The 61,455-nt window shown below is 33.6% G+C and overlaps 3 protein-coding genes and 2 pseudogenes across 7 annotated transcripts; 3 read left to right on the top strand and 2 right to left on the bottom strand.

The window, feature by feature from the left end:
* The first annotated feature begins 6,648 nt into the window (after nt 1–6,648).
* Nucleotides 6,649–11,325, top strand: LOC120120372 (MADS-box protein JOINTLESS-like). 5 transcript variants are annotated; one of them, XM_039140037.1, is made up of 9 exons: nt 6,649–6,829; nt 6,922–6,961; nt 7,229–7,434; nt 8,528–8,609; nt 9,880–9,941; nt 10,024–10,111; nt 10,194–10,283; nt 10,845–10,984; nt 11,089–11,325. In XM_039140037.1, exons 3-9 carry the CDS (start codon nt 7,253–7,255, stop codon nt 11,105–11,107), a joined length of 663 nt encoding a protein of 220 aa, XP_038995968.1. In that variant the 5' UTR covers nt 6,649–6,829; nt 6,922–6,961; nt 7,229–7,252; the 3' UTR covers nt 11,108–11,325. The 5 variants fall into 5 exon arrangements, with proteins under 5 accessions (XP_038995968.1, XP_038995967.1, XP_038995965.1 ...); XM_039140036.1 differs by having other exon boundaries at nt 6,922–7,000; nt 10,245–10,283; XM_039140034.1 differs by having other exon boundaries at nt 6,922–7,000.
* Nucleotides 11,326–13,503: 2,178 nt separating this feature from the next.
* Nucleotides 13,504–15,605, top strand: LOC120120322 (magnesium-dependent phosphatase 1-like). Its single transcript, XM_039139974.1, has 4 exons — nt 13,504–13,616; nt 14,431–14,602; nt 14,872–14,988; nt 15,371–15,605. The coding sequence occupies exons 1-4, from the start codon at nt 13,507–13,509 to the stop codon at nt 15,491–15,493; spliced, it is 522 nt and encodes a 173-aa protein (XP_038995905.1). The 5' UTR covers nt 13,504–13,506; the 3' UTR covers nt 15,494–15,605.
* A 16-nt stretch (nt 15,606–15,621) lies between these two features.
* Nucleotides 15,622–17,366, bottom strand: LOC120120321 (nicotinamidase 1-like). Its single transcript, XM_039139973.1, has 5 exons — nt 17,197–17,366; nt 16,922–17,105; nt 16,286–16,404; nt 16,015–16,184; nt 15,622–15,875 (listed from the first exon to the last, which is right to left on the bottom strand). Exons 1-5 carry the CDS (start codon nt 17,359–17,361, stop codon nt 15,857–15,859), a joined length of 657 nt encoding a protein of 218 aa, XP_038995904.1. The 5' UTR covers nt 17,362–17,366; the 3' UTR covers nt 15,622–15,856.
* An 8,734-nt stretch (nt 17,367–26,100) lies between these two features.
* Nucleotides 26,101–28,114, top strand: LOC120120387 (annotated as a pseudogene).
* Nucleotides 28,115–29,847: 1,733 nt separating this feature from the next.
* On the bottom strand, nt 29,848–32,676 carry LOC120120320 (annotated as a pseudogene).
* Nucleotides 32,677–61,455: the final 28,779 nt, after the last annotated feature.

The raw sequence follows: 61,455 nt of genomic DNA, 5'->3' as shown, positions 1-61,455 counted from the left end.
ATTTCTCTTGACATGGTATAAGTGCATATATGTCATGGTGATATGAGATGCTATGCATTTATGTATTATATGATTATAGAAATTAGTAACGTATTGTGGCATATTAAAATATATATAATATGTTTATATTCATTATATGCCCATATGACGAAATTGAAGTAATGACAAGGGAATTAGTAAGGATAAACAAGTTGGTGATATGAGAACAATGTATGTGATATATGTATATGATGTGTGATATGAATTGCATGATATGATATATGTGTGATAGGGGTTATGGTATCTGTTACATAATATACATGAATATATGTTGATGTATATGTAAATGAGTTGTATAATTTGATAGCATAAAACAGTCATGTATGATTAGTGGGTATGAATTCCATTAGATGTGTTTTCTTTATGCCTCACTAAGTCATCGACTTAGCGTTTGAGTGTTTCACACGTAGGTTCCGGAAAGCTAGAAGAAAAGTGAAGAGGAGCAAGACCGGTCAGTTACTTCTTACCGAAGATCAGATCAGAAAAGATGTCTTGAATTAGATGTATTTTGTATATTGAAAATAGTTGGCATGTAATTAATGTTTTGAATTGTATATACTCTGATTGGCTTTGCAAAAACATTTAAGCTCTGAATGGTTCTGGAAATCTTTTGAATAAGTTACATGTATAAAAGTTTTAAATTACTCACTATTTTATACAAGTAAACGTTTTTAAAAGTCAATGTGACACCTCATACTCGTATCCGGGTCGGGTACGGGTTGGGGGTGTTACAACACTCAACCTAAAATATTATGATATTTATCACATTTTTTATTACACTCTAAAATCATCATTTTTTAATCTTAAATTAAACTAGCATACATTACCCCGATTAGTACAAGGGTACAAATTGTTCAAAGTCAAAGCATGTTTTTGTTGAAAAACATCAAAGCATCCGGTGGCTTTCAAGAATTATTAAAAATTATTTTTTGTTAAATTATGCAAGGGATAATTACAACATTTAGTCACTTTACTTTTAGGGTATTTACAAGATTAGTCCTTAAGCTTCAACTATAAATACCCTAGCTCATTTAACTTCAAAACCATCCCAAAACATTCTATCTTTCTTCCAATACTAGAGAGAATTTAGAGAGTTTCTTGAGAGTTGTTTTCTCCTTTTTATCAAGAGAGAATTATCATTGTTTTCTCCTTAGTAGATTGAGAGAAGTTATAATTCATATTTTCTCATAGTGAAATTCTTCTACGGTTGCCTGTGGTTTTTACCCTATATTATTTAGGGGTTTTCCACGTAAATTTTGTGTCTTCTTTATCTTCATTTTTATTTTCTCAAATTATCAGTTACGATTTTGCTCTATCCGATAACCGTCTTCCGCAACAATTGGTATCAGAGCTAGATTAGAGTGTGTAATATCTGCTTATTGTCTTTGTGGTTGTCACCAAAAGGTGGATCCTCCAATATAAGAAAGTAAGAAGTTATTACTCATTCTTTGAAGGTTCCAAAGAACTATTCACGATAGTGAAATAGTGGGAGTTATCCGTAAAAGAAGCTATGTCAACGAAATTTGATATTGAAAAATTCAATGGGAGAAATTTCTCATTGTGGAAATTGAAGATGAAGGTCATCCTGAGGAAAGACGGTTGTCTAGTAGCTATCAGTGAAAGGCCGGTAGATTTCACAGATGAAAACAAATGGATCGAAATGGACGGAAATGCTATGGCAAGCTTTCATCTAGCATTAGCAGCTGAAGTATTGTCAAGCATCGAGGAGAAGAAGACAACTAAGGAGATATGGGATCATCTTACCAAATTGTACGAGGCCACATCGCTGCACAATAAAAATTTCCTTAAGAGAAAATTGTACACTCTTCGTATGCCAGAATCTACTTCAGTGACGGAGAACTTAAACACACTAAACACTTTATTTTCTCAGTTTACATCCTTAAGCTGTAAAATAGTAGAACAAGAACGTCCTGAACTTCTACTTCAAAGTCTACCGGATTCATATGATCAACTCATCATCAATTTGACAAACAGTAATGTCACCAGTCTAGTCTTCGATGACGTTGTAGCTGCTGTTCTACAAGAAGAAAATCGATGCAAGAACAAGGAAGACAGACAAGTAAATCTGCAACAAGCAGAAGTGTTGACAACGATGAGAGGGAGATCAACATAACGTGGCCAAAGCAACAGTTACAAACATGGTAGATTGAAGTCGAGAAGCAAGAAGAATTTAAAGTGCTACAACTGTGGAAAGAAGGGTCACTTGAAGAAGGATTGTTAGAGTCTAAATAAAAACTCCAATCCACAAGGAAATACTGCAAACACTTCAGATGATGGAGATGCTCTATGATGTGAAGTGTTAACCACCGTAGAAGGTAAAAAGAGATATGCAGACATATGACTCATTTATTCGGGAGCAACATATCACATGATCTCAAGAAGAGAATGGTTCCATCATTATGAACCTGTCTCAGGAGGATCTGTGTATAGTTGAAATGATCATGCCTTAGAGATCATTGGCGTGGGAACCATCAAATTGAAGATGTATGATGGAACAATTAAAGTTGTTCGAGATGTGCGGCACGTGAAAGGCCTGAAGAAAAATTTATTATCCTACGGATTGTTGGATAATAATGCAAGTAAGATTGAAACACGGAAAGGAATCATGAAGGTGTTCCGTGGAGCGTTTGTGGTGCTGAAAGGCGAAAAGATAGCATCAAACTTATACATGCTGAAGGAGGAGACTTTGCTAGAAGCAGAAGCCTCTGTTACCTCATGAAGTTCAGATTATGCAATACAATGGCATCAGAAACTTGGACACATGTCAGAACAAGGAATGAAAGTCCTTGTGGAGCAAAATTTACTTCTGGGCTTAACAAAGGTATCACTTACTTTGTGTGAGCATTGCATAACAAGTAAGCAGCACCAGTTGAAATTCAACACATCAAATTCTAGAGGCAAAAGTGTTCTAGAATTGGTTCACTCTGACGTATGGCAAGCACCAGTTATATCCCTAGGCATAGCAAAATACTTTGTCTCATTTATTGATGACAACTCCAGGAGATGTTGGGTGTACCCTATTAAGAAGAAGTCAGATGTGTTTTCAACTTTCAGAAACTTCAAAGCGCGGGTGGAACTTGATTCTGGAAACAAGATCAAGTGTTTCAGAACAGATAATTGAGGAGAATACACAAGCGAAGAATTCGATGACTTTTGTAGGAAAGAAGGCATCAAAAGACAGTTCACAATGACAAACACTCCTCAACAAAATGGAGTGGCAGAACGGATGAACAGAACCTTGTTAGAAAGAACAAGAGCAATGTTGAGAGATACATGCCTAGAAAAATCATTCTGGGCAGAAGCAGTCAATACTGCCTGTTATTTGGTGAATCGAGCTCCATTAACTGCAATAGAGCTGAAGACACCAATGGATATGTGGACTGGTAAACCAGCTGATTATTCAAACCTTCATGTATTTGGAAGTATTGTGTACGTTATGTACAACTCCCAAGAAATTTCAAAGCTGGATCCAAAATCCAATAAATGCAAATTCTTGGGGTATGCTGATGGAGTAAAGGGGTATCACTTGTGGGATCCCACTGTCCGCAAAGTGATCATCAGCAGGGATGTTATCTTTGTAGAAGATAAACTACAAAGAAAAGAAGACGATGATAATGCTGAAAAGTCAGAGACTAAACAAATACATGTGGAAAAGGAGGTTGAACAAAGAGATTCTTCTGAAGCAGAACCAGCACATGATGAACAAGAACCAGAGAGTTCTAAAACTCCAACAACTTGTCAATCAGATTGTGTGAGAAGACGTCCCAATTGGCACTCAGATTATGTTATAGAAGGAAATGTTGCATACTGCCTTTTAACAGAGGACGGTGAGCCATCAACATACCAGGAGGCAATAAACAGCTCAGATGCTTCATTGTGGATGATGGCGATGCAAGAAGAAATTGAAGCCCTTCATAAAAATAATACATGGGACCTTGTGCCACTACCACAAGGAAGGAAGCCAATTGGTAACAAATGGGTCTTCAAAATCAAGCGAAATGGTGACGATTAAGTGGAGAGGTATCGTGCAAGACTGGTGGTCAAAGGATATGCTCAAAAAGAAGGTATTGATTTCAATGAAATTTTTTCTCCTGTGGTTCGACTAACAACAGTTCGAGTAGTCTTGGCAATGTGTGCTACATTGAATTTACATCTAGAGCAGCTAGATGTTAAAATAGCTTTTCTTCATGAAAAATCTTGAAGAATAGATTTACATGCTCCAGCCTGAAGGTTTTAAAGAAAAAGAAAATAAAAACTTGGTTTGCAGGTTGAACAAATCTATGTTCGATCTAAAACAGGCGCCGAGGTGTTGGTATAAGAGATTTGATTCCTTCATTATGTGCCTTGGATACAACAGACTTAATGCAAATCCTTGTATTTATTTCAAGAGGTCTAGTGATAACGATTTTGTTATATTGCTGTTGTATGTGGATGACATATTGGTTGCAGGACCCAACAAAAATCATATTGAAGAATTGAAGGCACAACTGGCTAGGGAATTTGAAATGAAGGACTTGGGATCAACAAACAAGATTCTAGGGATGCAAATTCACCGAGACAGAAGTAATGGGAAGATTTGGCTTTCACAAAAGAATTACTTGAAGAAGATCTTTTCACGATTCAGCATGCAAGATTGCAAGCCAATTTCTACCCCTCTTCCTATTAACTTTAAATTATCCTCCAGTATAAGTCATAGCAGTGAAGAAGAGAGGATGGAGATGTCTCGAGTACCGTATGCATCAGCAGTGTGAAGTTTAATGTTCGCTATGATATGCACAAGACCAGACATTACACAAGCAGTGGGAGTGGTTAGTCGATACATGGCGAATCTAGGCAAAGAGCATTGGAATACAGTAAAGAGGATCCTGAGATACATCAAAGGGACCTCAAATATTGCATTATGTTATGGAGGATCAAATTTACTTATCAATGGGTATGTCGATTCTGACTATGCAGGGGATTTGGATAAAAGCAAATCTACTACATGATATGTGTTCAAAGTTGCTAGTGGAGCTGTAAGCTGGGTTTCAAAATTATAGTCAGTTGTGGCTACATCCACAATAGAGGCAGAATATGTAGCAGCTACACAAGCCAGTAAAGAAGCAATATGGTTGAAGATGTTATTGGAGGAGCTTGGGCACAATCAAGAGTATGTCTCTCTATTTTGTGACAGTCAAAGCGCCTTGCATCTAGCAAGGAATCCAGCATTTCATTCAAGGACAAAGCACATACGAGTTCAGTACCATTTCATTCGTGAAAAGGTGGAAGAAGGGACAGTAGATATGCAGAAGATCCATACCAAAGATAACATAGCAGACTTCATGACGAAGACAATCAACGCTGATAAATTTACCTGGTGTCGATCCTCTTGTGGCCTGTCAGAAACGTAAGCAATATGAAGGTACAAGGTAGAAAGAATGGTGTGAAGATATGATTGTTCTAATCAAATCTTCAAGTGGGAGATTGTTCAAAGTCAAAGCATGTTTTTGTTGAAAAACATCAAAGCAGCCGGTGGCTTTCAAGAATTATTAAAAATTATTTTTTGTTAAATTATGCAAGGGATAATTACAACATTTAGTCACTTTACTTTTAGGGTATTTACAAGATTAGTCCTTAAGCTTCAACTATAAATACCCTAGCTCATTTAACTTCAAAACCATCCCAAAGCATTCTAGTTTTCTTCCAATACAAGAGAGAATTTAGAGAGTTTCTTGAGAGTTGTTTTCTCCTTTTTATCAAGAGAGAATTATCATTGTTTTCTCCTTGGTAGATTGAGAGAAGTTGTAATTCCTATTTTTCTCATAGTGAAATTCTTCTACGGTTGCCTGTGGTTTTTACCCTATATTATTTAGGGGTTTTCCACGTAAATTTTGTGTCTTCTTTATCTTCATTTTTATTTTCTCAAATTATCAGTTACGATTTTGCTCTATCCGATAGCCGTCTTCCGCAACACAAATGAGTCTCAAAATTTTTTGGGAATTACCCAGCTCTCCCCCCGAATGATCTTTCAGTACGGAAAACCAAAACTCCAACGTGTATATATATATATATATATATATATTGATCGAGGGCACCTTGCATGTAGTTTATAGGGTTTAGTTTTCATTTTGGGATTTGATCTTGGTTGTTTAAAGGTTAGATATGGGCCTAGGGAGGTGAATAGAACCGTTTTAGCATTTTTCGGAAGTGGTCGAAGTCAAACCGACCACTGTGAGCAGTGACCGACGACGTTGGCCTTCCAAGGCTTTCGGTCGAAGGGTTTAGAAGAGGAAACTAGGGGTCTCGATTCTGTTGGGGTGTGTTTGGGTCTCCATCGGTCGGGATAGAAGAGAGTTTGGAAGGTATATGGCCACCGTTCGACGACGTTGAGAGAGAGCCTTTAGGGCTCTAGACCGAAGAAGATATATATATATAAAACAATAAAAATATAGTCCCATCTACTATTTTATCTATTCCCATAAAATTTATTTATTTTCGTTCTAATAATCAAACAGAAAACAATATGACAAATATTTATTTATTTGTTTTGGCAAGCCCTTCCTTGTCTGGGACATAAAAGGAATCTTTCTATATTTCCCTTATCTCCTTCATTCTCTTTTCTTTCTATAATTTGGTTGCTTTTTAGGTTTTCTTTTTGTTTTTTTTCAAGTATCACCACCATCACTCACAGCACCCCAGAAAAGCAAATTAATACGAGAAAATACATAAATTCCGACCAATCAAAACCCACCACTTTCTTCCATTTTCCATCCTAAATGAGCTAGGATTGGTAAGTCTTTTTCTTGTCTTTTGCAACTAGGGTTTGTTTCAATGGTTCCTTCCTGATATCATTTTCCTTTTCCGGCGTCATTTTTTTTGTAGTATTTGATTCTTCTGGCTTACTTCGGAAAGCGAAAAAACAGTTATGCAGCTAATCTCTTTATCACAGTTCATATGTTCGGTACTTGGAAGAACTACTTTTCTCTTGTATTTCCTTTGGTTTGAGCTGAGAATCTGAGATCTGTATGTATATTGGGTTTGATTTCTTGTGACTAAACCCCAATTTTGTTTATCTGCATCTTAGCTTAGTAAAGGAACTTTTTTTTTCATGTTCAGATTTTGATATCCATGGAAATTATTGTTGCTGTCCTTGTTTACTTGAACACTTGGGTTTTTCATTTGTTTTCAGGGTTTAGATAAACTATTTTACGATATGACGAGACAAAAGATTGAGATCAAGAAGATCGACAACACAGCGGCGAGGCAGGTGACTTTCTCGAAGAGGATAAGAGGGCTTTTCAAGAAAGCTCATAAACTTTCCACTCTGTGCGATGCTGAGACAGCTCTGCTGGTGTTTTCAGCCACCGGAAAGCTCTTTGAATACTCCAGCACCAGGTTAGCTCTTCCCTCTTGTACCATATTTATGTCTTCTATCCCTTCTGGTTTTAAGATGAACTGTGGAAGTAAGAAAGGTTAATCGGTTTGAAAGAAGACCTGCAGAATCAAGAGAACTGTATAAACGTCTAATTTCATAATGACAAAAACTTGTTTAAATAATTCATGTCAGAAACTGAGTGGGGTTTTAGGGTTGAGAGCCGGGCAACTAAGAAAAACAAAAACTTGTTTAAATAATTCATGTCAGAAACCGAGTGGGGTCTTAGGGTTGAGAGCCTGGCAACTAAGAAGGCGATTGTTTCATCAAACTCGTTGATTTCTAGTTCCTAGTTTCAAGCTTTCCATGTATTTTCAGTTTCCCAATGCCTTTACAAGAACTTTTGATCGAGTAGGAGATACATCCATAATTTTATCCTTTACCATATAAAAATCTTCTTAGCAATGATTATGGGGTTACAAACAAGATTTCATTAAATAGAAATGAAAACCCGAATGCAAGGGTGTCTCTGATTACTAGAAACAAAAGTTAAAGAATTTAAAAAAGAGAATAGGGCAATAAACATGGGAAGACAAGGGCGGTTTTCTTCTTCTTTTTATACAAAGGCTAGTTCTACTTTTGCAAAGATGTGCCTTTGCTCAAGTTCATGATTGTAGGATTCCTTGTACTTTAATAATTATAATTACACTTTACAAGTTATTAATTTCTCTTATATACTGTGGTCTTAACATTTTTTCTCTGCGATTCACGTTTTACTATTGATATCCGAGATTAACTTACTGACAATGCACACATATCTTGTAGATGCAACTGTTCGAACTTAAAACCTCTAGGAGAATAATCTTTCATTTTACCAATGAGGTCACTTAATGGGTTTTATTGAGATAAACTTATTAGAATTATTTTAAAGTTTAAAATGTAATATAATCATTACATTGCAAGAATCTCAAACTTTTGCAAGCAAAATACCAAGAAATTTCTCCTTAAATCAGCCTGCTTATGTTTCCTAGTTATCAAAGATTAAGATGTTCTGAAGTGATGCCTATAAGAGCTGATTAAACATTACTTTATTATAATTGCATTTTTTTTGTCTAGTACGAGGCAGGTGATTGAAAGGCGTGGTTTGCTACCGGAAAGGATTGACAAATTGGTTACAACTCCATATCTTGAGCTGCAGGTTACGGGTGCTTTTAATTCTTTGTTTTCTTATTGATTGTATAACAAATCTTGAAGGATTTCTTGGAGAAGGAGACAAGCCTTTGCAAATAAATGAAAAGGAATGTACATAGAAAGTAGAGATAAAATTATAATACATCTTTTAATAGTAAGCAAGGTTTAGTAGAGTGGAGAATAAGGCTCGAGAGAACTAAAATAAATGGTTGTAGGAGTGGCGGACGCAAGTGGACTTCAAGGTGGATATGTGTTCACTTTAAAATCTGAATTTTTTATATTATTTGTTTATTTTATTGATAATTTCAACTTGAAATTTTATTTGTATTAATATCACATAATTTTTTTATTTATATATATATATATATGTCTACTCTTAAAAGTATTTTGAATACGTCACTGTGTGTAAAAGAGTTTGAGAGAGTTTATCCCATGCTAAAAGTTTCAAAAGTCTCCGAATGGGGTGTAGAGAATGAGAATCATATAGGTTTTGAATGGTAATAATGAAATACACTTTCCGTTACAATGATATTAATGATTTATTAAAAAAAAGAGTACAAGTTATGATAATATTAGATAATGAACATGGATTTACTATATTTTTAAAAGAAATAGAGAAGGATTTGATGCTATTTGAGGAAAGTTAAAAGAAAATCATCTAATTCAAGTGAATTTAACGATATAAGGGAATATTGTTCTCGTTAGAGATTTTGGGTTAGGACAATTGTCTGTAGGGTATATATATATATATATATATATATATATATATATATATATATTATCAATAATTAAGAAGAATTTTGAATAAATATTATTTTATAATACGTATACATCTGATCGTCAAGTAAAACTCATCATTACATTTATTGGGATACAAATTAAAGAAATATGTCATGTTCTTGAGTTATTTTCAGTTTTTTTCTACTTCGATGTAGTATCAGATGAAACATCTGATATGGAATACTTATTGGAGAAGACATCTTTCATTATAACCTTGTTTTATTCAAACAAATGCCTGGGACAGATCAAGTCAGTCTAACAGCTTTGCACTCGTTAGGATGATCCAAAGGAAGATTTGGCACGATAAACTGCAATCTTTGAATCTAGATAAGTATGTGAAAGTAGCACGTACGTTCATATTTAAACGTTAAACCTCCTGTGAAATATTATTATTGCTTGTATGAAATAGTGACATCTAGTACCACATTCCTTTATCGTATTTGCTCGGTAACCGGAACCCATTTTAACGAACAAGTTGCCCTTCTGGTTTGTTTTAGCTTGAAAGCACCACACACAACATGTTGAGCAAGGAAGTTGCAGAAAAGACCCGAGAACTGAGGTAAATCCAAATATTTACTGCTTTTGTTGTTGCTGATATATGAACTTATCATGATGATGTTGTGCCATTAATTCATTGACAGACAGCTGAGGGGAGAAGAACTCCAAGGATTAAACCTAGAAGAGTTGAAACAGCTAGAGAAATTACTCAAAACCGGCCTTAAGAGGAAGGTGATATAAATAGATAACTTATAACAATCTTCTGCATTCAAAGAATTTAATGACAAAAGGATCCACTTTATTGTTTTCTCAGAATTTTTTGTCTGCGATAATAACCTACTACTCATCGTTGTTGAATTTGAAGGGAGCAGAACTCAAGGAAGAAAACCAGAGATTGAAACAAGTGAGTGTTGAATATTTTTGAAATTTTGATTTTTTTCCCTGGCTTTCAGTGTAGTTCTGTTGTGCGGTGTAGTCTAATCTAAAGTTAATTTCTCTGGGTTTTGCATTTGTAGTAAGGGTGTTATTAGTATATGTCTTTTTAGGCGTTTCTTTTGTAACCTTCATCATCTTTATGTGCTCGTTTTCCCTTCTAATTCGAGGAGTTTTTTTAATGAGGCATAAGATGATCTTGTTCGATCATTTTCCTTTAATAAAAATCATGCATTGATGAGGAAAAAAAAACTTAAAATGTTATCATATGCAACATAAAAAAGTTATATAATTGATAATAATTTCGGTTATAACCGAGAATATCTTGACCGTAACTTTTTAGGTTGCAACCGAAATAGTTATGCAATTTACATGATTTGTTACGAAGAACGTAATATTTTCAGTTTCAACCTAAAATGTTACTCTATGCAACTTAAAAGGTCATACTCGTTTTTCAGTTATTAACAGATTATATTTCAGACTCATCTCTAGCTTTCAATATTGTATTTTACAACCAAGTTCAATATGCTAGGTGGAGAGTTTACCTCATGCAGTCCAAGAATTTGTAGGTCATCAAGGCCAGCCATCAGAGCCAGTTGCCCATGTTCACACATCTAGAGACCCTCGGCCTCATGGTTACAATAATAGCTCTGACATTTCTCTCGCACTGGGGTATGTAGTCTTAAAAAAGTAGGTTATTTATACTATATTGCTAATATATGTTTCTGTATATGGTATAATCCGACCTGAGTGTATCATCTATTGCCTTTTCGCAGGTTGCCTTACCCTAACTGATAGAAACATTAGAGGGGATGTTGTGAAGAAATGATCATCTTCATGCATATTATCTCATCTTTAAAGGCCATTTTATCCAAGTAAATATAGAACCTGAATTGTTTATTTTAATGTACTTGTGTATCAATAGGCTCGAGATAACCAATTGTTATTGATGCTTAGGGAAGATAGTGAAAATGGGATATCCAATACTATTCGGTGATAAAAATAATTGTTGTTATTCCTTGAGGTTTCGAGTTTGACTACCAAGAATATCAAGGGTACAAGCGTTCAATGTCAAAAGATTGAAAGTTATCTTTAAACAAATATTACTTTATAATTATCCAAATGAATAAAAAAATCATTCAGTTTACGTGATAACCAATGATATTTTTCTTAAATTTTATTATTATAGCAATTTTTTTAGAATAAGGGTGGGTCATCTAAAATGATTTATCGAATTGTACATTTTTTTGTTTATTTAAAACAACACTTAATTAAGCATTAGTGGAACATGAGATTAACTATTTACGGTTTGTACATTTTTTTAGTCCTAGTAGGTAAGGAATAATAAGGATAGATTGAAGAAACGGATGAGGGCTGTCGTTTCTTAATTTTTTTAATTTTTTTATATTTTATATTTTTTTATTGATATATAATATATTATTAATTCCTAAAATTTTATAAATTCTTTTCTCTAGAATTTTATACACATAATATAAAATCTGGAGTACGTCGCTATACATAAAGTAGGATTATGTACTTTTAGAAGAAAAAAAGTTATTTAATATTAAAAAAATTGCATTTTAAGTATGGTTTCGTCTATAGGTATTCTTGATTAACAACACATGGGATGGCAACTCATGGTGATTTAGACGATGGAAAATAGAAAGATTTCATCGATAATTTATGATTTATCATTTTAATATAAATGGTAGTAGAGGTGTAAATGAATTGAGTTTGAACGAATAAGATTGTATTTGTATTTATTTGTTTATTTTTTAAGGTGTTCATGTTCGATTCGTATTTGTTTAATTTTTAATATCGTGTTGATGTTTGTTTATTTATTTTTTAGGGTGTTTGTGTTTGTTTATTTATTGTAGGTAAACATATTCGTTTAACGTTCGTGAACATTATCGTTCATATGCTCAAAATTGGTGAAATTACAATGTTATTCCTTTAGCTCCTTAGGCTTCGTAGTTTGAACTCCAAAGTTCATATTGTGTTCAATTTAGTCCATATCTTCACCGATATTTAAAATGTAAAAAAGAAAAAAAAAAGGAGAAATGGGTAAACGAGCTTATAAAGAAGTCAGTAAACGAGCTTTCAGACGAGTTTGTTCGTAAACATAAACGAACCGAACACACCTTCGTTTTTGTTAGTTCATTTACTAAATAAACATAAAAGTTTTATTTATACTCGTTTATTTAACTTATTAAACGAACGTTTTACGAACGAATTATCACGAATAGTTCATAGAAAGTGATGTTCATTTACACCCCCTAGATTGAGAGTCATTAGTCGACGTGGATCTTTTTTCTAAGATAAACTGAATCGCTCAACTATTAATAGCATCAAAAATTACATCAATACAACCAAGAACATAAAAAATAAACCATCAGGATCTGAAATTTCCTGGCTATCAACATAACTTGTTTACAGCGTCACTTTTGCAGAATACCCCGCCTCCCTGCATGCATGCAAACTTTATTCTCTACACCTATTCTCCAAAAATAACTTTCCTTAAAAAACGACCTCTCTCCTTGTTTCGCATCCATGACATCACACCTTGGAAAATATTTGGCCTATAACACTTTGTAACACAGATTTTTTTTTCATGAAGAAACCTTCATGCTTGCTTACCCAACAAAGCAGCATTAAACAATTTTAGGTCTCTAAATCCAAGTCCTCCATCTCTTTTTTACTTACAAACCTTGTTCCATGCAACATAGGACCAGCCCCGTTCATCCGCTTTCCTCGACCACCAATACAATCTCATCGTAAACACACTATTATCTATAATTCCATCCGGCAGAGTGTAGCAATTGCATAAGTCAGCATTGATCTAAATTTCTTATAACTTCACTCAAAGTGCATAACCTTTCATGCTTATGTAAAGAGTTGCATGACATTAAAGTTAGTATTTTTTTTAAAAAAAAATTGAAATGTTATATCAACAAATTTAACATAAAAATAGCGTTATTAATAATTAAACTTTTAAATCTAAAAAGTGGAAGATTAAACTTCACAAAATAAAAGTATGAGGATTAAATTTTAAATGTACAAAAATACAAGGACTCAAAGTGTGTTTTAACCTAGGATAAAATAATAAGCAAAAAGAAAGATTAGTTTTATGCTGAACCGTCTACCACCACTCGACCCTCAATATCCAGAGATTGGGACAGTGGGATAGATAGAGAATGGGAGAAGAGAAGGTGAAAGAAGAAGCCATGCGGCTTATTGGGATCTTCCAACTTCTTCCCCGTTTGGTCGTTTTCGATCTTGATTACACTCTCTGGCCTTTCTACTGGTTTCTTTTCTTTTCTTTTTTTCTTTATATAGTTTGTGTTTCCAAATGAGAATACCCTCAAAATATTTGTCTTTATTCTTTTCATTTCAGTGATTTGATCTTAGCTTTGTATATATATCTGGGGTTAACAATGGACAATGGTTATACTTGTTGAGCTGATTATTAAATTCTATCTGCTTTTTTTAGTGAAACAGGATTAATTTTCACGATTCTGCTTTCAATGATTCATTTCACCAGTCTCTATGATTTATCACGAATTACTGATGCTTAGACCATCGAAATTAACTTAGGTATTCATCCAGTGATGAACCGAGGTGGACGGTAGCTAGGGATGGGTTGAGGGGAGCGAACGGACTTGAAAATTTCAAATCATATATTTTAAATATTTTTTATTGATAATCTATTTTCAACATTAGATTTTAGAAGTTCGACCCCAGCGTCTGTCCTGACGGTTGACCCCTGAAATTTTCAAAATTTCATATATTTCAAATATTTCCTATTAATAATCTGTTTCAAAATTTCATATATTTCAAATATTTCCTATTAATAATCTGTTTTCAACCCCATAAATTTTATAAGTTTACCCTTAACATAAAATCATGCATCCTTATATTCGTTTGTTTCATCTTAGTTGTATAAATAACATGTGACTGCCTTTGGCTGTGACCTTAGCTTATGTGCACGCGCACTTGCTCTGTGTTTCCCATCCCATACATGAAATGAAATGACAATTTTATGTTGTCTTTGTTGTTGTACTAGTTTGGCTTGCCATATTTTTCTGCTAATAGTGTATGTTCATGTGGTTAATTTTCAGTGAGTGTCGCTCCAAACGTGAAATGCCATCTTTGTACCCCCATGCTAAAGGCATATTATCTGCACTCAAGGACAAGGGGATTAAGTTAGCCATTGCTTCTAGATCTCCAACCCCCGATATAGCAAATTCGTTTCTTACCAAATTGAGCATCAATTCTATGTTTGTTACGAAGGTGAGCCTGTTAGAACCATTCATGGTTGCCTTTCTTGGTCTATATTAGCAGTTGTAATCATTCGATCTCAGCTGCTGAATCATTCATGGATGGCTTTCTTGGTCAATATTAGAGCTTGTTTAGAACAAGTTGTTCATATGCAAAGTTGGTCTTTTGCTGTTTATTGGTCACTTGGTTTGATGTTTGTTTGTCAACACATTTCTAATAGAAAAGACAGATCTTTCATAGTAATTGAAGGTTAATCATTCCACATATATTCAATCATTCAGGAAATTTTTTCCAGCTGGAAGAACAAGACAGATCATTTCCAGAAAATTCACTCAAAGACTGGGATCCCCTTCAACTCAATGCTCTTTTTCGATGATGAGGATAGGAACATACAAGCTGTAAGAATGGTTTTTCCTACAATCTCTTGTTGCCTCCTATTTTTAATTTGGCTTGGTCTATTGTTTGGTATTTCATGGTATTGGGTATTTGGATCTTTACCATTATGCATTGTGGTTGTAAGAACCTTCTCTACCATTTCTTTATCATGTTTTATGTTACTCGAACTCTTCATTTTTTCTATCACGCATTTGTGTTTGAAGCATAATAGGAAAGGAGTATGTGGGAAGATCCTCCAGTTATATGTAAAGCATATCGGTGTTAAGGCACATACTTATCCCATGCTCACTTTTGAGTCCGAGTTACATAGATTATGGATATTGAGGGAATGCTGCTTGAACTATATTATTATTCATTTACTAGAATCTGTAATGATAATGCCAGGTTTCAAAGATGGGAGTGACGAGCATATGTGTTGATAATGGGGTTAGTCTGGGAGCATTGAGACGAGGGCTGACAAAATTTGCTGAAAATCAAAATGCATCAGAGAAGAAAAAGCGAAAATAAGGTACAAAAAACTACTCTCAAAACCAGAACTTCGTCTGAGAAGAACTGAAAATGAGTTTTCTTCCATGCTATTCCTTGGTTTTAGAAATTCAACAAGGTTATATGGCATTTGTGAATTCTAGTTTAGATAAGTTGGAACAAAGGTTATATTGCTGCCATTAGTCCCCTTGCTCTTGCTGTCGAAACAGGGCATATACAAATACATGCTATTAGTAAATGTTGAACTTCATAGTTATACATTACTTGATCTTATACTTAGGCGCATATATCCCCAACCTCTAACCATCTTATGGGACTATTTTGGAGCTCCAAATGAGACTTCATTTGCTATCTTGGCTCCCCTCTCTTTTGCCATGTAAAGCCCTACATGATGCATGAATTCCTGCAACAACGAAAACAGCATCACTTGAGTGATTTTCAGTTTACATCGATTCATTTCTAGTCAGGATAAATGTGGCCCCCTCTCCAGTTTCTATCTAAAGCTTTCACCAAACTAAAAATCTCAAGAATATGAATGTTCCCTGAGGGTGAGGCAAAACTCCTTTGGTGTTTCTGGCAACCTGAAGGGGAACGTCAAAGGTTGCGCAAGCACGTGAATACAGGATAACATCCTTGAGAGGAGCCAGAAATCCTCGATTCCTTGCCGATAATGTTGAACACACGAAATCCAGCACACCCGAACTACCAGTATCTGTGTGTGACCATCAAAATCATGGTTTAAATAACTAATCACAGCTGAAAACATGGGTGCAATTCAAAACCCTGGTATTTTTTTCTGTAACGAGTTCTTACAGCTTCGATCTGATTGTTCTTCACCCAATCCACGAAAACATTTGAACCATCTACTTCCATGGCACCCAAATATCCATCGTAGCAATATTTCCGCCTGATTGTATCGTTTGTTTCGTTTTCTATCTATCGCAAAGCTGCCATTTTTTTTCATAAGTTTTTGATTTAGAAATTCATCACATAAATTTAAAAGGGAGAAGTAAACATATGTATGTATGCAGGAAGTTTGTCTCAATTTAAAAAGTTTAAAACTTGAGCTTGATTTAACTCGAACTCGAAATAAAAAAGTTGAAGCCTAACTGGACTCGAATTTTTTTTAAACTTGACTCAAATAAAAAATTGAAATTCAACTCGAACTTGAAATATTTTCAAACTTAAGATCGAATTTAAACCTTAAGTACATGAAAATTTTATATTATATTTAACTATTAATATTATTAATAATTTAATATAAAGATTTAAAAATTTTATATATTATTTTTTTCAAGTTGCTCATGAATTTTTTGAGTTGAGTATCAAATAGTTTATTTCGATTTGTTAAGAACTTGAGTCGAGTTCATTCAATTCGAATGTTAAACGAATATTGATCGAATGGATCTTAATCTTGTCTCATCCATTTACAGTCTTACATGTATGTACCTGGAACCAAATTTGATTCATCGGTGCCCGCAATACAGCGAGGAGGATAAGGATCCTCGGGCTTGTCAGGATGATGAGAATCGACAAACGCCATAACAGGCAATTTCTTGTCGCAGAAAAGTCTTGCCAGTCTTGCTGATTCGTTGATAATCCTCGAAATTTGTATGTTGTGTTCTCTTGGGGCCTAAAATACTAAATATTAGTGCCATAAAGTTGCCGAAATTTGGGATCGAGTATTTTAACCTAAAAAAGTATAGTTTAAGGGACAGGTTTACCAGGTTTCCAGCACCGACAGTGCAGAATCCATTGATAATGTCGACAAGCACAAGACCAGTGACAACATCTTCAGGCAAAACCACAAATTCCTGCTCCAGAGGCAACTCGTTCTTCAAAAGCTCAATTGTTTGCGACACCATTTTCAGAAGCAGCGCCTTCTTCATACACCAACTTCAGATATAGTACTGAATTTTCCGAGAAGAGAATGTTGATATTTAAAGGGCTTGAAATATCTCAATTATTGATGCATTTGGGATCGTAATCAAAGGATGAGACGTGCTGATCCATCCAAAATGACTTTCAAGCTTCACTTTGAAAATGGCATTTTTTAGTGACGTACTTGCGTTGAATATTCAGGTCATCGTTAACCTGTTGGCTTTATTTTGTCCACGACAACGTCCATTTGGATTATATTTTAATCGCAATTTATGATAACTCTTCTAAAAATCAACAGCCGGTGAAACTTTTCAAAATGGGAATTTAATCCCAATTTCACTTAAATAAATGATGAATTTTGTAAAAGTTATTGCTACTAGAGATGCAAAATTGAGTAATCGTTCAGGTTTCAGTCGGAAGGTAGGGTAAAATTGGATACAGGTCAAGTCATGTCAATTTGATGCTTCGACTCGGATCAGGTGGAGGTCAAATCAGGTCGGGTTACTTTCAGTTCGGATCGATATCAGTTCAGGTTAAAACAATTCAGGTCCAGATTAGTTAAAGACCAGTTTAATTCAGGTTGGATTGACTTCATGCATATCTCGTTCAGATCGGATCACATCATTAGCAGATAAAATTCAGGTCGAATCTTTATCATATATGGATTGAGTTCAAATCAGATCAATTTTTATTTTTGTATTAATTATTTTCGTCTTTCGTGAACGTTGAATTGTAATTGGTAATTGTATATGATTTAGAGTAAATTACTAAGAATATAAATAATCATGGATCAATTTTATGAAAAATATAAAAGTAAGGACTAAATTGAAATTACAAATAAAAATTTAAATAAATTAAACAACACACATTGATGAGGGGCCAAATCGAAATAATTTTAAAATGTGGGTTGAAATTAATATAGAAAAGGACTAAATTATACCCATTTAAAAGGTCATGGACTAATTACAAAAATATAAATAAGAAATAAGAAATAAGAATGCGCCAAATTCATATGCAACTATAAATTTAATGACTAAATTGAATAAATATGAAAATGAACGAATTAAAATTTAAATAAAATAAAAAACACAAAAGAATGAAATCAAAATAATTGTAAAATGTGAAACAAATTTGAAAAATATAATAAATTGTATTCATCTCAAAAGTTAAGAAAAAATTAAAACAATTATAATATATATATATATATATATATATATATATATATATATATATTAATATAATATATATAAACTATATTGTTTATATTTATAGTTTTATATACCATATATAAACTATGTAATATATATATATATAAACTATGTAATATATATATATATAGTTTATATAATTATATTAATAAACTATATATAAACTATATAGTATATATAAACTAATTATATAGTATATATTACATATATAAATTATATACTATAAAGTTTACATATGAACTATATAAACTATTTATATACTATAATATATATATATATATATATATATATATATATATATATATATATATATAAACTATAGTTTATATTTATACTATATACTATAGTTGATATTTATATATTATATATTATATAATATAGTTTATACTTATATAATTTATACTATATAAATTTAAAGTACATACTATATAGTTAAATACATTAATTAATAAACTATTTATATAGTATATACTACATATATAAATTATATATACTATATAGTTTACATATGAATTATATATAAAAACTATATATATATATATAAACTATATACTATAGTTGATATTTATATACTATATAACATATATAGTTTACTTATGAACTATATATATAATTTATTAATGAACTAAATAAACTATTTATATAGTATAAATTATATAAAAACTATATATTATAGTTGATAAATTATATACTATATACTATAGTTGATATTTGTATACTATATATTATGTATATAAATTATATATACTATATAGTTTACGTATGAACTATATATAAAAACTGTATATATATATATATATATATATTATAGTTAGTTTATAGATAAACTATATACTATAGTTGATATTTATATATTATATACTATAGTTTATACTTATATAATTTATATTATATAAATTAAAAGTATATATTATATGTATGAATATTAGGGCTGTAAATGAGACAAGACTGATCGCGAGCTACTCGAGATCGACTCGGCCAAGGCTCGATAAATACTTGGATCGAATGGACTCGACTCGAGCTCGACTCGAATTCTTAACGAGCCAAAATGAGCTACTTGATACTCGACTCGAAAAACTCGTGAGCAGCTCGAAAAATATAATATATTAAGATTTTATTTTTTAAAAAATAAATTATTAATAATATTAACATTTATGTATTGATTTTTTTTTAAAAAATACAGTAAGGCTTTAATGTATTTAAGGTTCAGGTTCGAGTTTGAGTTTGAGGCTTCAATCTAGTTAAGTTTAAGATTTTTTTTTCATTTCGAGCTTTTTAGAGCTGCTCACGAGCTTTAGTTCAGGATTTCGAGTTCGAGTTGAGCTTAAAAATTTTAAGCTCGCGAGTTTTCGAGTCGAGTCGAGCTCCATTTCAAAGTTTTCGAGTCGAGTCGAGCTCAGCAATACTCGAGCTCGACTCGACTCGTTTACACCCCTAATGAATACTATATATTTGAGATCTAATTTTTTTTACACGCTCGAAACATGACCGACGACTAAGGCAGAACGGTAGCGGTGCGGCGGCGCCTCGACGAGGAAGATGACGGTAACGGCGCATGTGAACCACACTCCGGTGATGCGCCGACGAGGTCTTCGACTAGTTGGGATGCACCGATGGGGAGTGCACCTCATTTGGATGATGAAATCTTAGCCATTGGATCCAATCTTGATCCAATGGTTAAGATTAGTTCTTGAATTTTTACTTGGATGTATGATGTGGCTTAATGTGAGCCATTGGATCTAGCTTCTCATCCAAGGGCTCACATGAATTTTTGTTTCTTTCACATGGATTGAAGCAATAGTGACCCTTGGATAAAAGTTAATCAAGGGTAGAGATTAATTTGTATTTTTTCACAATTATTGGTGATGTCATCACCTAAAAAGCCACACCACCATAAATGTTTCATCTTTGACTTTTCAAAGCAACAAAATCCCCCCCCCCAAAAAAAATTCAAAGCAACAAAATCCCCCCCAAATAAAAACCCAAAATCAGCGGCTAAGGATCAAGCAATTTAGGATTTTTATTTTTTTATATTTTTATATATTCATTTATGAATATATTTGTAACAATTTGGGCTATTTATTTGAGCCTTTGGAAAAACTATGTAAATGAACTATTATCTAATAAAATTGACTATTATTTTGGGTTTTTATTATTTAAAATGAGCTATACTAATATGGACTATTTATTCTAACATGCAAACTATATAGTATATACTAACTATATAATATAAACTATGTAATATACTAATTATTTAATATCAAATATAATATGCAATTATTTGATATGAAACTATATGATATGCAATGCAACTATTATTTAATATATACTATATAACATGCTAATTATGATTTAATATGCAATCACCTAGCAAATATACACTATATAATATATGATATATCTAATATGCCAACTATATACTATATACATACTATATATTATACACATGCCCACACATTTATTATATTACTATATTATAATATGAAAACGCCACATGTCACCACCCAGATAAAAATGGTTGATGACAGATACAAAAATTCGATGAAGAAATTTCTTGTAGAAAAGTTAGACTTTTAGCCTTATAAAACTTTTTTTATAAGATCTGAGAGCTTAAAAAACACTTTGTTTTTGTTCATTTTATTGTATTCAATTGTAATAAATCATATGTTATTCAAATTTTATGTCAAATGTTATTTACATTATCAATACCAATTAAATTCATCTTTTATATTATGTTTTATATATGTTATAATTGTTAGATAAATTTTCTTTACATAAATTAAACTATATAATTTACATTTAAAATAATTTGATTAACCATGTTTGATGCCAATAAATTATTCTAACTTGTAATCATTATAATTAATTTAATTAATAATGTTCAATACATAAATTACTTGATAAAATAAAATTAATGATTATATTGAAAATTTATAACATAAGAATCATAATTAATATAATAAATCTATTTATTAAATTAATTATCATAATTAATATTTTATTATAACATTTAAAAATTAATCATATTAATTAGTTTGATTTATCATATACTCAATTTTATTAAAATCTTACAATTTCATCAATGGTAATATATAAGTCATGTAAATGTCAAGTCTAGTAAATATCATAACATGTCTGTAACACCCCTAACTCATACCCAACTCAGATACGAATCCGAGGTGTCACATTGACTTTTCAAAACATATGTAATTAACATATAAGAAAAATTTTAAATTTTTGGTCAAGATAAAAATATCAACCTTAACTTAAATAAGATAAACATTTCACATTCGTATTTACATAAAAGTTTTGATAGTTTACATAAATGCAAAATATGAGTTTACAAAATTGATCAGATCATTTCAAATTAAACATATAATACATTCCAAGAGTTTACAAAATTAACACAAAAACCTACATTTAATTTGTAACATCCTCAATACCGGGTTAGTGACTAAATTGTTAAACTTCATAATTTGGTTACTAAAGTAGAATAATTGAATAGTTCAAGGACTTATATGGAAAATGTTTTGTAGGATTGAATTGCAAAGGAGGAATAGAGGGACAAAATGGTCATTGGCAAGGAAATAATTAAATTTTGTTATGGTTATATATAACCCACGTGGATGGAAAGGAGGAAAAGATCAACATTCCTGAGTTCTCTTATTCTCCTTCCTTCTTCATACATGAAGGCTCAAAGCAAAGATATTGATCGTAAACTCGTTCCGGAACAATCGAAGAATTAGAAATGGTTGAGAGAGATAAAGGTTTAGAATCGATTCGAATCATGTAAGGCTAAGGTGAGTGCATACCCTAGATAGAGTTGTATGGAGATAAGACTTGTGATAAATCTATTTCCTATAGTTAAATTCATGATTTTATAATTATGTACATGTATATATAGATATTATGGTTATATTGATTACATGCATAATTCATACATGCTTTAATATGATACAATATGTGATGAATGAAATCATCAAAGGATAATTCTAAGTTATGTATGAAAGGATAAATGATCATATATGTGCATGTGATGTGTTTATATGAGAAGGATAAAAGTGATTTGAAAATGTGTCAGGTATTCATAATTAAGCCCATGTTATATGATATGAGAGTTGTCGGTATAATTGGCATGCCAAGAGTCGAGGGATTATAAGTGGTCCTTGGGGACATAGTGGTCCTTTGGGACAAATTTTTAGTGCCCCTAGTGGAAATTTATTCAAGCTATGGTGACAACATTTGTGCACAACATCAGTGTACTCATGTACCTTCTGTTCTCAATAATGTACATGGGCATTAAAAGATAAATTAAACTGAAACTCTCATAAGAAGTTAATTGTCATTTGTGCATGTTATGATCATATATGTGATAGTTTAGTAAATATATGCAAATTGGAATGTTATGATAGAATGATAGTAGTACATGTTCATGAATTCATTGTTACATGTCCTTTTATGCATCACTAAGTTTGTGACTTAGCGTGTAAGTGGTTTCCACGTAGGTACCAAGAAGCAAGAAGACCAGAGTTAAAGTTTAGAAAGACAACATCTCCTTTAAAGCGATCAGATCAGAAGTGCTTTAAACAGTATGTTATTTTGTTGTAAGAATTATGTTGGCATATAATTACGGTTTAAATCACAAATGCTCTGATCGATTTTTGTAATCATTTTGATAGTATTAATGTAAATTATTGTAATGTACTTTTAATAAAAGTCTTAAATTTTATAAGATTTTGTCAAAATAAACGTTTTGAAAAGTCAATGTGACACATCGGATTCGTATCCGGGTTGGGTACGGGTTGGGGGTGTTACATAATCTGTCCTGATCTGATCCAAGTGGTATGTTATCCTCAACCAATCAGTCTTATGCTTTCTTCAAACCTACACGTGAGGAAATCACACGCTAAGTTGATGACTTAGTGAGGCAAATACTAATAGTGCTAACTTAGTAAACGAAATCTTATTTGTTTTTATCAAAACATTTTACAAAGAACTCTCATTATTTTCCATATCACCAAGTATACTAATGTATATTATTCACTTTATTTCAAATGCCCAATGTATACTCATGAGAACTCTAGGTATTTGAGTACATTGAGGTTGTGCACTAATACTGTCACCACAGCTCGTAATTTGCACCGAAGTGTCACATAATTGTCTCGAATGACCACATAGGTTTGCACCAAAGTGTCACATATTTGTCCCGAATGACCACATAATTGTCCCAGAGGACCACATAACACCCTCGACTTTTGGCATGCCAACTATACCTCTAATCCTTATACATATACCTTGGGCTATTAATCACATAATTATTTTCACTTATTATTCGAAGTTCTCTTATTCACATAGGTATTTTCACATAGAGTCTTTTCACATACATTTGTTCAAAGCCACATTTCCATAAACATATAATCATAAAACATAACTTATATAATATAAATTAAATAAAACATTGCAATGTAACAATAAGGAAATTGTAAAGTTTTCGATAAAAAACAATGAGGTTGGATTATCGCTAGCCTTCCTCAATTATGTTACAAAACGAAGAAGTTGCACTCACCTTTGCCTCAAAGAAGTTCTAAGCAAAATCCTTAACACCTTCGAATCAATACTTAATATGTCGAGCTGATCAAAAATTGATTACGTTCAAACACTAAACAAAACCAATTCAAAAATCAATATCGTTCTTCGAATACTTAAATCCCATAAAAAACTTATGATGCAAGAAACACTTAATTTCCAATCCATGCATAGAAGTATTGGTACTACCACTACAGTATCGATACTTCCCTTCAAGGGTATCGATACCTCTCCAAGGTACCGATACCATTCTGAGGTTCTGGAATTGTATCTTAAAAATGGTATCGATACGATCCCCCTGGTATCGATACTACCAACTCAGTATCGATACCCTCTTCAATTGGTATCGATACTACCCTTAAGAATTACATAGATTTAACCCTTGAGGTATCGGTACAGTTCTAAAGGTACCGATACTCGAAGCCCAGAATGGCTATTTTCACTTCGAAAATAACTCAAAATCCTCCTAAATCTCTTATATTCATCACATCTTAAGCCTTTAAACTCAGCCTTATACTTCTAAACCAACTTATCCTCATTTACTACTCCCTAACATATAAAGTATAACTAAAACACTTACATCTAAAAATCATATCATGTTTTCAACCAAGCTCTTAATCATTTCTAATACTCCTAATCCTTTAATTAGCTCATTGACAAGTCAAATATCTCAATCAAACTTCAAAAACTACTCCATATCAAAATTTCATTTCTAAACTCATTTTACCAATTCATCTCTAATTTACTTCTCTTGTTGTTTTACTACTATACAAGTTTTCCTTAAGCTTATATAGCACTTAAGCTTCAAAACTAACCCCAAAATTTAAGGAAAACAACAAATTTATGAATATTGCCTTTAGGAGTGGAGTTCACGACAGAAGAAGAAGACAAGCAAGGTTCAGACTTTTCTCCCCACAACACGTGCTTATCCTTTTAAAGAAACATAAGATAAAAATCTTTATAGAGAAAAGACTATATTACCCCTCTTATAATCCAATTGATATCATATATAACCAAAATTTTCCAAAATAAGTCCTTCAATTAATAACTTATTCTAATTAAACCACTAAGTTTTGAGTTCTTACATAATGGTCACTGACCTGTTGATTGGGATGTTACAATGTTAATAACAAGTCGATCATTTACAGGTCAGGTTGAAAACATGTCAGATTCATAACAGGTCAGGTTGAAACCAGGTCGGGTAATACCAGTTATTTACCAGGTCAATCTCGGGTTCGGGTTCATATCATTCGGATGCAGGTCGGGTTCGAGTATCATATTTTGAGTTTAATTCGGGTTCAGGTCGTTCAAAGGTCGGGTGCAGGTCGGATTCAGATCCATAATTTCCAGGTCCAACTCGGGTTTAGGCCAATACCAGTTTCGACTCGAGTCAGTTTCCGATCGTGACAACGCATGTCAAAAACAGTTTTGATTCGAGTCGGTTTCAGTTAATTTTACAAATCGGGTCAGCTTTTTACACCCCTAATTGCTACTTGTACACAACTTTTATCTTGCAATAGTCCCTTAAATAATTCTCTAACTTATTTTATAGGGAAACTATGTGTTTAGTATATAAATTATTATTTTTGTTCTGTTTTAGTATCTAATTTTGTTTTTCAAAATTATACCTAATGTTTAGTTTACGTTTTATTTTGGTATCATTGATGTGTCATCATAAGATAATATTATGCGATCATTGAAAAAATAAAAAAAATTATGTGAATAATTATATTAATTTAACTCTATAGTTTACCCTTCCGACTTCAAAAAATATTATTCACAATTTTTACTAAATTAGCCGGGGGAACAAACATATTTGGATAGGTTTATCTTAAAATGAAGACAACTAAGATAACCGAACCTCCACAGCTGACGTTTTTCTATCCCTTTTATCCTTTCACCGTTTCTCCGACCATAATCCAGCACTGATACGCTTTATCCAACCAAAACCATCCTTACACTCCTTTGAAAGTTTCGATCTTTAATCCTCAAAGTTTTGGTATGATATGATTTCATCATTCCGTTTCCCATTACCAGTTCATCAACTTCTATACTCTTCTTCTAACACACAAGACAATCTCTGGCACTAATATGCAACAATTATTGTCTCCCACCATCTCCTATCCATCTCCACTCTTCCATATAACTTCCCATCATTTCCCTCCAGGACACCACCTTTTTCTTAGAGACAGGTTGAGCTTTTACACCCCACCAAAAATGGCTTCTTTTTCTGGGTTTTTAGCCAAGGCGCAGATGGAAATGACTTCTGTTGGTGATGGTGGAAATGAGATTTCTTCGCTGATGGATTATGTTGGGAAAGGAGGACTAGATGTGGGAGATGACTTAGTTGTTTTGCTTTACCATATACAATTTGCTTGCAAGAGAATTGCTGCTCTTGTGGCTTCTCCCTTTAATTCTGCTCTCGCCAAACATTCAGCTCTCACCGGGGCCGCTTCTTCTGATAGGGATAAGCCAAAGCCGCTTGATATTGTGGCAGTACGTTTTACTATGCTAATTTCATCATATAAATATTGTTCTCTTTTCCCCCCTTAAGCAGTTATAAGCAACATGAACTTTTAATCTTATGAATGATTAAATCATTGCAACTGGTTTTAGTGAGTTGTCAAGACTCTAAAGAAAGTAATTGCAGGGTGAGAGTTTGAATTTGATACAGAAACAGATTGATTTGAAAAAATGTAATCAGTTGAAATTTTGGTTTGCAATTGTATAGGGAAAAAGGACTCAAGTCTTGTGATCAGCTAATTTAGTTTTTTTTTTCTGCGGAATGAAATCATATTGTCATCTCTTAGAAATTCAGGTAAAGCTTCATTCATGGCATCAGAGGAAGATGATGCTCCAATTTGGATCAATGATGATGGTCCCTTTGTGGTGGTATTGGATCCCCTTGATGGTTCTCGAAATATAGATGCTTCCATTCCTACTGGAACAATCTTTGGGATATATAACCGGCTCACCGAGCTCGATAATCAACCCGTGGAAGAGAAGGCATTGCTTAATTTGCTACAGAGTGGGGCGAAGCTCATAGCTGCCGGCTATGTCCTCTATTCGTCTGCCACAATTCTATGTGCTAGCTTTGGCTCAGGAACACATGCATTTACCTTGGATCATTCAACAGGAGACTATATTCTTACACATCCAAGCATTTCCGCCTCAAGGTAATATACCAATGTCTTGACAGTTGCATTGTTCTTCTTATGAATCCATTTAGATGAGATTTGTCTGATATTCACATCACAAATTCAGTGGAATCCTATTTGGATTTCTTACTGGTGATGGTATTCATTAGCAGTTTGATTAAATGGGAAATCTTTATTGTTTGTAAACAAGAGATTGTTTGAAAGTACAGAAACGGATACTGATATCTTTCAATCCAATTAATGATCTTTTAGATGAGATATGTCTGATATCTGCTTCACTAATTTGATGGAATCTTTGGATTTCATACCGACGATGTTCTTCATTACCAGTTTGATTAGATGAGAACTCTTTACTGTATGAAAGTACGAAAGTGATATTGATTTCTTTCGATCCAATCGATGATTAGTGCACTGCCTATATCTATGATTGCAGGCCAAATATATTCTGTCAACGATGCACGGTATTTTGATTGGCCTGAAGGTCTAAGGCAATATATTGATACAGTGATATAAGGCAAAGGCAAATACCCAAAGAAATATTCAGCTCGCTATATATGTTCGTTGGTTTCTGATTTCCATAGGACTCTCTTGTATGGTGGAATAGCAATGAATCCAAGGGATCATCTACGGCTGGTTTACGAGGCAAATCCTCTCACTTTTCTTGCGAAGGGAGCTGGAGGCAAAGGTTTGGATGGTAAAAGTAGGATTCTTTCGATCCAACCGGTGAAACTGCATCAAAGATTGCCTCTGTTTTTGGGTAGTTGTGAAGACATTGATGAGTTGGAAAGCTAAACCCTGTGTATGAAGTTTAATCATTTTCTTCTTTAGAACAATTTGTCTCTTGTTTTGTGTTGTTAATACTTTTACTCGAGAATCGTAGCCCGAAGATGACGAATACGAAATAAATCATCTTCAAATCTTGGATGTTAGCTCAGTCAGTTCATGTAATTATCCTTAAAAATCTACATTCAGTAGGTTTGGAGTTTGAATATCAGCTTACAGCAATCTCTTTTGTACCATAAAACTGTTTTGGTCTTCGTTGTTAAGATGTGTGGTTTAACGATTAATATTCTCTTTTTCTTGATGATAGTTTGGTGAATTTCTTTATTTAAAAGGTTAAAATATTATTATTTTTATTTAGAATTTTAATTAATGTATTGATACTGTTAATATTATTCATTAATTTACTTTGAAATTCTTCGTTTAGAAATTTCCTGAAAAGTGAATTATAGGTTCTTCTCTCCATTGGAATAATAGGGCTGCTGGGCTCATTACTAAACTTGTTGAAGAGATGAACTATAACTAAGTATATTTTTTTGGTCAGAAGAATTAGACCAAAAATTAGTACAAATTCTGGGAAAATAGAACTTCCATAGAAGAGAAGCAAATGAAAAGCTTTTCATAAAAAATCCCGTATAATTATTATAGTTATCATTCATAATTTACAATGTATTAATGTCAATGTTAATAACTGTATTAAAATATCTAAATGGAGAAGGTGAAAATGTCTTATTTTTTTAAGCAGGTAGTACTAGGACATAGCACATGCTATTTGAGATTAACTCAGTCAAAATCCAATCAACACTCGAATCGAATGAACTAGACTCAAATTTGAACTCGATTCAAATTTTTAACAGGCTAAAGTAAACTACTTGATACTGGACTCGAAAAGCTCATAAACTATTCAGAAAAAATAATATGTTAAAATTTTAGATTTTTTTAAATTAAGTTATTAATAATAGTGATATTTATGTTATTTTAAGAAAATACATACAGTATAAGTTCACGTGAGATTGAGTTGAATTTTAATTTTTTATTTTGAGTAAAGCTTGAAAATTTTAAGCTCTAGAGCTTTCGAGTCGAATTGAGTTTCAATTTTTTATTTCGAATCCAAGTTGAACTTGACAATTTTCGAATCAAGTCAAACTTAATTTTAAAGTTTTTGAATCGAGTTGAGCTCAGCAATACTCGAACTCAATTCTACTCGTTTACAGCCCTAGGTGGTATTAAACTTCAAGAGCAAAGATTGCATGATTGAATTAATTTTTTCAATCATACTATACAGCTTTAAATTTTCTAAATACATAACATTCGCTCAAATACCGGCTCTGTTCGTTTACACATTGCAAAAAGAATAATTTTAAGAATGGAAAAGGCTATCGCTTCTGACAAAAAAGTAAGCAAGTTTCTTGCTTTCATAAGCGATAAACAATGCCAATTATAACACTATATTCTGTTAGTAGAATAGGTAAATATATGGAACAAAAACAATATGCATATAAGTAACATAATACCAACTTATTCATACCCCTGCATTGGTTACAGGGGATGAGAAAATTGGATGAAGCAATCAAATGAATATAATACCTCCATATCGATAAAAAAACCCGCATGTTTATATGATTGAACGGCTTACAGATCAACTGTAGGATAGAGGCCTGGCATGTAATTGCCCCCATTTCCGTTTGAATCTGCATTAGCATACGAGTGTGACAGTAGTTCCCCCGAGTGAGATGACTTGCGAGGTTTTGGATTTTGGGGAGAAGCTGTGTAGGAATCGCTTGAGCCACTGATTGTAGAATACATTGATGATGTTGGCATTCCGTGGATCTTTGGCAGGCCTGCTGTATCAGAACCCAGACTGTATCCCCTCTAAACTGTTTCGGCTTCCAATGGCAATTCTTCCAATGTCTATTAAAAAAAAAAATAATAAATCCAAAAATGTTAGCTGCAGCTGCAATTTAGTATGAAATCAAAAATCGAGAAATAGTAATATGATATGTGTTGACATGCATACAAACAAGGGTAAAGACATTTGGCTCATGATATCTTGATTAATCTAATGATCATGATATCTTGACATGCAGTGAAAAGAACCCACCCTGAATGCCTGTTGGAGAACTCAGAGTGTTTCTCGAGTATGTTTTCTCTTAGAAGCAATCTCTTCAGGGTCTCATAACATTTGTTCAAACAGGTTTTCTCTGTTTAGGATCATAGGACGCACAGGACACACAAAGGTGAACAAATAGATTATCAAAAGAATAAATAATTGAAATCATGTCGAATGGCACCTGTAAAGCTTTTTGATAAAGACATTGTGCAGTTCACGTTTTGTATGGTTTACCTGGATATTGATATTATCAACAGAGATCAATACTCATGTATTGCTTCAGCATAGCAATGCAATATTGCACCACAACTTTCTTTGGAAAAAAAGAGGCCTATACAGTTACAGAAGTTATAGGTTCCAAAATAAGAAATATTATGAGCAAAGTTTTAACCAACTGCCTAGCTCCATGTTACAGACAAGTAAACTGGATACAACATTCATAAATCATGTAATTCATCACTGTTCTAACATAACTAAAATACATCAACCACACAAAAACAAACAGTATCCTAGTTCAACTTTGATACATGATATATGCTAATCTGATAGAAATCAGCATGCACCAAATTTTGCTCTAAGTATAAATAAGTCAGACTTCCTAGAAACATAAAAGTTTTGATGATGTCATAAACCGTTAGAAATGGACAGTTAAGTGAAAATGTCATATATAACCAGAGTGACGGGACATTTAAATGGAAAAGAAGAGCTCAGCATGCAAAATGGCATAAAACAATTAACACGTGCCTTAATTGAAATGAGCAATATGAAGAAAGAAAATTTTCTAAAAGTGATCTACCATCCACATTAACAACGTACTAAAAATAACTTATTGTGAAAAGTTTTATAAAACACAGATTATGATTTAATATCTTTAGTTCAATTAGGTTCCATGGTTACCTCCTGACTACGATTCACAACACCTACATAACCAGATCGAAGGGGAATCACTTTTCCAAGCAACAGATTACGAGCATCAGTACCTCTGTCCATTATATCCAACTGATTCATACACAAATAAGCCAAAACTAATCAGAAAACTAGAACATCTTATACATAAGTTCATAATTTGAAATAGAGATTTTGACATTGAAAGATGCACCTTTGTAATAACACCAATAGTCCTGTAACCTGCCAGGCAGTAAAAAAATAGCAAGATTATTGAATTAAATACATGGCAACTCACTGCAGAAGAGAGATGTTGATAATAGAAATACCATCAGGATCAGCATTTACAGCAATGTGAAGTGCATCTGAGTTTGCTAAGTCTGAATTTGCTGGAGTACAGCAAGAATCAGACAGCTAGGCTGTTTAATATACGACATGATCATTGTTCTAATCCGAGCTTCAATGTCTGAGGGCTGGTCACCCACAGGAACCTTTGTGATTCCAGGAAGATCCACGAGAGTGATATCGAGAACATTCGGGGAGAAAATCTTAAGTCGGATCTGCTTGTCTGACACACCTTTGTTTCCCCCAGCCTCCCTGTCTGTCTCAGCCTGCAGTCAATAGAGATTTACTTTAGGATCACTCAACACCAGAATGTACATACATTCTTACTTGATCTGATAAAACCTATTATTAACTTGAAAGCAATAAAAGGCCGGAGTTGTTTCAATACCTAAAGGGAGAGAGAAGAAATCTAGTTATTCCTTAGTCAAGAACATCTAGATTAAGTGATCCGCTTTTCTACTCAGTGTAACCATCAGTCTAAAGCCTAGAGACTCTATCATACTTAATTCAACGTCATTGTCACCTAAAGCCAAATTACTCCTTCAGGCAAGCTCTCAATTCCCCTTATTACAATTTACAACTATCTGTGCCACCAGCTACCGCATCCCTATCAAATAATAATTTCTCGCTTCAATATTATCTAGCAATTATAATACTCCTTGAGCAAGCAATTAGCAAAGGAAAACTATAAAAAGCCACACATACACACTAAAAGCCCTAACTTTTTGAATTGTATAATCTAAATGCCTAACTTTTGAATTTTTCAATCATAAAAAGTAAGCAATAAAGAACCTGAATCTCCCTGCGACTCTCAGAGAAGTCATAGAAGCGCTTTCCGGGCAAGTGAAGAAACTCGCCATACTCCTCCTCCGAACCATCAGGTTTACGCTTGGTCTGAGGAGCTGAAGGACGAGAGGGCGGCGCGTACAGATATCGGAACCGCGAGGCAAGAAGTCGCGGCCAACGAGTGATTCAAGCACGCTGGACTTGCCACTACTTTGACTTCCGACCACCGCCACTTGCGGCAACTCTATGGTGGACTGGGTACCAAGCTGCGCAAAGATGTTCTGTAGCTTGTTCACTATCGGAATAACAGAAGATCCCAAAGGAGCCGCAGACGATTGAGGCGGCGTCGATGCTGCAGCTTCTTCATCCATTGATTTTCAATGATAGATCAATTGATGAAAAATCGCAGAATTATGAAATGAAAATTTATGAACCAAGGTTTAAAAAAAAAGAAAAAGATAAAAGGGTGGATTCAATTAGTTTTTTTTAATAAAATGTGGATTTAATCGTATTGTGTGATTTTTTAAAATTGAAATTGTAATAGAATGATATAAAGATCAAAAATCCAATAACATAAATATAAAGTATTTTTAATAACAAATTTTATAGTCTCTTATTTTTATATTAATAATTTTTACATTCTTTTATTTTTTTTTTAAATATAAAGCTTATATAGTCTAATATGTAATCTGAAAATTTCTTGACCATGAAACTTGATAAGATTCTATTTGAGGTGTGTTTCTTAAAATTTTTAAATTCTTATATTGTCGCAACAGTTTTTCGGGTGGTCCCGGAATTGAGTTTCGACTTAAATAAGTGGGTTAGAGTCTCGCCACCGATCATTTGTTTTAAGAACAAAAATTGGTTGATCGGATATCTCGGTTTCTTACCTGATCTGCATCTTACCAAAGATATGTCGGATTCGGGAGTCGGTTACAATCAAGGAAGGATTAGCACCCTTGAACTGCCCTTCCGGTACTGATTTAATTTCCACTCGTCTTAATTGAGAAAATTACAAGTTAAATTAAAAGGTAAAATTTGATCCAAATTACTTACATCCGATCGATTTAAAAGAATACCCTTAAAAAAATCAAAAAGATGTTAAATTGATAAAACAAAATTGATGAATCAAAAGAAAAATAAAGCCTCAATATATATATATATATATATATTGAGGAACTAACAGAAAAAAAAAATTGCACATATTAAAAGCACACAAAAAATAATATAAAAAAAGAAGTTTATTAATGTGAGCACCATTTTCTATTAGTTGTAAGCACCAAGCATCGTTTTCTATTCTTTATTCAACTCACCATACCCTGTAAACCCCACCACTATATCATGTTTCCTGCAAGAACTTTTTTTTATTATTCAAACCTTACCATCCCATATTTCAACACCAACAACCATCCGTGATTCCTACAAAATTAAATGCACAACCACCTCACTAGTTTATTTTATTTTATTATGTTAAACTTATGTAAAGTTAAGCTATAAAAAGCTGAACGAAATGTATGAGTAGGGGGAAGAGGATTGGAACAGAAACGAAGGAAACAATTGTAGTGGATTTTCGATCAATAAGAATAAGAGTTTTTTTTAGATTATAGAAAACTAAAGGTGTTTCTTATCTTCTATTTGATTTTCCAACAGCCATTTTCTTTTTTTTTTCGAAAAAAAAGTAAAGCAGTAAAAGAGGAGGGATCATTTACCTTGGATGATTACGAGGCTCGTATATGGCTTTGTGGGGTTCGATGCTAGAATAGAGGTGAAGGAGAGTTGAGCCTTTAGCTTGGTCTTAGGAGAGTTCGGCCACCTGGTGGCCAAAGTGACCGGCATCGCCATTAGTCGGAAATGGAGTGTTGGCGTTGGACGTTTGGCTCTCGGTCGAAGCTTAGGCAAGAGATTAGGGTAGAGTCTCACCTTCGTGTAGATTCTTTCGCCCACTTGTGTCGTCGGTCGAGGTAAGGAACGGTGACCGACGAAGTTCGGCCATAGGACCTTTGTTGAGTGTCGCCGCATATGGAGAGGAAGAGAATGAGGAGAGAAAGGGGATGGGCGTTTAGTTTAGGTTAGTTTAATTTTAGTTTTTTTTACTTTAATATATTTAGGTTAGATATTAAAGTTTTGGGGTTAATCTCTATAGACCCCCTTTATTTCCCACGTTTTATATTTAAGTCAATAGATTTAGGGTCAAATCATCCATATGTCCCCCTATTTTTGCCGCTTATTTACTGTTTGGTCACTAATTTCCTATTTTCATTTTGAATTCGGCATATCAACTTTGTTTTGTTTTATTTTGGTCCTTTAATCTTTAATATTCTAAAATTTAATTTCCCTTATGTTTTATATATGCAACTTACTTAATGCTTTATTTTATTTAGATCCTTAGACTTTTAAATCTTTTAGAGCCCGGTATTTTAGTTCTTTAACATTTTAGTCCCCGAACTTCGATCAGAACTTTATATTGACATAATTAAATAGGTTAAATAGAGCCTCCACTTTTAATTAGATTTCAAGCTAGTCCTTTTAATTTAAGGGATAATTCGAGTCGGCCCTCACATAAACGCTCGAGGGACCATCTCAGTTTTTCGATCAATAATTAATTAAAATCAAATAGGATTAATACTAGAGCCTACGCTTTTAGATTTGAGCCCCTAGGTTCCTTAATTTTCATAATTTGACACTTTAAGCTAGAAAAAGCTTTAATTTACTTTTAATTTAATTAGGATTAAATAAAATTTTGCTTGATTGCATTGTTTTTAAAACTTAAGGCACTGTTCACTTATTAAGGAGTTAATAGTATATCCTTTGTGATCGTGCTCAGGGGTGACTATTGGTAATTCCCTAAATAAGTCGACATCCTTTTCAAAACCACATCATGTTTTCTAAAAACGAGGCAATGTTAGGTTATTAGACACAATATTTGATCTCCCACATTTACGCTCAGGGGCGAATGTTATCAGTCTCAATAAGTGAATATCCTTTTCTAACTCTGCATCCTTAATTATTTCTAAATTAAATAAAGATCGAACTCAGAATTTTTTATTTTAAATATATGGTAACCAACTAGGTACCAATTTTTGGGCATTTGTGGGGGTGCTAATCATTCCCCATATGTAACTGACTCCCGAACCTGATTTCTAGATTTTTGTAGACCCCAAAACTAGGTATTTTATTAAAATCACCCGGTTTTTACGGTGTTCCAATCGCACCTTAAATGATTGGTGGCGACTCCTCACATCTTTAAACCATTTTCAAAGAGAAAACCCCCGAGTCGGTATCAGTCTTTCCCCGCCCGGGTGAAAAACGGTGTCGACAGCTTGGCAACTTTGCTGGGGACTTTTGTTTTTAAAAACATATTGAGAGTCGAGCCACGAGTTGGTTACCCTATATTTATTATTTGGAAATTACGAGTTCGATCTTGTTTAATTTACGGTTCATTATGATATTTCAAAAAGGAAAAAATATTTTCTCTCTAATTAATGCTTACAATTATGTGAATATTTATGATTGTTTCATATCATAACTCTAAACTCGAGCTCAAAACCCGGTTTACCTAAGTAGAGAGAAACGTAACACCTCACAAGGAGCATTGGGCTTCCTTGTGTGGGTCTGATAAAGTATCTCTGGAAAGCATCCTAAATTGTCTATCCATATATCATATCCGAGGTATGCTTTTAGTGGTGTGATCCCCTGAGCTGAACCCGATTCGTAAGTCTGTAATAGGCCAGAATCGGGGGGTAACCTCAGCAGGTTGTAAAGAGGGCTTGGGAACCTTTACTAGAACCCAACCTCATATAGATAATTTAGCAAGTCTACCCCACTAGAGCCATGTGGATAGCCTAGAAGAACTAGAACGCACGCTGTTAGGATTATTAATTTTCTTTGTATGTCGTTTTTTTAGTCTCAACTTTGAGTCATATTTATTTATTTTTGCTAAAATTACATTTCTAGACTAATCTTTTTAACCAACTTGATTCTTGTTGTCTTGTTTATACTAACATTGATTTCATTTTGTCTGCTCTTATTGCATTTTTGCTTGAACATGACATATTATTCAAAAGTATTGATCCCTAAATAACTGATCATTTAGAATGTTATTGAAAAACAATACAACAATAATGCCTTTCTCTGGGATCGATAGGATTTCGAGGATGCTCCACATAGATCAAGTAACTAGAGGGAGTCTACCTATAAAGGAGAAGTGCCAGACATTTGCCTGCTGAGGTAACAAGTTAGACTCGAGACTGTTCGATGCTGAAGTCAACAATTGAAGATCATGAACCAGCTCGGAAGATTTCTTGAAGTAGAAGATGAAGTGGAAGCTTTGAAGACGATGCAGTTATCAGATGCTCGCAGGAGCTAGGCAACTTGCAAATGGAACAGATTTTCACTTCCCCAGTATACCGAGACATTGTCGGTTTTTTAAGAATTGTTCTAGGAACAATTATTTTTGGATCAATGTTTTGTGCATACATGCATTTTGCATAATACTTGCATTCCTTAGTACATTTTTGAGTCATGCATTAAAATATATTCATTTATTAAAATAATGATAACAAGAGGAGGTTTCTGATCGTAGTGATCCGAGTTCACACTAGTAGCAAGAACGCTTATCATGTGCACGACGAAAGAAAATGCTTAAAGAAATAGAGGATAAGTTAGCCAAAATTGAGAGAGAACTGAAAGAGATGCAAGAAGAAATGAGGAACAAGTTGACACAAATGAAAGCTAGTATCACAAACTCTTATCTCGATCTACTAAACAAGGTGGAATAAATGTTTAGAGGACATTTGACTGCTGGAAAGACCGCTGTGGAGGACCCCATACATCCTCCAGGTTTCACACCTGTTCACATTCTGGAGCACACCTCTGCGCGTCAAGAAATCAGATCGACGGTCTGCTTTATAGTCAAGAACCCACAATATAAGGTCAGAGCTTCATTCCCTGTTGATTTTCCTGCTGTGTCTGGGCTGAAGCCAGGTGAACGTTGTACTAATATGGAGGTTCCTGACCTAAATGAATTAGCTAAAAGGGAAAAGATTGTCCAAAGAGTGAAAGATATAGAAGAGATGGTAAAATCCAAGGAGATGGTCAATGCATTCTTTGAGAGTGACGCAAGGGATCTAAGCCTAGTTCCTGACCTCATATTGCCCCCGAAGTTCAAAGCACTAAACTTTAAAAAATACAACGAGACCACTTGCCCATCGGCCCACCTCATCATGTTCTGCAGGAGAATGACAGGTTACACTGAAAATGAGAAGCTTTTGATACATTGCTTCTAGGATAGTCTGACTGGAACGTCGGTTAAATGGTACAATCAGTTGACTAGATCCCAGATCAAATCATGGAGGGATTTGGCACATGCATTTTTGGAATAGTATTGTCATGTCACTGACTTGGTACCTGACAGGTGGACGTTGTAAAACATGGAAAAACGACACAACGAAACCTTCAGGCAGTACGCACAAAGATGGTGCGATATGGCATCACAAGTACAACCTCCATTGTTGGAGAAGGAGACTACAATTATCTTTGTGAATACCTTGAAGGCTCCATATCTGGGGCATCTGGTATGAAATGCTACCCAGAACTTTGCCGACCTGATCTTTTCCGGGGAATTAATCGAGAATGCCATTAGGAATGATAAGATAGGAGGCTCTGACAGTACCAATGTTAAGAAATGAGTCGATATCAATACAGTGAGTTCTTATTCAACTAATTGTGGGGCCAAACCTTATAAAATGACCAGTGAGAAGACCCCTATTAGTGAAATTCCGGTGACATATGAAGAGGTGCTCCAGTACTAGTTGAGAAGAATCTTGTGACTCCAGTCAGGTCTAAACCAAAAGAGCCCCCATTTCCTGAGGGGCATGATGCTAATGCAGTATGTAGCTACCACATGGGAAGCTCGGGGCATACTACTGAGAATTGTGGGGCATTGAAGCGCAAGGTTCAATACTTAATTGATTCAGGGGGGCATGAACATTCAATAGATGATAGGGCATTCTGATGCGAACTAAGAAAAACCATTGTAGCTACTATGAACTTTTGATGCACTCGCATATTATCTTGTTTGAATTTCTTTTCTTTCTCTTTTCATTAAAATGTTTGTAAGTCGCTTGACAATCGAACATTTTAAGTAAAATGCTACCTTCTGAGGTTATGAGCAAAGAATAATTTTCATACTCGAAATTTTTTAAATATCCAATGGATTAAAAGCTCTTTTAAGAATCGAAGTTATAGATCTTTGACAAATTGACAAAATTTAAAACTGATAAAATAACGACCCTTAACCTTACCACAGATGATAAACTCAAACCTCATATCATTCTCTTACAAGGATCACTATAGCCTTCTCTTCTCATGAGGAAATTACTAAAGGCTTGACATTCAGGTATGAATAGGAGCAGACAAAATGGGGCATCTCTTGTGTGACATTGCGAAACTGCCTAGACTACACTTCTGTTAAAGACGTTCAGTGATGATGCTAATCTTCATATATGGAATGGTGGAGTAGATAAATTTAGTTTAAGTCAGTTGTTTGGGAACTGAACTCTAAATGTGGGCTTTTCTAACCATCAAAGACACCTAGACTATTGCATGTTCTTCTCGATGAGCTTAAGAAATTCTAAATCTGAATGCTCGAAAGGCTAATAAATTATTACTATAGATTATACAATAAAGCTGAACTATTCCGCTAAAGCAATTGGTTATAGAGGCAACTCAAAAGCCTTGGCTTTATGAATAAATTGTATTCAAACCATGACATTATTCGGATACTCGGTAGTTCGGTGTTTGTTCCACTGTAATTGTCAAGTCAAAGATCTTGTGATGAGACGAACCCTTCAGCTAACCCAATGGGGAGATTATAAGGTATATACAATAAAGCTGAATTCAGCTAGCCAAACAATGGCAAATTAAATCAAATTGATCTAATAATGAGTTTTGATGAAAATGGACTAAGGGAATCGAGGAACACTTGTTATAGTCAACCTCACACAAATACACTAGAGTTTTATATTTAGACTGATATCCCTATACTACCTTTGTTAAAGGAAGTCTATGAAGCTTGAACAAATGAAAGATTTCAGAGAATCAAAACAGAAGTGTTCTAGAAAGTATAGTGATTGATTATAATAGTTGTGTCATTTTGTCCTCATATGATTAAAATGCCAAGCCAAAGAATAGGGGCATGTTGTAAGGTTCACAGGGACCGAAAAAGAAATGACATTACAATGACTGAAACCTTAGAAACTTAGAGGAGCTAACTTGAAACCAACCTATCAATTTTGACACTTATCAAAGAGGTATAACTTTGAAATATTAAAAGAGCTGTTGATTCTCTTGATATTTCCCGAACTCATGTTTTGTGATTGACTTCAATTGTGAGCCTAAAAGAATGATGTTTTTCTTAAAACGAACTTTCTATATTTTGAAAATAAAAAGAAAGAAAACATTTTCAAACAGGGCAATCTCTCTGGAGAGTTTAACCCAGAAATTGACAGAGGTCCCTCAGGCCTAGAAGCTCAGAATAAAAAATCGGGGGAAAGAATTTGAATATTAGGGAGCCAAGAAAGAAGATGTTTGCAAAGAAATGCGATGGTACACCCTGGTGTGAGAGAAGAATGAAGACGAACAGATCAAGAAGAGAACCAAGATTACTTGAGCACATTTTCACTATTGTTGATCAAGAAGAACATGCATTATACATACATAAATTTGCATCTTTGCATCAAACATCCATCATCAGGATAGTTACATCCAGATACATTTTACAGATCTTTAAGGAGAATATGAGATTAAAATACAACAAGACGTCCTCAACAAGAGGGAACAATCATCTTCAGATTCAACATTTCCAATATAAATTTTGTCTCGCTTGAGACAGTCTCATTTAACACAAAGGATTTATCTCACTAGAGATTGTTTTTCTTAAAACAGACAATGTCTAACTTGAGATTATTTTACTCGAAAGAAGACATTTCATTTGACTCAAGATTATTTTTCTTAAAGAAAGATTTGTCTCACTTGAGACAGTTTTTACTCGAAACGAGAAGATTTATTTCACTCAAGATTGTTTTTCTTAAAACAAGATTTGTCTCGCTTGAGGCGGTTTTTACTCGAAAGAAGGCATTTCATTTCACTCAAGATTGTTTTTAAAGAAGGTTTTATCTCGCTTGAGATAGTTTCCCTCGAAACAGAAGATTTTGTCTCGCTTGAGATAGTTTCCCTCGAAACAGAAGATTCTGTCTGGCTTGAGATAGTTTCACTCGAAGTAGAAGATTTTGTCTCACTTGAGATAGTTTTCCTCGAAACAGAAGTTTTTGTCTCGCTTGAGATAGTTTCACTCAAAACAGAAGATTTTATCTCCCTTGAGACAGTTTCCCTCGAAACAAATTTTTGTCTCCTTTGAGACAGTTTCTCTTAAAACATAAACTTTGAAAGTGTTTCCCTTGAAACGAATTTTGTCTCTCTTGAGATAGTTTCCCTTGAAATAAATTTTGTTTCTCTTGAGATAGTTTCCCTTGAAATAAATTTTTTCTTCCTTTAGACAGTTTCTCTTGAAACATAGAATTTGAAAACGTTTCCCTTGAAGCACAAAATATTTGAATCATTTCCACTTGAAACGAGTTTTGTCTCTCTTGAGACAGTTTCCCTTGAAACACCCACATTTGAGATTGTTTCCCTTGAAACATGTTTTGTCTCTCTTGAAACAGTTTCTCTTGAAACACCAACCTTTGAGACAGTTTCACTCGAAAGCATTTTTCTTAAAATAGATTTCTTATTCATTTTCATCCAGATATTAAATATTTGACAGGAATTCCAAAGTTAGCAGAGGTTTCATTTCACAATTCTATGTTGAAGAAGAAGATTTCAGCAAAGAATCGATTCATGTCTTTATTTTTTAAGGTTTGAAAATCTTCAAAGAGAAGATAAATCGATCAACATTTCCAATGGGGAGTTCATAATGAGAAGAACTCATCTGATTGAGGGAGAAGAATTTCATAATGAGAAGAGCTTGTTCGACCTATCGCTCGATTCACAGCATTTCGAATCAGTGACGCCTTGCTTGAGGGATTATCATGAAGAGTTCATAATGATAAGAACTTATCTGATGAAATTCATAATAAGAATAACTTGTTCAACTTTTTTCTCGATTCTATCACAGAAGGATGTAGATCAACACCAACATTTTGCTCGATTCTATCACAGAAGGAGGTGGACCAACACCAATATTTTGCTCGATTCTATCACAGAATGAGGTAGATCAGCATTGACATCTCGTTCGATTCCATCACAGAAGGAGGTGGATCGACATTTTTTTATCTCAAATCCATCGCAGAATGAGTTGGATTAGTGTCAACTTTTTTGTTCGATTCTATCACAGAAGGAGATAGATCATCACCGATATCTCGTTCGATTTCATCACAGAAGGAGGTGGATCGACATTTCTATTTTTGCTCAAATCCATCGCATAAGGAGTTGGATCAGCATCGTCAACATTATCATTCTTGCTCGATTCATCATATATGGAGTTGAATCAGCAACACCTCTCTTGAGGGATCAATATTTCTGGAAGAAAGATCACGATGAGAAAAACCCACAACTTGAAGTGCAAAGATTGAGTCGAAAATTATGCTCTTTTATCTTTGTTTCATTCCCATTTCATAGCAATGAGCAAAGAGGGGCAGTTGTGAGCACAATTTTCTATTAGCTGTAAGCACCAAGCATCATTTTCTATTCTTTATTCAACCCACCATACCCTGTAAACCCTACCACTATATCATGTTTCCTGCAATAACTTTATTTTTATTATTCAAACCCCACCATCCCATATTTCAACACCGATACCCCACCATCCCATGATTCCTGGAAAATTAAATGCACAACCACCCCACTAGTTTATTTTATTTTATTATGTTAAACTTATGTAAAGTTTAGCTATAAAAAGCTGAACAAAATGTACGAGCAGGGGGAAAAATACAGAAACGAAGGAAACAATTGTAGTGGATTTCTTATCAATAAAAATAAGATTTTTTTTAGATTACAGAAAACTAAAGGTGTTTCTTCATCTTCCATTTGATTTTTCCAGTAACCATTTTCCTTTTTTTTCGAAAACAAAAGTAAATCAGTAAAAGATAAAGGATCATTTACCTTGGGTGATTACGAGGCTCGTATATGGCTTTGTCGGGTTCGATGCTAGAATAGAGGTGAAGGATAATTGAGTCTTTAGCCTGGTCTTAGGAGAGTTCGGCCACCTGGTGGCCAAAGTGATCGGCAGCGCCATTAATCGAAAATGGAGTGTTGGCGTTGGACGTTTGGCTCTCGGTCGAAGCTTAGGCAAGAGATTAGGGTAGAGTCTTACCTTCGTGTAGATTCTTTCGCCCACTTGTGTCGCTGGTCAGGGTAAGGAAAGGTCACCGTGACGGTGATCGGCGAAGTTCGGCCACGAGACCTTTGTTGAGTGCCGCCACATATGGAGAGGAAGAGAATGGGGAGAGAAAAGGGGATGTGCATTTAGTTTAGGTTAGTTTAATTTTTGTTTTCTTTACTTTAATATATTTAGGTTAGATATTAAAGTTTTGGGGTTAATCCTCTATAGATCCCTTCTTTCCCATGTTTTATGTTTAAGTCATTAGATTTAGGGTCAAATCATCCATAGGTCCCCCTATCTTTACCGCTTATTTACTGTTTGGTCACTAATTTCCTATTTTCTTTTGAATTCGGCATATCAACTTTGTGTTGTTTTATTTTGGTCCTTTAATCTTTAATATTCTAAAATTTAATTTCCCTTATGTTTTATATATACAACTTACTTACTGTTTTATTTTATTTAGGTCCTTATACTTTTAAATCTTTTAGATCCTGGTATTTTAGTTCTTTGACATTTTAGTCCCCGAACTTCGTTCAGAACTTTATATTGACATAATTAAATAGGTTAAATAGAGCCTCCACTTTTAATTAGATTTCAAACTAGTCCTTTTAATTTAAGGGATAATTTGAGTCGGCCCTCACGTAAATGCTCGAGGGACCATCTCGGTTATTCGATCAATAATTAATTAAAATCAAATAGGATTAATACTAGAGCCTACGCTTTTAGATTTGAGCCCCTAGGTTCCTTAATTTTCATAATTTGACACTTTAAGCAAGAAAATGCTTAATTTAATTTTAATTTAATTAGGATTAAATAAAATTTTACTTGATTGCATTGTTTTTAAAACTTAAGGCACTGTTCACTTATTAAGGAGTTAATAGTATATCCTCTGCGATCGTGCTTAGGGGGTGACTACTGGTAATTCCCTAAATAAGTCGACATCCTTTTTAAAACCACATCATGTTTTCTAAAAACGAGACAATGTTCGGTTATTAGACACAATAGCTGATCTCCCGTATTTACGCTCGGGGGCGAATGCTATCGGTCTCAATAAGTGAATATCATTTTCAAACTCTGCATCCTTAATTATTTCTAAATCAAATAAAGATCGAACTCAGAATTTCTGATTTAAATATAGGGTAACCAACTAGGTATCAATTTTTGGGCGCTTGTGGGGGTGTTAATCCTTCCCCACGCGTAACTGACTCCCGAACTTGATTTTTGGATTTTCGTAGACCCCAAAACTAGGTATTTTATTAAAATAAAATGTTTTATTAAAATCACCCAATTTTTACGATGTTCCAATCGCACCTTAAATTATTGGTGGCGACTCCTCACATCTTTAAACAATTTTCAAAGAGAAAACCCCCGAGTCGGTATCGTTCTTTCCCCGCCCGGGTGAAAATTGGTGTCGACAATTAAATTAAAGGTAAAAAATTAATTGCGGAATTTAATATAAACAATTACTAAAAACTAAATTTAAAAGAAATAAAAAATCTATAAAAAAATAAAAGTAAAATAAATAAAAAATAAGAACAAAAAATGAATTAAAAACTGTATAAAAAGAAAAAAAATTGATAAATTAATAAAGAAATAAATGAAATGATATAAAAAAAACCCAAAAAGTTTAGCCAAATAAAAAGAAAAAATGAAAAAATTAAATAAAAAATTAAATTAAAACGTGGATTAAATGAAAATGACTAAATTAAAAGAAAAAAAAGTAGGTGGCAAAATTAAAAAGTAAATCGGGGTTAAAATTGAATTTAAGGTGCAAAACAGACTTTAAAAACAAATGAGGGACTGAAATTGTAATTAACCCCTTTCTGAACAAAAAAACCCAGATCACCTAGGGGATCTAGTCGGGTTATCAGGTTAAAACGAGGGTCAATGGGTTGTTATAAATGCCAAAAAATCACACACATTTCATTCTTCATTTTCTCCCCCAAACCGATCAAAACGTAAACCCCATTTTTCTCTAAACTATTCTTCACGTTTGAAGAACGTGACCGCCTAGGTTCATAAAGAACTAGATTTCATCCAGCGCCGGTCGTCGTTCATCAGCAGCAAAATAAAAATTATTTTTGATTTTTCGAAAGCTCTTAGTCTCATTTGTTCAAAAATCATATTTGTTCGAAAAGGGCTAGATCTGAGAAAGATCTTTCGTAGGCCCTATTCGATCATCGACCTCTCTTTTTATTTGGGTTTTTTGAGTCAAAAACAAAGAAAAAAAATACAAAAAAACACATGCAATTGTACCACCAAGAAAGGCAAAAAGCTACATTATTGTGTTTTCGAGAATTTACAAGCCTTTGTTTGCTTTGATCTTCTGGTTTTTTTCGTGATTTTCCTTATGTCCTTCTAACCTATTTTTGCAGGGATTTATAGCATCATAAGGTCCACTTTTTTCGTTCATCCTAGAGTTTACATTTGACTTAAATGTTATTTGTTTGTTGTTTGTTGATGAGTCCTCTATGGAATGAAATTGTTTCATTCTTCTCGGTTTGTTGGAGATAGGGTCCAAAATATCGGGGGTGGTGTTTGTTAGATGAAGCTGTGTGATTTTAGGGTTGTTAAAAACACTAAAACTAAACTCTATTAGAGACCATTTGATCTCATCTTGATCTAATAATGGAGATTATGACGGCTGTTGATACCTTAGGATTAGAAAACCCTAATCTACAATAAACTGGTTTGAGTCAAGTCTTGATTGGATCGAGCTTGAACCGGGTTGTGGCTAGGTTGCTGATCCAGGTCTGTTTGTTGGGTCAGGTTTGCAGGTTCGGTTGGGCTTCCTTTCTAGGCTGATGCTGGACTCCCTGAACCTGGACCAAATAAAAAAATAAAATAAGAAAATAAATATAAAAAAAGAAAAGAAAAGAATAAATAATAAATAATAAACCATAATACCATAATATATAATGTACATATAAATATTTTCAAAAACTATATAATATATATATTTCAAAATGTTTTCAAAAACTATATATTATATATATTTTCAATATGTTTTCAAAAACTATATATTATATATATTTTCAAAATATTTTCAAAAACTATATATTATATATATTTTCAAAAGCTATATATTATATATATTTTCAAAATGTTTTCAAAAACTATATATTATATGTATGTTTTCAAAATGTTTTCAATATATTATATATATTTTCAAAATGTTTTCAAAAACTATATAATATATATATATTTCAAAAATATTTTTAAAAAAAACAAAAAAAAAGCTCCTGACGAAAATGGGTATCTACAGTTGCCCCTCTTTGTCTTTTTTGTGTAACGAAAAGTATGACAAAGATAAAAGGCCACAAATTTTCGTTTGGTATGAAGGGGTCCCTGTGTCTAATATTCTCCCTTGTGGATTGTCTTCTAGCCCAATATACTTTGTTGTGAAGCTGAAATTGGACTTGAATGAAACTGGTTTTTCATTGTTGTGTCACAGATGACTCCTTCATCGTAAAGTTGGGTCCTTTGGGTACGATATCCTTCATCGTGAAGTTGAAATCGTGGATGGCTCATTCATTGTGAAGTTGAGCTTTGAATTGGATATCCTCCGTCGTAAAGTTGAAATCCAATCTCGAGTTGTAGTGCTTCGCCAAATTGGCTTTGGGTTGGATATCCTTTGTTTCGAAGTTGATATCCAATCTCGTATAAGTTGCATCATTTTGAGTTCAATATCTTTCGCTATGAAGTTGAATTCTACCTCGAAATCTGAACTGGAAAGTTGTTTGTTGACAGACAGCTTTGCTCGACTTAAGTTATGCTGTAAATTTCCTCTAAATGAATGATAGCCCCCTTCACGGGTCTAAGCCAATCATAATTCTTTAGATGACTCCCCTTCACAGGAAAGCCAAGTGGTATATTCTGTTAGCCGGATATCATCCGTAGTGGAGTTGAAATCTGGCTTGAAAACGTTAATTGGAAACTAGCCACTCGTCATTGAGTTAAGCTGAATTGGATCTATTCTGAATTGGCTCTCAAACCCGTCTGAAGTTGATTATAAGATTTGTCGATCTTTCAATATGTTAAGTTGGTTTAGGTGTAGCTCCCTACCACTGAGTTAAGCAACCACCATCGATCTTTTTTGAAGGTGCTTTTGAATCGAGTATCTTTCGTTTTGAAGTTGAGACTTGACTCTAAAGCTGCAAAAAAATTATGTATGCGAAAAATGATAAATGTGATGCTCTTAAGTATGTCTATGATGTATGCAACATGAATTAGTTTTGTTTTATCTCCTAGATGGAGCCTCATTTTTGTCTACCGGTTTTGTCCTTGGAATCGATCCTGCCCCATTTTCTTCTCGGGTTGCTGACAATGTCACAAGGGAGTGTTACAAGTTATATCTGATCACTCGTAATGATTGCTTTCAAGAATGTGAAATGCTCCATTATTCTGGAATTGTTTATTCTTTCTTCAATAGAGGCAAAATGAGCCTCATCAGCTTTAAGGACCTTTCACATTTGAGACTGTCATGTTTGAAAATATTTTTATCCTTTCTTTTATTTTAGGAGGAAAAAAAGATTTTATAAAGTATTGCCCCTTAATTCAGGCTCACAATCAAATCACGTCATAAACATGAGTTCACAGAATATCAAAAGAATCAATAGCTCTTTAATGCTTTCAGAGTTATAGTTCTTTGACAAGTATCCAAATTGATGAGTTGGCTTCAGGTTGGCCTCCTATTTTATAAGGTTTCAGCCATCAAAATGTCATTTCTTTCTCGGTCCTTTTTGAACATTGCAACATGCCCCTTTTTCTTAGCTTGGTATTTTAATCGGATGCGGATAAAATGACGCAACTAGCATAATCAATTACTAGACTTTCTAGAGCACTTCTATTTCAGTTCTTTGAAATCTTCCATTTTTTCAAGCTTCGCAGACTCCCCTAATAAAGGCAGTGCAAAAATATCGGTCTAAAATTGAAATTCTTGAGTGCTCGTGTGAAATTGACTATAACAGGTGTTCCTTAACTCCCTTAGTACATATTTACTGAAACTCCTTATTTAGATAAATTTGATTTAATTTTCCATTATCTGACTAGCTGAATCTTATCCATAAAGTCAGAGCGATTAACCAATTGCTCTAGAGGGACAACTCAAGCTTTATTTGTTATGTATTATAATAACCTTTATTAGGCTAGATGAATCTTATCCATAAAGCCATGGCGTTTAACCAATTGCTCTAGAGGGACAGCTCAAGCTTTATTGTATACATATAATATTATAATCTGGCTATACGGATCCAATTTCTTAAGTTTGTTAAGAAGAACATGTTATAGTCTAGGTGTTGTTGAAAGTCAATAAATTTCATCTTTAGAGTTCAATTTCCAAGCAACTGACCTAAACTAGATTCACCTACTTGACTATTCCATCTTTAAAGATCATGATCATCATTGAACATCCTCAACAAAAGTATAGTAATGTCATATACAAGGGATGCCCCATGTTGTCCGCTCCTATGCATACCTAATACCAAGCCTCTTGTTCATTCCCTTATGAGAGGAGAATGCTATATCGGTTCTTGCAAGAGAATGGTATGGTGTTCAAGCGTATCTTCTAGGGTAAGGTCAAGGTCCTTGTTTTATCAAATTTTAATCATGTCAATTTGTCAAAGATCTATAACTCTAAACATTTACAAAGTTTTTAATTCAGTTAATATTCAAAGAATTTTAAGTCTGTGAATTTGATTCATTGCTCACCATCTTTAAACTAGTGTAAATTCATTTAAATATCCTTACAAAAAAAACTGAGAAAAGATGAAAAACAAATTCAAATAAAATACTGCAAATGGAATGAAATGATCTTCTTTCTTATTAAGATGCCCCGAGTTGTTGAAGTCGATTCAATTATTGTTACGCATTTTCTACATGATTCTTTTGAATGCGAAACAGTTCTCGATAGTGTGCCCTGGGACACCGCCATGATATTCGCAAGGAGCGTTCTCATCATACCACCTGGGTTATGGGGGCTTCATGGGTTCCACCAGGTATGGTAACACTACATGAGTGTCAAAAAGTTGTTGGTAAAGTTCTTTGTAGGTTGTGGGAATAGGGTCGAAATGTTCCCTTTCCTTTTCCTTCCGAGTTTCTTTTGAATATTGTCTATAAGTACCTGGCGGTACAGCTGCAGTTGATTTTGGGTTAGAGATTGTAACACCTTTATTGGCGTGGTAGTTGTTGATGTTGTTAATCTCTCTATCCCTCTCATTTTAGGAGGTTTCTTACTGGTCTCTCATTCCTTAATATTGCCCTTCTTTATGGTCATTTATATCATCTCCCCGACCATGACTAAGTCAGAAACATTTCTAGATGTAATTGCAACACAAGTGCCCTAAATAGGGAGCCTTCAGTGTTTGCATGAAGAGCTTCCCGGTTTCATTCTCATCCAAATGTGGATGAACTTGCACAGCTAAATCCCTCCATTTTTTGTGCATATTGTCTGAAACTTCTGTTATGCTTATTCTCCATGCTTTGTAGCATAACTCGATCTGGCCTCATGTCATTGACGTGTTTGTATTGTTCTAAAAATGACTTGGCTAAATCCTTGCAAGTCTTGATATGGGATCGACTTAGCTGATTGTGCCACCATATGGTTGAACCAGACATGCTCTCCTAGAAGCAATGAATCAGAAGTTGATCATTTCCTACATATCATGTCATCTTTCGACATAACATGGTAATGTAGGCCGACGGGCAACTGTTCCCATCAAACTTCTCAAATCTAGGGACTTGAATTTTGGAGGAAGCACCAAATATGGGATTAAACTGAGTTTCGCGGTATCGAGTCCATAGTAGTCATGGTCTCCTTTAACCACCTTTATTTGGTCCTCCAATTGTTTGATTTTCTCATCCATCTTCTTTGCCTTGTCCTCCTCATTCATATATGGTATATGATAATCATCTGGATTATTCTCAGGGTTAGATACAGAAGTCTGTATCCTTACAGTAGATGAGGTCTTTGCGTTTACAGCGGATGAGTCCCCTTGAAGTTCTGGTAAGATTCCAAGTGAGACAACCACCTACGAGGTAGGTGGAATAGTTCCCCCTTCCGATTAACCTGCCCCAGGCGCACTTATCTGATGTAAGCCAGGTAACTTGACTACAATCTGATCGACCAAGGACTCTTGGATCTTAGTGATCGTATCCAGAGTACTTTGATTATTCTGGCTTATCTTTTCTTCTAACTCTCTTTGCAACCTCAGCATGTTCTCTTCGAGTTAAGCAATTTTGGCTTCCATCTTCTTCTTTTTTGAACGAGTGTTATGTGGATGAGGTGTGTCCAATGCTTGAGGTGGTATATCTAGTGTTTGTTCCCTTTTTTGATGAGATATTTTTCTGTTAGTTAATGCAAATGTAAAGAAATAAATATAAAAAAATGCAAAATATGCATGAATGATGCATGAAATGTTCGAGGCATTGATCCAAAAACTCGTCCGTTATTATAAATAATCTTTATTGGGACAAAAGTGTTATTTCTTAAAAGACAAAAAAACCCCTTAAAGGTACATTTTGACTAAGTCTTCTAGACCTCAAACAGCTTCTACCAGGTTGACTAATCTTCTGTCTTTGCCTGTCACCGGTTGAATACCCTGTCGAACTGCTCCGGCTTTTCTGGCTAAATCGTGCACGTGTTGAGCTGCCTCAATGACTGTATTTCTAGTTTCATTCTTTTTTGAGCCTGTTCCCTAATGGAAACGCCATTGGAGCCTTCCATCGATAGGAACTATCTAAAGTTTATTTGCTTGTTTCTTGAATTCGTCAACAACGGCTTCCAATTTCAGCTATCATTTCGCCATCTTGTTATTGTTTTCTTTGAAGGGACTCTCCAGGTCAGTAACCTTTTTCTCATCTGCCCCTGCAACCTTTGCCAACCTATTTTTGAAAAGTTGACTTTTGATGTGCTTGGTGTAAACCCGGTCCATTCTGAGTCTTTCACAATGCAATAGAGTGGTATACTCTTCAATTGTAGGCACCACGTCTTCTTGATTGAATGTGACATATATTTTCCTTGCAGATTACCTCTTTTTCTTTTGAGTCTTTATGACCATAGTCGGAGCTCTGCGTCTTTTACTTCTTATATTATAACCCCTTTGTCCATTAATGCAAATTATTTATGTTTAATGAACATGTTTTTTATGGATCAACACCTCTTTTGAATGATGTAAATAATAAAAAATAAAGTCAAAGAAAACAAAAATGAAAGGAAAAAATTTAGTGAGTTAAGGATAATAATAATGAAAACAAAAAGTCCTACCCCACATGATATCTACCCCATATGCTTATTATTCCTACCCGGACATGATCTCTATCTCGCATGTTAATTTTAAACAAGTCCTAATCATATATCTTTCTAGTTCGCATGCTTTGAACAGAAAGTAAAGCAGGAAATAATTCAAGCATTCTAGGTTTTGAAATGAAGTTTTGGGGTAGGCTCTAATTTCTTGTAGTCTCTCGGTTTATGTTCTAAAGAAGGTACCCTAGTTCTTCTTGCTAGTGCCCCATTGGGCTTGCCAGACCCTTAGTCTTAAGCCCATTACAAGCTTTTGTGGACTAAGTTAATCTCGAGAGGATACATTCCCTTATGTCTACACGAAGAATAAGTTCACACGAAGACATTAAGTGTATGAATCCCGAAGGTTACTTGCTAGGCTCACACGGAGAATATATTCTCATGAAGGTGTCGCTTTTACCTCCACTTAAAAAGGGTTCAGAGCTCGGGTATAGAGCTAAAGATGAAAACTTTTTCAAAAATTTGAAATCATTAAAAAAAACGTAAGTACAACTATTTACTTGAAAATTAATCAAATGCAAGTAAAAAAGATCGAAAATTTATCTTAAAATTTAACTTACAATTTTCATTTAAAAAACAACTGAAAATTAGTCTTAGTCTGACTCACTTATTTGTCCCCAGCAGAGTCGGCAAGCTATTGCAACCATCTTTCGGGTGGGCCCAGAATTGGGTTTCGACTTAAATAAATGGGTTAAAGTCACCACTGATAATTTATTTTAAGAACAAAAATTAGTTAATCGAATACCTCGGTTTCTTACTTGATCTGTATCTTACCAAAGATATATCGGATTCGAGAGTCGGTTACAGTCAAGGAAGAATTAACACCCTTGAATTGCCCTTTCGGTACTAATTTAATTTCATGTCGTCTTAATTGAGAAAATTGCAACTTAAATTAAAAGGTAAAAATTGATCCAAATTACTTACCTCCAATCTATATAAAAGAATACCCTTAAAAAATAAAAAAGATGTTAGATTGGTAAAGCAAAATGTTGAATCAAAAGAAAAATAAAGGCTAAATTATGATCTTTTAAGTAAAACAAAGAAAGAAATATATATATATATATACATGCTGAGGAACTAACATAAATAAAAAAACAAATTACACATATTAAAAACACACAAAAAATAATGTAAAAAAAGAAGTCTATTAAATTGAAGGTAAAAAAATTAATTGCGGAATTAAATATAAACAATTACTAAAATCTAAATTTAAAAGAAAAATAAATAAATAAAATAAAAAAGTAAAAGAAATAAAAAAATAAGAGCTGAATTAAAAAAAAGGAAAAATGTATAAAAAAGGTTAAATTAAAAAATAAATGGAATAATATAAAAACCTCAAAAAGGTTAGCTAAATAAAAAGAAAAAAAATTTAAAACGTGGATTAAATGAAAAGGAGTAAATTGAAAGAAAAATAAAGTGGGTAGTAAAATTAAAAAGTAAATCGGGGTTAAATGCAAAAAAAACTTTAAAAACAAATAAGGGACTGAAATTATAATTAACCCCTTTCCGAACAAAAACACGCAGATCCCTATGTGATATGGTCAGGTTATCGGGTCAACATGCGGGTCAATGAGTTGCTATAAATGCCAAAAATTCATATACACATTTTATTTTTCCTTCTCTTCCCCAAACCGATCAAAACATAAACCCCATTTTTCTCTCAACTGTTCTTCACATTTAAAGAACACGACCGCCTGGGTTTATAGAGAACCCAGATTTCGATCAGTGTCGCCTCGCCGGTCGCCGTTCATCGGCGGTGAACCAATTTTTTTATTTTTCGAAAGCTCTCAATCTCTTTTGTTCAAAATCATATTTGTTTTCAAAACAAGCCTCTGAGAGGGCTAGATCAGAGAAAGATCTTTCGTATGCCCCCTCCGATCATCGACCTCTTTTTTATTTGGTTTTTTGAGTCAAAAACAAAGAGCAAAATACAAAAAAATGCAATTGTACCACCGAGAGAGGCAAAAACTACCTTTTTATTGCGTTTTTGAGAATTTAAAAGCCTTTGTTTGCTTCGATCTTATAATTTTTTTTCGTGATTTTCCTTGTGTCCTTCTAACTTATTTTATCAGGGATTTATAGCATCAAAAGGTCCATTTTTTTTTGTTCATCCTAGAGTTTACATTTGACTGAAATGTTATTTGTTTGTTGTTTGTTGTTTGTTGATGAGTCTTATGTGGACTGAAATTGTTCTATTCTTCTCGGTTTGTTAGAGATGGGGTCAAAATTCCCGGGGGGGTGTTGCTAGATGCGGCTGCGTGATTTTGGGGTTGTTAGAAACCCTAAAATTGAACTCTATTGGGGACCATTGGATCTCATCTTGATCCAACGGTGGAGATGCTGGCGTGTTGAAAACATTTTTGTGTTTCGATATAACAAATTAAGTTTAAATGAATTTTAAGATTTTACAAATGATTTTCTAAGTATATTCGATTTAATTAATCGAATATCAAATTATTACTCCAAGTCTTTCAAGTTCAAATTCAAACCTTACTAAATGTGTAAAATTGTGTTTTATACTTAAACTATTTTTGAAACAATTTTCATAAAGTATTTTGAACCAAAATCAAGCCTAAAATCAATTTATCAAAGTGATGCACCGATGCACCAATCCATGCATCGATTCACCATGAATTAAATTGAACATCGAATGCATTTCATGCATCGATGCACATAGCATGCACCGATGCACTGAGGATTTTATGAAAACATCGAATACATTTGATGCATCGATGCACTCTGGCTATTTTGAAACATCGAATGCACTTAATGCATCGTTGCACTCTTAGTGCACCGATGCACTAAGGGTCCAACGATCATAATATTTTAATTTTACACTGATGCACCGATGTACCATGAGTATGCATCGATGCACTGACACTCCCAACTGAATTTATTAATTGTTTTCACACTTAAACAGCTCTATTGACTCCACTAAGCATCCCTAATGTTCAGAATCATTTGAAGGTGTATTTAAACAAGCTTAGAAGTCATTGATCAAAAACTAGAAAATGACAATCAACAAGAATCAAAGAGAAAGCGGCAAACCTCAAGTTTGAGCATTTCAAGCCTATTTTTCATTCAATATTCATTTTGTTTTCAAGAACACTACTTGTACTCAATTGTATTCATTTTTACGTGTTCTTTTCTTTGTTCTAGAATTGTGCAAACAATCTACCTTGTGAGGATTTCCTTGTAAGTTTGCAAATTTGTAATATTCTCTTTGAGAAAGAGTGTTCTCAAGAATTGGGGTATATTCTTGAGGGAGTTGTAAGGTTATCTCTTTGGCCCCAAAAGAAAGAACAAATTAGTGAATTTGTTGGAAAATCCTTAGTGTGGATAGCTAAGGTAGTGGACATAGACTTTGATTGAGAAAGTCAAACCACTCTAAATCGATGTGCAATTACTTTCAATTTTGTTCAAAAGCTTCCACCAAATTTTAATTTCCAATTCACCCCCTCTTGGCCGATTCCATCGATCGATTAACTCAACAATTGGTATCAGAGACTCACTTATTTGAAGGTTTAACCACCTCTTGAGTTGATTCGGGAAGAGTTAAATCGATAAAGATGGCATCCACTTCATGTTCATTTTCCATGGAAGAATCCAGACCAATTGGCGTGCCTCCACACTTCAACGGAACAAATTATCGTCGTTGGAAGAGGTTTATGATGATATTTATCCAAGCATTTGATATGGAAGCTTGGATGATAATCGAGAAAGGGTATTCCTCTCCTACGAAAAAGGTAAAGAAGTTGAGTGATCAAGAACGGAAGAAAGCTCAACAAAACACAAAGGCTATGCACATGTTATGCTGTGCAATTGATCCTAATGTATATAAAGGAGTTTCTTCTTGTTCAAGAGCCAAGGTAATGTGGGATAAGCTTGAGGAGATCTATGGATACAAGGAAGAAGAAGAACCAATAAAGGTGATGTCTCTATTAGCTCTCACAGAGCCAAAGGTATCTTCTAACTCAAATAAATTAAATTCAAAATCTTTTAATGAGTTACAAGATGCTTATGATGAATTATTTTCAAAGTTTGAGACCATGAACTCCAAATATAGGAATTTGATTTCTAAATTTATAGCTAAAAATGATCTTCTTTTGAAAGCTAAAATAGACTTGGAAAAACAAAATGAAATGTTGAAAAAAGAGTTAGAGCTTTCAAAACTAAAATCTGAAAACTTTGAAAAAGAAATTTTCAAATTAAACAAACTTCTTCTAGAAACGAAAAAGGATTTTGAAAATCAAAATGAAATCTTGAAGAAGGATTTAGAACTTTCAAAAATGAAATTTGAAAGTATTGAAAAATAAAATTTTGATTTGAAAGTTAAGCTTGAATGCTTAACAAAAGGAAAAAAATATCATTTTAAATAATTCATCTAGTTTAATAATGACAATATGTTCACATTGTCATTATCATGGTCATAAGGAACATACTTGTCCTTTAAAGAAAGGAAAACAATTTAAAATTAAACAAGTATAAGTTCCAAAAGGAACAAGGGGCATTGAAACTAACATTCACGGATCCAAAGCAATTTGGATACCAAAATCTATATAAATGTCTCTTTTAGGTGTGTGGGAGAAATTGTGATGAAGATGATGATATTCAATATGCTCTAGCCACACATGAAAAAGGAATGGGTAACCTCTAAACTTAATGTATTTATTTTATTTGGTTGCTCATTTAGTTTATGCATGCATGAGGTTTTAAATGTTCTAAATGACTATGTGTTATCTCATGTATGTTGAAAGATATTGTATGATGAACATAGTAATTTTTTGTAATGTTTTATAAACTCTAGTTCATCATATTATTTTTGGTCAAAATTGTTTTTAAAATATAATTGATATCGATTTTTCAAGAACTTTGGTTTTGCAAAATTTTGACCTTAAATTTTTTCTTAATGATTATGCATAGATTTTTAAAAAAATTATAAAGATTTAATGCATAACATTTCAAAAACTTTATGCATGTGCTCTTAATCTCGATAATCAACATTGTATAATGTTTTATATGTGAATGGATTAAAGCATAATCTCTTAAGTATTAGTCAATTATATGATAAAGGATTCAATGTCATGTTTGAAACTAATGGTTGTAAAGTTATTGACATTGCATCTAATCGAATTATGTTTGTTGGTCATAGAATAGGAAACATATACATGGTGCGTTTAGACTCTATTGATATGACTAATTTATGCCTAGTTGCTAAGGATGAGCATGATAGTTGGTTATGGCATAGGAGACTAGGACATGCTAGTATGAGTGTTTTGCAACGGCTAATTCAAGGAAATTTAGTTCGAGGGTTGCCTAAGCTTAAATTTGACAATGATAAAATCTGTGATGCTTGTGCTAAAGGAAAACAAAAGCGAATTTCTTTTAAATCCATTAATGATGTATCAACTAGTAGAGTATTACAATTGATCCGTATAGATCTTTTTGGGCCAACTAGGACTACTAGCTTGGGTGGAAAACAATATGCATTTGTCTTTGTAGATGACTATTCTAGATATACTTAGGTTCTATTCTTAATTACTAAAGATGAAGCATTAGAAAAATTCATCATGTTTTCAAAAGTAATCCAAAACGAAAAAGGTTACAATATAACTAGTGTTAGGAGTTATCATGGAATTGAATTTGAAAATCTTGGATTTACTGATTTTTGTAATTCTAATGGTATTAGTCATAATTTTTCAGCACCTAGAACCCCTCAACAAAATGGAGTTGTTGAGAGGAAAAATCAAACTTTAGAAGAAATGGCTACAACCATGCTCTGTGAAAACAATTTGCCAAAATATTTTGGCGAAAGCCACAAATACCGCTTGTTATGTTGTAAATCGAGTAATGATTAGGTCAATCTTAAAGAAAACTCCATATAAAATTTTCAAAAATAAAAAGCCTAACATTAGCTATTTTCATCCTTTTGGATGTAAATGTTTTGTTTTAAACAACGGTAAAGACAATCTTGGCAAATTTGATGCTAAAAGTGATGAAGGAAATTTTCTGGGTTATTCCTTAAATTCTAAAGCTTATAGAGTATTTAATAAAAGAACTTTAGTTGTAGAAGAGTCTATACATGTTGTTTTTGATGATAATCCCCTTCCAAGGAAGGATTATTGTTTGAATGATGATGTAGGTATTATAAATATAAATGACGTTGAACATGGCGTTGGAGAACCATCATCAAAGGAAGAAACGAAAGATGAGGAAACTCAAGATCCTCTCGAGAATCCAACCATTGAAGAAAGGGAAGTATCTTACCCAAGAGAGTACAACTATGTCAAGGATGGTGAGATTATAGGTGATCCATCCAAAGGGGTACAACTCAATCTTCTCTTAGAAATATTTGTAATTATGTTGCATTTATCTCATGCATAGAGCCTAAGAATATTAAAGAACCATTAAAAGATGAATATTGGATTATGGCTATGCAAGAAGAGTTAAATCAATTTGAGAGAAGTAAAGTATGGACATTAGTTGAAAGGCCTAGTAATAAATCTATTGTAGGTACTAGATGGGTGTTTAGGAATAAACTTGATGAAAGTGGTAATATAGTGAGAAATAAGGCTATACTTGTTGCTCAAGGGTATACTCAAGAAGAGGGTATAGATTATGATGAAACATACATTCCCGTAGCTATGATGGAAGCAATTAGAATGTTATTAGCATTTGCATGTTTTCATGAATTTAAATTATATCAAATGGATGTTAAAAGTTCATTTTAAATAGTTTTATAAAGGAAGAAGTGTATGTGGAACAACCTCCAGGTTTTAAAGATTTAAAATTTCCAAATCATGTTCTTAAATTGACAAAAGCACTTTATGGTTTAAAATAAGCTCCTAGAGCTTGGTATGAAAGATTGTCAAATTTTTTAATTGAAAAAGGTTTTTCAAAAGAGAAAGTTGACACTACATTGTTTTTAAAGCATAAAGGTAAAGATTTTTTAGTAGTTCAAATTTATGTTGATGATATAATATTTGGTTCAACTAATGATGTTCTTTGCCAAGAATTTTCTAAACTAATGCAAAGTGAATTCGAGATGAGCATGATGGGGGAGCTCTCATTTTTCTTGGGACTCCAAATCAAGCAAAGAAAAGATGGTATCTTCATCAATCAAGCTAAGTACGTCAAATATATGCTCAAGAAGTTTGGACTGGAAAATGGGAAGCCACATAACACTCCAATGAGCTCATCGACAAAGCTTGACATAGATGAAGGAGGTAAATGTGTGGATGTTAAATTATATAGGTCAATGATTGGTTCTTTGCTTTATCTAACTGCAAGTAGACCGGACATTATGTTTAATGTTTGCTTATGTGCTAGATTTCAACCATGCCCTAAGGAATCACATTTACTAGTTGTTAGGAGGATCTTTAGATACCTTAAGGACACTCTTAGTTTAGGACTTTGATATCCTATAGACTCTAGCTTTAGCTTGCATGCTTCTCTGATGTAGATTATGAAGGATGCAAATTAGATAGGAAAAGCACCTCCAGTACTTGTCAATTCCTTGGAAATATGCTGATTTCTTGGTTTTCAAAGAAACAAAATTGTGTTACATTATCTACTACTGAAGTCGAATACATTTCAGCTAGTAGTTGTTGTGAACAAGTTTTATGGATGAAACAACAACTTTTTGATTATAGAATTGAAGTAGGTACCATTCCTATCAAGTGTGACAATACTAGTGCTATTTGTCTCACTAAAAATCCCATCCAACACTCTAGAACTAAGCATATTGAAATTAGACATCACTTCATTAGAGACCATGTCGATAAGGAAGATGTAGTTCTAGAATTTGTTGATACTTTGCATCAATTAACGAATATCTTTACAAAACCTTTAGACAAAGAAATATTTTGGACACTTGGGACAGAATTAGGTTTAACTGACCTATCTTTACTTAGTGTTTAAACATAACTTTAGCACTTTTAAGAATAAATGAAAAATGCTTATAATAATAATTTTTGATTGCATTCTTTGCTATTAGTTAGGGGGAGTTTATGTTGCTTGATGAAAATTAATTTTATGTTCAAAAGTAGTTTAAGGATTAATTTGATTGATTGAACATGATTAATTTTCAATATATGAGTTGTCAATACCACTAGAACCAATTAATTTAGCATTTTGAGTGTTTAAAACAGATTTTTGACATTTTTGTGCTTAATGCATCGATATACCTAACAGTGCATCGATGCATCCTTGAATATGCATCGATACACCATGAAGGTGCATCGATGCACACCTTGAATGTGCATCGATGCACAAGGCCATGCATCGATGCATCCATCGAGTTTTTGGATAAAAACCCTATTTCTTCCTCATTTTCTCAAAACTCTCTTAAAACTCTCTCTTGGCCGCCGCTCCTCTCTCTCTCCTCACTATCAAAATTGTTCCAAATCCTTGGTTTTTGATCAGAATCTTCAAGCTTTTCAACTCCTTATCCTGCTTTTATCATCAATTCGTGCAAAACAACATCTGATTCCCATCAATTCGAAATTTTCAAGGTAATATTTCAAAAACTCTATTTCATTGATTTTTTTATCTTAGGACTAGTATAGATTAGTTCTAGGATGAACATTATATCGGGCATTGATTGTTTGATGATTATAAACTAGATTTTTACAACCAATTTCATCAAAAACTCACATATTTTCAATGAATTTTTGAATTTTTGAAATTAAAAAAATCAAAAATCTGATTTTAGTTTTTAAATTTGATGTTTTTGATTTAATTATGTTGTCTTCATGAAAAAACTATACATATTATAATTTTCACACGTTGTTTTCTAAATAGTTTTTCAAAAACTATGCCCATTAGAATTTGGATTAGAGAACCTTGAATTATTGCGGACTCATTTGAGTTTTGGGATTGATTAAAGAGAAAATAACCTCAGTAACCAAAAATGTCTTATAATAAACGATTTTAACCAACTTTTTTTGGATTTGCCAAAATGACCAACTAAATCGCAATGCGATCGATAATTCGCAACGCGATCTCCGGTATCGCAAATCAGTTTCTAGATTCGCAACGCGATTCTGACTATCGCATTGCGATTTTCCAAATTCGCGTTGCGATTTTTCGACTATCGCAATGCGAATATGTAAATCGCAATGCGATTATGACTATCGCAGCTTGATTCTGACTATCGCAACGAGATTCTGACTATCACAACGCGATTCTGATTATCGCAACGCGATGCTGACTATCGCAATGCAATTTTCAAATCGCCATTATTATCGCAACGCGTATTTTTTTCAAATTCCAAACACGAATATTAATATATCAGAACACTGAACCGTCCACAGTATATCCCATAATCGCAACTCATAACCTAAAACCCTAAATCACAACTCAATCCCATCTCCATCTCTCACTCTCTAAGGTGACATCCGTCCCCATCTCTGACGAAATTAGTCCCCATCTCTGGCGAAATTCGTCTATCTCTATCTCTATCTCTCAGAGCCACCCTTACAATCATTCACGGTCAGAAATGGAAAATCAACCAAATCAACCACCGAGGGTTAGTTTTTTTAATTATTTTTATTTTGAAATTTTTGCATTATTATTAGGGTTTTCATATTGAAAATGATGATAAGTTTATTGGTAATTTCAATAATAGATTAACCATTTCATTTAGATTGCTTATTAAATTCATTCAATTGCTGCCAATACTGCTAAACTGTTTAGTCTTTAAACCCAGGTTTTTCCTGAGCTGTCTATGGAGAAGCCGAATTTACACGTGGAAGACTTGACGAGATTATTGAATAAGAAAGATGGTTTTACTCGGATGGATGACGTCGATGTTGTCCGAGTATGCCTTCTAATACTTTTGCATGCCGACTTTTTAGGCAGAGAGGCCAGACAACCTATTCCTAATGATCTAATTAAATTGGTAGAGGACCTAAATGCATGGAACATGTTTCTGTGGGGTTCGTATCTATGGAAAGCTACATGGAATAAGTTGTCGTCTGCCTTTGATGATCGAAAAAGTTTGCGTGGTGATGGTTCCAAATACACTTTGTCAGGCTTTATTTGGGCCTTTAAGGTAAGAATTTTTATATAATGTTTCCAAAATTATAATTAATTATTTAACAATTACTAATGTTTGTTATTATATTGTTTGTAGATTTGGATATTTGAGGCCTTTCCCGCCATGCAGACATATGCATTAAAAACTTCTAATGATATTCCTAGGGCTATTTCCTGGAAGAGGAAACAAACCTTGCAGCAATGGGAAGATTTACTACCGTATACGATAATAAATAATGTAAGTTAACACAAATACTACCATATGTTTATAAACAAGTTATTACTAATACACGTTTAACTTTGTTTGAGCTTTTATATTGTTAGAAGGCCAATACTCCATTACAGAGACTGACACCAACGGAAGCTGAGCTTGCCACTGATTGGTGGCAAGCTAGTAAGCGTTTTTTTTATGGCACGGATGATGATCAGCCTCCACTTCGAGAGACATCACCTCACCCAGAGTCATCACCTGATCGACCCGACTATACACCTCTATAACGAGAGCCATCACCTATTCTATCACATCATC

The sequence above is a fragment of the Hibiscus syriacus genome, unplaced genomic scaffold (genome assembly GCF_006381635.1).
Source record: "Hibiscus syriacus cultivar Baekdansim isolate YM2019G1 unplaced genomic scaffold, ASM638163v2 tig00110338_pilon, whole genome shotgun sequence".
Taxonomy (NCBI): Eukaryota; Viridiplantae; Streptophyta; class Magnoliopsida; order Malvales; family Malvaceae; genus Hibiscus; species Hibiscus syriacus.
This window is presented reverse-complemented; position numbering and strand designations above follow the sequence as displayed.

Coding starts and splice junctions, on each gene's coding strand:
- LOC120120372 (XM_039140034.1), top strand. CDS start 6,965: ATGCAGCTAATCTCTTTATCACAGTTCATATGTTCG. Junction 7,435..8,527: donor TTTGAATACTCCAGCACCAG/GTTAGCTCTTCC, acceptor TTTTTTGTCTAG/TACGAGGCAGGTGATTGAAA. Junction 10,112..10,193: donor AAACCGGCCTTAAGAGGAAG/GTGATATAAATA, acceptor TTGTTTTCTCAG/AATTTTTTGTCTGCGATAAT.
- LOC120120322 (XM_039139974.1), top strand. CDS start 13,507: ATGGGAGAAGAGAAGGTGAAAGAAGAAGCCATGCGGCTTATTGGGATC. Junction 14,603..14,871: donor ATTCTATGTTTGTTACGAAG/GTGAGCCTGTTA, acceptor TCAATCATTCAG/GAAATTTTTTCCAGCTGGAA. Junction 14,989..15,370: donor AGGATAGGAACATACAAGCT/GTAAGAATGGTT, acceptor TGATAATGCCAG/GTTTCAAAGATGGGAGTGAC.
- LOC120120321 (XM_039139973.1), bottom strand. CDS start 17,361: ATGAAGAAGGCGCTGCTTCTGAAAATGGTGTCGCAAACAATTGAGCTT. Junction 17,106..17,196: donor CTGTCGGTGCTGGAAACCTG/GTAAACCTGTCC, acceptor TTAGTATTTTAG/GCCCCAAGAGAACACAACAT. Junction 16,185..16,285: donor AGAACAATCAGATCGAAGCT/GTAAGAACTCGT, acceptor GGTCACACACAG/ATACTGGTAGTTCGGGTGTG.